This window comes from Antechinus flavipes, chromosome 4 (assembly GCF_016432865.1).
Source record: "Antechinus flavipes isolate AdamAnt ecotype Samford, QLD, Australia chromosome 4, AdamAnt_v2, whole genome shotgun sequence".
Taxonomy (NCBI): Eukaryota; Metazoa; Chordata; class Mammalia; order Dasyuromorphia; family Dasyuridae; genus Antechinus; species Antechinus flavipes.
The window spans coordinates 263757701-263829789 of record NC_067401.1 but is presented as its reverse complement, the minus strand read 5'-3'; positions in this window follow the sequence as shown (position 1 = coordinate 263829789).

The following is a 72089-nucleotide window of genomic DNA, read 5'->3' as shown; positions in this document are numbered from 1 at the left end:
CTTTTGATTTGTTTAAAATCCCATTGCCTTTTTTGTAAGGTGAAGCCTAATAGATTTCTTCCAGCCACTTATTTTAACTCTGTGTGATTTTGTTTTATATATTTATTGTTTTAAAAATTGTTGTATTTTGGTTCATAATCCATTTTGCAACCTGCTACTATTTTATGGGTGATTTCATTCTATTCACAGTTCTGATTATTAATTGCATATGTACTTCCATTCTATTTTCTTTCCTCTTTGTCTTTTTTTTCCTCTCTTCTTTAAACAATCCTTCCTCAAAAATTGTTTTTTCTTCTAAATACTCTAACCTTTTATCTCTTTTCCCTTTTACCAGCCCCACTTTTCTAATCTCCTTTGCCTTCAATTTTCTTATTAGGTAAAACAATCCCATACATCATTTCTTATAACACAATAGCATTCTATCACAATCATATACTATAACTTGTTCAATCACTCCTCAATTGATGGAAATTAACTCATTTTCTATGTCCAATTATATGTGTGTTTTTGTGTGTATATGTGTGTTCATTCTTCCCATTATGAATCAATTTGGATGAGAGTGATATTAAAATATTGCCCATAGCCACCTCATTCTCCCTCCATTATAAAAGATCCTTCTAGAACAACTTTTTTGGGTGAGGTAATTTTTTTCTAGTCTTGTTCTATCTTCCCTCTTTTATCAGTACGTACCTGTTTCTCACTAGTTCATTTTTTTTTTTTTGAGATTATCCCAACATTGACTCATGCCAAGTTTTCTGTGTATGTGTATTTATTTTACTGGAAATTATAAAGGAATAAAATTCCTATGAGGTACATGAATCCCATGTGAGAATGTGAGCAGTTCTTTATTGAGCCCATTATGATTTCCTTTTTCTTGTTTACCTTTTTTGAGTGAAATATCAAATTTTTATTCTGCTCTGCTTTTTTCATCATCATTTTTTCAATGTCCTTTATTTCATTAACCATCAATTTTTCCTTAAAGTATAGTGCTTAATAATGAGAGGTAGGTTATTCTTGCTTATAGTTTTACTTTTTTTTTTTTACTTTTACTTCTAAGATATTAGAATTTAAATCCTCTACTTTTTCCTTTAACATAGAAGCTATAAATCTTCTCTGTGGTTCCTTGATACTAGATATTATTTTTTATTTTCTTCTTGACCTGAAATGCTGAAATTTGTCAATAATTTTTCTGGGATTTGGGATTTCTTTCAAGAAATAATAAGTACATTGTTTCAATTTTATTCTACCTATTAGATTTATAGGATTAGAGCACTTTTCCTTCATAATTTCTTAGAATATTAATCATGAATTTCTGGTAGTCCAGTAATTTTAAAATTGTTTTTCCAGATCATTTGTTTTTATGATGAGATATTTCACATTAAGTTTTTTTTTTCATTCTTTTAATTGTGTCATTATGTCGTGATATCTTATTAAGTTATTAGGTTCTGCTTGCTTAGTTCTAATTTTTAAAATTGTTTTTTTTAAAAGAGCTTTTTTACCTTTCCCCCCCATTTTTCCAGTTTTGCTTTTTAAAGAGTTCATTTCTTTTATGACTTGTGTACTCCTTTAATCATTTGGACAACTGTGTTTTTTCAAGTGTTATTTTCTTGATTTTTTTTTTTTTTTGCTTCTTTTCCCAACTTAATAATATTTCACATAACTTTTTCCCCCTCACTAATTTTTTTTTTGCAAATTTTTTCTTTATCACTTATCTTTTTTTTTTAAGTTTTCCAGGAACTGATGTTGCGATTGTATACAATTTGCATTTTTGAGGCTTTGTTTAAAGTTTTCATGCTGTCTTCTTTTGAATTTATGTTGGCCTTCCACCAGAGTAGCTTTATAGGTCAAATTATTTGTTGTCATTCATTTTTTTTTCAAATCTAAATTTTTTTTTACTTTCCTTGTTTTGTTTAAGTAGGACTCTGCTCACCTTTCATTGAGAAAACATTGTTCTAATAAATATTTTAAAGATATAAAAATAACAGATTTATCTAGAAGAATGTAAAATCATGAATGTCAAAAAAATGTTGGGGGTAAATGTGAAAGAAGATGATGCAGCAATGTTAAATGTCAAACTGTACATTCTTGCCAATCTTGAAAGCAATCTGGTACTGACTCAGTCGAATAGATTAAGGTACACAATCCATAGAAAAAGGGAAATGACTTATTTTTTTTTTTGAAAATTTTTATGGCATCTCTTCTTTATGATGTCAAAAAAATTTGGAAATTGAATAGATGTACATTAATTGAGAAATGATTGAACAAAATGTGGTATGTGATTGTGATGGACCACTGGTGGGGCATAAGAAATGAACAGAATGTTTTCAGAAAAAAAATAAGAATACATATTCACTGATGCAAAGTGAAATGAGCAAAACCAGGCGAATATTGTTTACAGCAATAGCAGCATGATGAACTGTGAATGATTTAGCAAATAACCAGTTATTTCCTGATTGACTGCAACATGCTATCATTGCATTTGTTATTGCCAGTCACTCCTAATTCCCAGGTTGTCAGAGAAATCTCTGGTAAATATTTATATCAAAAAGAAAAAGAATAAAGTGATTTAAATAACCATAAGAAGTATATAGAATAATAATAATAATAATATATTTCTATGGAGCTAAAGGATTTGCATGTTACTTTTTATACATTAATTCATTTGAGCCTTTCAACACTATGAATTAGAAATTTTTACTGTCCTAATTTTAAAGTTGAGGAAAATAAGGCTCTGGGAATATGTGACATGTCTAGGATAGCCTAATTAGTATTTTTCCAAGGAAGATTTTTAATCCAGGTTTTGCTGACTACATTATACTATTTCTCAGCACATTCCCTGCAGTATACTAGTGCATAGGTGGGCCAGTTTAAAAAAGTGGAGAAAAAAAATAACATTGAATAAATAAAAGCAAGTTAATTAAAAAAGAGAAAGAACTTGGTGAGTGAAGGTATTTTCTAGATAGTTTTTGATGATTGGTAAAGTAATGTTAAATAAATTCTAGAGAGTTGTGGGGCAGCATGCGGAGTACAATCTAAGATAAGCTCAATAATATAACCTGAATAGAGAGAAGATTCAAAAATAGAACTATTTTTGCTTCCTCAGTACTCAAAGTTGATAAGAAAAACATGGCTTTAATTTGTACTGGTCATAGAAGCAAAGACAGATTTAGCTGATTTTGGAGATGACTGTAACTTACTGATAATTTTTTTAAGCTGAGTTAATCTGAATTGAATAATGAGACAGAGATAGTTCATTTGCAATTCAAATAGCAATATATATTGTGTGTGCTTACATTTTCACATGTAGCAGAAAAACAGATTGTGTGCCCTAACCAATTCAGTAGTTATTGTGTTGAAATGATGATATAGAAAAGTATCTCTTTGTTAAAGACTATAGATGCCATGTTGTGGCTTTCCTATGTGGGGAAATAACAAATAAAATTCACTCAAAAAGTCATTTTTAAATGTGTATTTTATTCTATACATACTTATATTTTAAAACATTTTGATGTCTTTATTTTAATGTTTACTTTTAGCACAGTTTAAATGTATACTCATTAACAAGGATATTAATAGATACCAAGAGAAAAATTAGGGAAGACAATTACTGCTCTCAAGAAAGTTTTAGTTGATTTGGGTGGAGTGTAAGGCACATATATGGCTAATTATAATATATTTTATGTACTTTATATAAATGATAGTGATGTAAAAATGTTAAATGAAATCTAAGAGAGGCAAGTTTTTTAGATAGAAAAATCAAGAAGTCTTCATGAAAATAATGGTAACAATTCGATAGGCAAATATAGAAAAACAAAAAATGAGGGAAAGCAAATATTAAACCAACAAGTGAACTGAAATCTAATGGTCTTATTTTATACATGTGAACTTGGAGGTTTCAATAATTATGAAAACTTTCTAAAGGTCACAGATGTGACCTTGCTAATGTTAATATAGGTTTTGAGCCCATGCATCCTGGATCTAGAGTTTTCAGCAACCACAAAGGTCAGTAAATCCAATAAATTTTAAAACAGAAAAATGAAGCAAAGAGAAATTTGATTACTTGTTCAAGATAAGCAAAAAGTATCAGAGGTAGGATTTTAGACCACTTCTTTTCAGTCAACAATTTTTCTACTGCATCCCAATTGACTCTACCAAAAAGAAATTGAGGGCACTCTTGAGAAACAAAAGGCAATCCTTTTTAAAGAGATGGATAGGATAGGTAGAGGCAAGTTATTGAAAATATGCCTAATTAAATATGATAGTGTTATATAGTGCCAGGTCCTTAATGTGTGGCAATGGAATTTGAATGGTATTAGGAGGCCATAAAGAATTATTGAAGAAATGTATGCAAAAATGTGCCATCATTAGGATTAAGAAGAGATGAATACTTTCTAAAATAGAATATTAATTTCAGAAGTAGATTCAATAAAACACCCTTAAGGAAACATCATAGTAAGTGATTTGAAAGAAGAGAAAGGGATAAAAAATATACTTAATAGGTTTATCTCTAAGTTATGAGAAGAACAGGAGTGGAGCAAGAATATTTGACTCTGGAGTTAAACATTAACATCAATCTGGGATATCAAATTAAATGTTCCAAGTCTTCTGATGCTGTGGACTTCAACTAATTATGATTATTATCCAATGGCATGATGTTATTTAAAATAAATTGATTAAAACTATCAAATTATGGGACAATATTGAGATTCATGTAAATTCAATAATTCATGACTAGGAATAGCCTTAAGACCAGACTTAATAATCTTGGACAATATGCCACCATTGTTGTAGATGTTACCCTCTCCTTTGAAAATAAATACTTAGACTTCTATACAGCAAGAACTAACGAGATTGAGAAATGCCAGATAATCTCTCAGCACCTGGCTTACGAAAACTATAGGGCATAATAAGGGATAATCCAGTTAATCATTTTGTAAATTAAAAATCAGCCCAAGGCATGCTAATCTGAGAGTAAGTTGATGACATAAGTCTTCATCATATGGAGTAGGAACATGTACACTGAACATGTAACAAGAAATCATACAGTATTCAATATGAATTCTATGAGAACATAATGAGAAAAAATTTATCATTTATATAAAATATATCATAGTATTCTTTCATGTTCATGTTTTATAATTAAATTTTAGTTATGTAATGGTTAGTTTCTTAGACTTTATTTTGCCTTTTTAACGTTATGAGATATGTGGTCATTTATCCCCAATAAAATATAGTGTATAATCAAAATTACTTGTTAGTCTGCTCACTTAAATATTAGTTGAATAAAACAAAAGTATCTCTAAAAACATATATGAGAAAAATGAAAAGTGAGTGACTGATCAACAGTCTCAAATTCATAAGAAGGATACACCATGATGAAGTGGGGGCCAGAAAAAGACCTTTGGATTTGTCACTTGTAAAAATAATCTTATGATATTATTTGATTGTGTAAATTTAGTAGTATGTTGATGAAGGAAGCCAAATGGTGATGGTATGAACAAAAAATGGATTATGAGCAAGTAGAATTATTAAATATAGTCATATCATTTGAATAAATTTAGATCTGGAAATAATTACATAGGGATTGGATTTCTTGAAAAAGTTGAGATAAAATTTGTTACCAGGGAAATACATGACCATTTGCAGTCAGTAAATGTGGAGAATGTGGAGGAGGAGATTTGAAAATTTACATTACAATGTCTAGAATAAATTCTTAAAACAGAAGGGAATTGAATCAAAGGTCTAGGTGATTACTAGGTGACAAATAGTGACATGTAATCCTTTGAGACCAAAGGGAAGAAATAAGATTGGGTAATAATGCTGTAGAGTGTTGAGTGGAAGAGAAAAATTAAGGGATTCCTCAGATGACCTTAGTATATTTCATGAAGAAGAAAACTATAAAATCTACTATTAATTTGTTTAAAGTGGGGAGATTATGCAAGGGGGGATATAATGTAGTATTTGAAAAGGGAAAAAAAGGTTTGGTATAATAACTGTGAAATGATATGAAAGAGTTAATTGGAAGGAATGTCAAACAGCAGTGAATATTTTGCAGAGGTTTTCTATAAGATATCTGAAGTATACAAAGCAAGCTTAATTTCATAACTTTTATACATGCATATATGTATGTCTATATTTCTAAATGAGATATAACATCTAAATATTTAAAATCAAATCTACTAAAAGAATAGTGAGAAATAGAAACATATGTAAATTGAGTATCTCAGATATCCCTATAAAAATTTTTAAAAATCTAACAAAAATAAATAAGAAAACCCAGGAGATAAAAATAATTTGAGAAAAGGTATATACGATTGGCTTCTAGTAATTATTCATCATGCTTCAAAAGAAGTTTTCATAAAAACAGAAATATTAAACATCTTTAAGGACAGCAAATTAAAGTTAAAATCTTCAAATGCATATGAATAAAACTTAATTGAAAAATAATTACTATAACTCCAAAATATGGGTTGAATAAAAAATATAAAACATAAAAAGCTTTAGTCAGTCATTAAAAATCTCTATGGATGCAAAGAAAGTGATATAGTAATCCTTTCATTATCAGCTTTGGTGACTAGGGAAGATATCAGGAAAAGGTATACTTTGAATAAAATCTTCTAAGAATTCAGAATAACAAAGAATCATATGTGAGGGGAAAGAAAGGTAGAATGTATAAATTACATTCAGTGCAAAGCATGGAAAAAAGGAGATATAATGTAAGGTTTGAGGAAATGTAAATAGGCCCATGTAGTTAGATCATAAGATACATTGTTGTGTCCGGACTAGCTCTCTGGAGGACCTTGGTACAAGCCTGAGTCCTTGGTCTTAGAAGAGGAGTGAAGAGGTGGGACACACATGGATGGTCAAACATGGAGTCTGTTTATTTTAAATTCTCTCAGCCTTCTATAGTCTAATATCCTTACATAACCATAGCACACTGCTGCGTGTGCTAACTATATACCATTCATGCAGGACCAGGTAAACAACTTGCTAATGTATGTAGATGACTCTTTGTCACTTGGTATCACTCTGCTTCAACTACAGCACAGGTTGTCACTGCCCCCTGACTTCTCAGAAAGGCAAAGAGCTCTTAGGGGAGATGAGGATCCGAACCAGACATTGTCAGCAGGTTCCCTCTTGGCTGAGGGATCTTATAACTTACCCAGAGTTCCCCCATTAGCTGTAGTCCTCTACAGTACATTAAGTTGTAAAAAGACTGAGAATTCAAGAAGAGGCCAGATAATGAAAGTTTTAAAATGTCAAACATTTGATTCTTTATTTTTATTTTTATTTTTTATTAAAGGTTTTTTTTTAATTTACAAAACATATGCATGGGTAATTTTTCCAACATTGACCCTTGGAAAACTTTTTGTTCCACATTTTGTCCTCCTTACCCCCATGACCTCCCCTAGCTGGCAGGTAGTCCAATACATGTTAAGTATATTGAAATACATGGTAAATCCAATAGATGTATACATATTTATACAGTTATCTTGCTATATAAGAAAGATAAAAAAGAAAAACTGAGAAAGAAAACAAAATGCAAGCAAATAACAACAGAGAGAGTGAGAATACTATATTGTGGTCCACCCTCTGTTTGCATGGTTCTCTCTGGGTGTAGACGGTTCTCTTCATTATTGAATAAGTAGAACTGGTTTGAATCATCTCATTGTTGAAGAGAGCCACATCCATCAGAATAGATCATAGTGTAGTCTTGTTGTTGCCATGTATAATGATCTGGTTCTGCTCATTTCACTTAGCATCAGATCATGTAAGTCTCTCCAGGCCTCTCTGAAATCATCCTGCAGCTCGTTTCTTACAGAAAAATAATATTCCATAACATTCATATACCACAATTTATTCAGCCATTCTCCAATTGATGGGCATCTACTCCCATTTCCAGTTTCTTGCCACTATACAAAGGGCTGCCACAAACATTTTTGCACCTGTGGTAGCCTTTTCCTCCTTTAAGATCTCTTTATAATCCCAATACAAACACTGCTGGATCAACAAGTATGCACAGTTTGATAACTTTTTGAGCATAGTTCCAAACTGCTCTCCAGAATGGCTGGATCCGTTCACAGGTCCACCAACAATCAGACATTTGATTCTTAAGGAAATATGAAGTTTCTGGGGCTGGCTAAGTAGGCCTGGTTAAGTGAGAAAAAATCAAATTGCTCTCCAGAATGGCTGGATGTCACACATTTATTTTAACATATTTAACACATATTGGATTATTTACAGTCTAGGGGAGGGGGTGGAGGAAAAGAGGGAAAAATTTGGAAAACAAGGTTTTGCAAGGATCAATTTTGAAAAATTATCTATTCATAAGTTTTGAAAGTGAAAAGCTGCAACAAAAATAAATGAATGAATGAAACTAGCTGTCCCAAAAGGTAGTGAGAGATTTGTGGTAGGTGTCAGTAGGCTGGACCATATTATCAACAATGGCTTGTGTACACAAAAAAATAAAATAAAATTAGAAACCACTAGATGGTTTGAAAAGATGGTCTCCTTTGCCCAGTTCTCCTCCTCTTTTCCCTAACCTTATGAGAACTTTTCTAGTAGCAGATGTCCTGAGGTCTAAGTCCATCATTGTTAGGATATATTATGTCCTTCCTTCTTCTGTCAACCACTGCCATGAGAGTTCATTCCTATTTAGGAATGTTCATGTTAGTTATCCTGACATAGGTATACAGTACATTACTCTTTTGGACATCTCTGTGAATTAGAACGTCTCCCTTTATTTTCAGTATAAATTATTGTCTTTTTGATTTCTACCTATTATGTTTACTTTCTTCTTCTATGGCTGATTGTGGGGTAAGGGGAATGGGATCCTATGGCCTCTTCAAATTTCTTGTTCTTGCTCCTAACATCTATGGCTAGAATAACTACATAAACAACCCTACCATGTTTATTGGAATCAAAAGATGGAGAAAAACTATATGATGAACACAGAGAAATAAGCAAGCATTGATCCATGTCAGTTTTTTGTATATCATGTCAATCTTTTAATCTGTTTCTACAAGTATACTTTCATGTAGCCCAATATGCATCAAGCAGGCCAGTTCACTGAACCTCAGAAATGAGAAATTCAGCCCTTGAACATGCTTTTCACACTAGAGCAGTTTGGAGTTCTTCAGTACAGGTGTTCCGATAATTGTGATACATTGAGAAAAAATAGCTTTCAATAGTCTTCAGTTTCATACTTCCAACTGTGCAGTACGCTGACTGGTGCAGTGCTCACATACTGAGCAATAATACAAAATGCGGGGATATTGGCTGACTCAGCTTCCCTTTGAGGCTTTTCTTCCCCCCAGCACCACCACCCAACTCCTGCTCAATCACATGGAAGAACTATCTTACATCAGCCTAACTAGGTAGGCGTAACCACATTGTCAGCTCTCATATTTGAAAAGTGGGTCAAGATATATTTTAATGATGCTGTCTGGCCTACAACCAGTGACAGAAAGAAGTGATGTACCTTTAAAGTTCATTTTCCAGAAAATAAATGGTTATTTTTGAAACCAGAGTATTCCATTTCTGTGCATCTATCATCTACAATTTATTGAATACAGGTATAGGTTAAGGCTTAGGAATGAATAGGGAGGTAGATTGAGGAAAGGTACCACTGTGATTTAAGAGACAACAAAAATAGACAACCTCCCCTATAAGAAAGCTCTCTGTTGTTTTATAAACATATCTAAAATTTCCATGTTTCCTATGCTATTGAAAACTTTTAAAAATACATTTCAGTGGTCAATCATTAGCAACTTTTATTATATTCATGATTAACTATCTAGTTATCTGAAAGATCTTAAGCAATAGGTTAGGAGTAGTAAACATTTATGGCTATTGGGTATTTTAGATTGATCTTTGAAGTTGGGGCACTGATCAGTTAAAGAATTATGTGAGGAGATTAAAGGAGGTGAAAATATTGAAGCAATAAAGACAAATTTGACTGAACTCAGTTTTTTTTTTTTTCCTCCAAAAAACCTAGGCTCTATTTTTTTAAGGTTAAGTTCTCCCTTGGCACTGTGGGGAGATAACAAAGGAATGCTGAGCTTTTCTAAGCACATATTTTTGGGAAATTTAAAAATCCACATTATCTCATAACAGGGATATTAGAAGTGAAAATTAAGGTCCATCCAATTGATTTGAAGATCCATTTCAATAAATTCATTCTGTTTTATTTATTTAAGTTTAAGCCCTAGTATTACATTGCTGAAAGTTCTCAAAATCCTTCCACTATTCCAAATGACCTACTGAATTAAAAATAATCATTTGTTTGGCATTCAAAGCTTTCTACAAACTACTACCACTCTATCAAGTCTTATATTATCTCCCTCCATGCTATTTGTCCTTCATGAAAACAAAACTATTTATCATTCCTTTCATATTACCCAGATTTTGTCAATATGTTTCTGAGTGACTGAGAGGATAGAGAACTAGATTTGGAGTGAGGAGATCTACACATGAATCCTACCTTATTCTGTCATCACAGAATTTTGCTCTCTTCTCAGTCTCTCTAATTTGACAGCTGTTCATTGAATATTCCAACTGCCAAAATTTACATTTTTAAAGGCACTGATTCCATTTTGCTTTATAATCAAGGTTTATAGAATTAAGTAGATATGATGCTTTTACTAGAGTCAGGAAGACATGTTTATATCAAGGGTTAGACACTTACTGAGTGACCTGGAGCAACTTACAATCATCACGTGCATCAGTTTAAGTATAACATGAAAAATAATTGCATCTACCTCCCAGAGTTATTATTGAAAATTTGAGATATTTGCAAAATGATTAAAAACCTTAAAGAACTATGTAATATTATTATTGTTATTATATAAAAGATAGCAATAAAATGTGGATTTAAAAGAGCTACACTGCTGGGAGGTAATAGAAAAGTGACATAATTATGAGCTGGAAAAGGAGGTGGAAAACTAGTATAGTATCTTTGCCAAGAAACTCAAATGTTGTCACAAAGAGTTGGATACAACTGAATAATGATTGAAGAACAGCAACAACTGTATGTGGCCTCAAATTAATTTCCAGCCTTAATTTTCCAAATAAAAATAAATGCCTTTATTAGAACACTTGAGTCTAAACCACTTTAGTTTACAAAGGATATAAATATTTTAGTACAACTTAAGGAGGAGAAATGAATAATGTATAAGTTGATATTGCTTTATTTCTTAACTTTTATCAATTTACCTTGACTCTTAGTTTGAAATATAAAATATTCTTGAGTTGTTGAATGGTTGTATTATTGAGGTTTTCTCAGTATTAAAATATAAATTTTCTTCTTATCTCTCCATTATTCTAGCTATAAAGTTTTTTTAGGTAGCAAATATGAATATACAACTTGATTAGATTATTGAATCTGATCTCAAGGAAAATCTTAGTTTATCATTTTGGAAATTCCTTTGGTCTTGCTTCTCTCTCTCTCTCTCTCTCTCTCTCTCTCTCTCTCTCTCTCTCCCCTGAGGCAATTGGAGTTAAGTGACTTGCCTAGGGTTACACAGCTAGGAAATATGAGAGTCTGATGTCAGATTTGAACTCAGGTCCTCCTGACTTCAGGGCTGGTAATCTATCCACTTCACCATCTAGCTGCTCCCCACCTTTTTTTATTTTCTTTAAATATAGCTGAAGAGAAAGAGACCACATTTTATGAGGCAGGAAGACATGTTTATATCAAGGGTTAGACCCTTACTGAGTGACCTGGAGCAACTTAGAATCATCATGTGCATCAGTTTAAGTATAACATAAAAAAAAATTGCATCTACCTCCCAGAGTTATTATTGAAAATTTGAGATATTTTCAAAATGATTAAAAACCTTAAAGAACTATATAATATTATTATTGTTCTTATATAAAAGATAGCAATAAAATGTGGATTTAAAAGAGCTACACTGCTGGGAGGTAATAGAAAAGTGACATAATTATGAGCTGGAAAAGGAATCAGAAGAAAATATATTTGTTTTGCCATAGATAGATAGATAGATAGACAGATACTGAGTACATGGGATGTTTTTATGTTCAATTGTTGCAACTAGCAGTAATTCGACCATTTGAACTATATAAAAATTCAAAAAACTTATTCCTTACATAGAACATTTTGATAGAAAATAAGGCTTAAAAGGACAATTATGCTAGTTTTAGGTTTCATACCAATAGCTTATTAAAGGACAGATGAACACAACAGTAAAGGATATTCAGTTCAATATTTTTGTTTTGTTTTTCTTTGTTTATTTGTTTTGTTTATTTTCCCCCATGGAGCATATGGATAACCTGACATACTAAGAGATGATTAGATCAAATTCATTCATAACATTCACTCTTTCTGAAAATGAGTGGCACATCACCTCCTTTCAACTCTCTAAAAAAAATCATTAACATTTGAAGATAAGCTCAATTGGACTGCTCCTATACTTCAAAAAGAAAGGAGGGGAAAAAAGATTCCTTTGAAGATCCGATGTGTCTATGTAGAATGAGTGAGTCATATTGTGAGGAAGAAGATCACTAAAATAGATTTTTTTCCTTCATCATTAAATCCATCAAATTCAAAAGCAGGAAGGGATATTAGAAATCATAACATTTACTTTTAATTTCACCAAACTGATGCCCACATCAATCAAATGACTAAATTTTTGTTGAAAAATTATCTAAGATTAAAATAGTATTAGAATACATATCTTTTAGCTAGTCACAAAAAGGATGAGACAAGGAAGAAAGGGTTATATTTCTATCCTTGCCACTTACTACCTTCATGACTATTGGCAGAGCATCATATATGCCTTAAGTGTATAAAGCTGAATGGAACAAAAGTTATTTATGCACATGCATACACATATATTATATATATGGGGGATATCTATGTATCTGTTCATGTCTCTATCTATAAATCTATCCATCTGCTCCAACCTATATATGACATAAATGTATATGCAGGAGAGTTGATTTAGCATTTTGTATTGAGTACAAAAAGATCTAAGTAAAATCTGCTGCTGCTAACTGGCTATTCAGATCTCCTTCCATTTTATGACATTCTTTTAAGTGTCTTCAGGAATCACCAGAAAGTGTACAAATTTCAATATATTTCAATGTCCTTCCATGATCTGATACATGTGAAAAATTTCTTTTTACCCCAGACTCAATATATGTATCCAAGTCCCTTATATGCATTTATATACCAATTTATTCCTGTCTACCTTTTTATTCTCCCTGTTGATCCATCTAATATTTTGAAGAATTTTTCTATGTCTCCTTACATTGTATTTTAATCTATAATTATTCTGAATACATGACAGAATATGGGTCAAATCATATTTCTGAAATTATGATCACGGTGATATTTCAGAAGATCAATTTTTATCTGCAAAATGGGAATAAAAATCTTCTTTTTTTTTTTTTTTTTTTTTTTTTTTTGCTGAGGCAATTGGGGTCAAGTGATTTGCCAAGAGTCACACAGTTAGGGAGTATTAAGTGTCCTAGGCTGGAATTAAACTTGATCCTTCTGACTTCAGGACTGGTGCTCTAACCACTGTGCCACATAGCTTCTACTGAATCTTCATATTTTTAAATTACAGAGTAGATATGAAGGTAGACCTTTGTAAATAATTTTACATAAATATAAGTTATAGCCATCACCCATTTTTTTTGAGTGCCAAATTGGAGCAAACGCCCTAGATCTGGTTAACTGTCTCTTAAAATAAGAAGCATTAACTATAACATTAACTACTCTTACCAATTAACTATCCATTTTATTATGTTCCATACTAATTCTTATGAACAATTTTCATACTATTCCTCTTATCATGTCTATAATACAGTAAGTAAATGGGAAAAAATCTTGTCCCCGTTGACTTTCTCTGGGTATTCTTCTTCTATATGTTATCATTTGCTTTTGGAGACATTCTTATTTCCAGTACTTGTCTCTTAATTTCCCTTTGTGAACTCAAATTACTTTCTTGAAATAGTTAAAGAGCATCCAGGTATTACTTTGTCTCCTTTCCTATAGTCCTTTTCAATCAGCTCAATGCCTACAATATTCTATCTCCATTAAAACAGGAAGAATTTAAGTGGGACATATAAGGGAATTTTAAAATTAAAACTGAAAATGATGAAAGAAAAACTTTACCTCTCTCTTGACATGGAAGCAATAGAGCTAAAAAAGCAGAATGAGGAATACATTTCTAGAAATGGTCAATGAGAGAATTTGCTTTACTTGACTATGTGCTTTTGCTATATAGGTTTTTCATACTTGTTCCTTTGATGTAAGAGAAATTAGATGATGTAACCTCCCACTCTGAGGCTACTGATTACCAGAGCCATACATACCAATCTTCCCCGAATAGACATGAAAACAAGACCAATGTTAAAGTGCCAAATAGTCTTTCTTTATTGGTATCTCATCAGGAGTTAGCAAGAAGCAAGAGCAAGTGTATTTATGTCTCTGCATCTCTCTGCTTCTCTGAATCTCTCTACATCTCTGCCTCGCTCTACTTCTCTCTGCATACTTCTCTGGCTATGGCAAAGCAGGCCATTTATATTTACTCTCCTCTGAAATTACCTTGTACCTAGCCCACTGAGTACTGTGTAGGTGGATCCGCAGAAGGGAGACACCTGGAGTTAGTGTTGTGTCCTAAGAAAAGATCTAATACCTATAAGACATAACCTCCTGCCTCAGAGGCCAAACCCCTTTTTACCTCTTGGGTCCATCCTACCAGCTGACATGGCATACATGGTAATTCTCAGAAGGAAAGTCTCTAACAAGATGAAAAGAAAATAAATATTTGCTCCCCAAAAGGAGGAAGATAAAGACCTGGGGAAAAAACTCTTAGAATCTTCTTGTACATAGGGGTGAAAAAAAAAGATTCTGTAAGAGATACTTAGAATAGTAGAGATGACAATATATCAAAAAAAAATATTAGGCTTCAGTGCCAGAAGATGGTTTATAAATTCTAAAGAGAAATGGCTACCAGTCCCTCATTTTGACTTTGGAAAGTAAAGTAAAGCCAAATTAATACGTTTTGATTTACCTACAAGCAAACAGTTAAGTCTTATGAAACAGACAATTACTAAATGAAATCGCTGGCTATTAATTATATGCCAAAAAGGACATCTATTTCCTGATTGATGACACTTCAGTGTAGAAACCACTGTAAGTTTTTTTTTCTTTTTGGGATTTGACCACTATGTTATCAGTGCTGCACCTGCATCTTTGTTATCCCTTACAGAAATATTCTGTGATACCATCATCATTTTTAATCATCCAGTGACTATGGGAACCTACTGGATTTCTTCCAAGACCAGAGAAGGACACATTATACTCATTAGCCTTTTTCTTGTTTAGATTTTAAAGGCAAGATAGTTAACATTGGACTATGTGACAGAATAACTCTCTAGTACTTCTTATAGTTACAGCAAAATGTACTCTGTACAGAGGATATTATTAACAAGCAGCTGGAATTCATCTTCAACAAGGGATTACTGAATGTACAAATTAAAACTCATCTAGTAATAAATCAAGATGTTGCATCAGTTTGTATTTATCAGCCAGAAATGGGAACTAGAAAGTTAAAAAATAGCAATGATAATGGCTATGCTTGTAACAAACTCTATGAAACTGACAGGTATACAGAGAATCAACCATAGCAGTGCATTTTTCATTAGGAGTCGATAGACTCTGCGAAGCTGTCAAATGTTAACTAGCTTACCTTCTGCTCTTTGCAAAAAGGTTAATGGATACAGCACATTTTCCACTGTGACTCTGAAAAACAAAGAATGACAAATGGTAGGTTGTGGTATTTGTTTTTCCCTCTTTTTTTTTTTTAAGAATTCTATGTAAAATCCAGAGAGGGAATGCCATATAAAAACTCTCAGTTATTAAAAAATGGCCATTCACCATCATCTCAAGTAGAGAATCATTTTACATAGAGTCTGTAAATAGCCAGGATTTTAGGCATGTAGGGTACATGGTTTGGACATATTGCTTTCATTGACAGTCATGGGGAGAGAGAGAAAGAAAGAGAGAGAGAGAGACAGAAACAGAGAGAGACAGAGAGAGTCAGAGAGACAGAGACAGAGAAAGTCAGAGAGACAGAGACAGACAGAAAGAAACAGAAAGAGAGATGGAGACAGTGACAGAGACAGACAGATTTAGAGACAGAGAAACAGACACAGATACACATGGAGAGAATTATTTATATATTAAGTATTACATTAAGCAAGATATTCTGAGTATTTGACAATTTTTGTATGAAGACAAATTAATTTCAGAGGTGTTTAATTTCTAATGTAATTACTTTTCCATTTCATCAACACAGACACAAAATCAGTCCTCATCCAGTCCTATGGAATGTTACCAATTATTTATAACTCTTTTATGATAGTGGTTGATTTCCATTAAAGGACTTGTGCCAGTCTCCATTGAGCATGTAAGAAACATATAAGAAATATGAATATAGATGCATTTCAATAATAAAAATTCCTTTCAAAGATAAATTTCCTAAACTTATATGGTTTTGCAACTTTTCCAATACCTATATTACCCACTTGATTTTCCACATTATTTGCTCTTTTGTCAATTTTTAACTCCTCACAAGGTTTGGTGGTACCTTTCTTTCTTTATTTGTTTTATCACCATTTGGTAAAAGTCCAATATTTTCCTTCATATTTATTTCAATCTTAATATATTAAAATAATAATTTCTTATGCTTATCTCTATTTCTTTTGGTCATAGACTGTCCTTCCTATAGTTCCTTTGCTAAATGATCAAAATTCTATTAACTTTTTGTATTTGAGCTCCATTGTTGAGCCATTTTTTTATATAATTGAAATGTTTCTTATGTTTGGAGGTGATAAAGTCTGCTAACATAACTTGGCCAAACATGATTTTACTACTAAAATCTTATGTGTCCTTGAGAAATATTTGAAAACCCCTACAGGTTACCAAATATATAGTCAACAACAAAAAATAAATATATAAAACCTTAGAAAAGTGGAGTAAGAATAAATATTCACATTTTCTAATCCCTTCCTCAATTAACTATTTTGAGTATGATTCGATTGCTGAGAAGAACCAAGCTTTAAAAGTTGATCACCACAATTCTTGCTATTTTTGTGTACAATGAATTCCAGGTTTTGTTAGTTTTGCTCAGGATTTGTTCCTGTAAATATTTCCAGGCCATTCTAAAATCAACTTGTTTATTATTTTTAATAGAACAATAATACTCCATTATCTTCATGCACACAGTTTGTTCAGCCAACTACACCCAGATAGAGTGGACTATGGGAACTGAATGTGGATCACAACATAACATTCTCTCTTTGTTGTTGTTCACTTGCATCTGTGTTCTTACTCATTTACTTTCTTTTTTTTTTTTATCTGATTTTTCTTGTGCAGCAAGAGAATTGTATAAATATGTTTACATATATTGGATTTAACATGTATTTTAACATATTCAACATATATTAGATTGCTTGTCATCTAGGGGAGGACATTCAGCCATTCTCTAACTGATGTGCAGCCATTCAATTTCCAATAACTTCTGAATTGTGTACGTATATGTACATATATATGTTTATATACACATACACACATATTGTAGATCATAAAGGAGAAGAAAGTCTGAAACATAAGGCTATGCAAGGGTCAGTGTTATCAAATTATCCAGGCACATGTTTTGAAAATAAAAAATTAAAAAAAAATCTTCAGACAATATTTTCCTTACCTTTTCCAAACTGTTGACTTTCTCATTCATATCTCTCATTTCTTTTCTCATTTTTTCTTCTATGTCTCTTATTTGCCTTTTGAAGTCTTTTATGAACATTTCCAAAAAGCTTCTTTGGACTTGAGACCAATTTAACTCATTCTTTGAGGTTTCTTCTGTGGACATTTCTGTCCTTGTCTGAGCTGGTATTTTGATATGCCCTGATACCATAGTAGCTTTTTATGGTCCATGTTCTTTTCTGTGTCTTGATCATTTTCTTTCTTTTCTTTTGGTATTTGCTTTTTTTTTTTTTTTTAATTTTTAAGGTCAAGCTGTCCTTCTGGGGTAAAAGTATGATGTCCTAAGCTTCCTGTGCAGCTCTGAGACTTAGCTTTGAGCACAGGTATCCTTGTTGTTTGAAGGGAGTAGTTTTGTCTGTTCTGTTAAGGAAACTGCCTGGTTTTCCATAGATTGCCTTCTGAGCTGGGATTGCCTCAATGATTTGCTCCTTTGCTGAGACAGTAATGAGGGTCTTAGTTGCTGATTTGTTGTGACTAAGACCCTCTCACTTTGTTTCCTAGAGTCTATTTGACCTGGGCTGAATACCCTTTTCATTCTAGTGAGACTGACCATTCCTGAAGTTTTTTTCAGTCTATCCTGAGCTGGAGAGTGGTTTCTTTCCATCAGACTCTGTTCAAAGCTTTGGTTTCATGTGGTTTTTAAGGGAAACCGGGAGAGCAACAGTAGCTTCCTTACTTTATTCTTCTAATTGGCTCCACCAATGGATTCTTCCATGTGCATAATTTTTAACACTCACCTTTGCAAAACCTTGTGATTTTTTCTCTTAAGAATTATAAAGTATATGCCTGAAAATGATGAAGAATCTTGCAAACATGCCTATTGAATTCTTATTGGAAAAATATATAGGTTTTATTTCATTTACTCTCACATGTTACAAATCACATTTGACAAAATGGTCAGATTTTGCCCTGAGATTTGCAAGTGTCATATGTGAATTCTAATCAAATAAAGAAGAAAATAAAATTTGATGTTAACATTTATACTGAACAAAGACTTCTATACAAAATTAGATCATCTAAACAATAATATGGAGGGAAAAAAGTAATTGAAATTTTCTTTCTTTACAAACAGCAAACTCATTAGAGTTGATAGATTATTGATCTGATCTTACAAGAAGATGTTTTGGGCCAGAACCTGAAACAAGGTATTAAATAGAATTCATTAATACAATGCTTGTGTTTACACCTTTACTCATTGGAATTTACAAGTATGGGAGATTCACAAAGTAAACTTTGTAACTTTGTGAATTCACACCTCTCTTGAAGCTCTTAGGGCCAGAGAGCATTATGGGAGAAACCCATAATCCCTCTCTCTTGCACCCCACAATTCCTCTCTCTCAAATAAATAGAGCTTCAAAGGAGACAAAAGAGTTTTCAGAGGAAGAAGCTACGAGCTGAGAGTTCAGCTGAAGACTGAGAAGGCTTTCTCAGAGGTAAGACAGATTCAACGTGGTGCTGGCTCTGGAGGCTGAAGAAAGGACAAAGCGGCAAGAGCTCTTGGAACCAAGCAGAGAGATAGGCCTCTCAACTAACCGGGCTATATTAGAGGCAATAAAAGATCTGAACTTTTATCACCTAGCTGCATTTTGGGTGATTATTTACTCTTAACTGAAACTAAGGCTGCCTCCAGAAAACCTCCCCGAGAAACCTGCTTTCTCCCAGAGAGAACCAACATCTTATATCATTTTAAAGAAGAAAAAGAACACCACATGTATTTCAATAGAGTAAAGCTAAATCTATTGAGTTTAAATTGACTGATGAATGTACCCTATTTTTCCTAACATTCATAGAAGTTGTAGGTAAAACTAATTGAAATTTAGTACCTACCAAAATGATTTGAGATGAAGAATTAGAAGTTGCATGAGCAATTCACACAATAACACATTAAGATAGCGACAATAAATTGTGAACTGTGGCCCATTACACACACAAAGTTCTTTACAAAGCCAACCATGGCCTAATACAATGCACAAGACCACAAAGAAATAAATCAAGAGGAAAAATGGCTACAATACACAACAGATCATTTTTTTAATTGAAAGTACATATTTCACATCCAAGTGACTGCTTCAATCTATTGCATCCTGATTTGAGGCTTGCTTTTCCAGATTGATGTGTAAAATCAGCCTGCAGAATAACAACTTGGATACTCTTACATCACAGTTAATGGACACATGCAATCACATCATCATATTAAGAATGGAAACAGAGTTTAGATGGTGCATAATAAAAATACAAGTGCCCATACATACATATATAGATACAAATGTGCACATGCATATAGATATATATGCATATGTGAATATATATGTATGTATATATATATATATATATATATATAAACATGTGTACATATAAATATTTGTACATATCTACTCTGCAAGATCAAGATTCTTAAATTTCATTGTAGTTATTACTCCATTCATTATGGTTTACTGTAGAAATTCATATTCTATGGCAGCAAAATTAATTCACTCAATTGCAAGTTACAAAAATCTATTATTAACATTTTTTAAAGAATAAGATGACCTGTGATTTTTTATATAGAATTTAACTTGATTTATTTAAGCAGATGTCAGCATGTTGATTGAGAAGAAAGAAAGAAAGAAAAGAAGAAAGGAAAGGAAGGAGGGAAGGAGGGAAGAAGGGAGGGAGGAAAGTTATTGTTTGTGTGTCGTACTTGAAGAGGATCATGACATCAATGAAGTGATGCCATGACATGCAATTTTAATTAGATTCATCTTCAATTAAAAGGCCATGGATATATTTGAAATATAGTGTAGAATATCATATAAGAATTTCCTTAATTTGTCAGACTACTTCCTATTTCTTTCATTAACTTTTTTTCAACAAGGATTTTTCCTAGTTAGAAATCTTCCTACTTAATCAAAAATCAGGGTATCATGTTCTTTTCTTTCTGATTCTTTGTTGAATAATCTGTTCCATTGATCTCTTTTTATTAAACAAATATCAAACTCTATTTATTATCTTTGCATATATACTATATCTATAATTAGATATAGTACACAGAAAGAATCAGTTTATGTGATAATCAAAGGTGAGGGAGTTGGTTCTTTTCAACGATGTGATGATTCAAGACAATTCCAATGGATTTTGCATGGAAAGTGCTATTCATCTCTAGGGAGATAACTATGAAGAATAAATGTGGATCATAATTTAGTATTTTCATCTTTTGTTGTTGTTTGTTTGCTTGCTTGCCTTTTTTTCCCCTTTTGATCTGATTTCTCTTGTGCAGCATGAAGAATATGGGAAAAAAACTTTCAAAGAAGGGCAAATGTTTAACCTCTATCTGATTGCTTGCTATCTTGGGGGGAGTAGAGGGAAGAAAGGAAAAATTTTGGAATACGAAATTTTGTAAAGATGAACATTGAAAATTATTTTTGCATGAATTTGGAAAAATACAATATTAATTTAAAATTTTTCTTAAATGAGTAGGCATCTTTCTTCATTCTCATATTCACTGGAAAAAGATACTCTGGCATCATCATTGAATATGGTTCCTTTGTTTGCAAATAGATCATTTTCATGATATTAAAAAATAATCCCTTAGGGACACAGAGCCAAGATGGCAGAGAATAGACAGGACTTTGAGTTCTTCCTGCCCTCCCTCAGAATCAACACCAGGTCAAGCCTAGTTTTGAACTGGTTTTGAAGTGACAGAACCTACAAATATTTAGAGTGTAACAAATTACCAGTAGAAGACATTTTGGAAGAACTTTGAAATGGTCTGTTTCAAGTGGGCATAGGGGAGGCAGTCCAGTGCAGGAGCAGTGCAGGAAAATTCAGGACAGCTCAGGGCAGAAAGGCATTCACATGCCAGAGGAATCTAAGATGAGTTTCTTAACTAAAATATAGGAGCATTATCTACTCTGTTCTGGGTCAGACCAGTGGATTAACAAACTAACTGTGAAACCTCCAATGCAACTATAGAAGGCAAATAATAAACTCCTGAATCCCAGCATAACAAACATAACTTGGCCAGGACCACCAGAAGGAGAAGGAATACCCCACAGCAATGTGAAGTCCCTATCACCTAGAGAGAAAGCTTGGAATAATCTCCCCTTTGCCCAAACAGCAGACCTCAACTTTTAAAAATGAGCAAAAAGACAAAAAGATTCTTGTTGGAATCCTTACTAACTGCTAACTAATTAGAGTTGATCTAATCTTACAAGAAGATGTTTTGGGCAGAACCTGAAACAAGGTACTAAGTAGAACTACCCATAATCCCTCTCTCTGGAAGGAGCATAAATAGGCCAACGGGCCAGTCGGAGAGTTCGAGAGAGGAAGACGCTACAAGTCGAGATTTCACCGGAATGACATGAAGACTGGAGCTGGCTGGAGGCTGAAGAAAGTAGAGGCAGAAGCTGAAGGACCAGACCTTTGGATTTGGTGACATTTGGAGAGAGCTCTTGGAACCAAGCAGAGAGATAGGCCTCTAAGCTAACCGGGCTATATTGGGATAATAAAAGATCTGAACTTTTATCACCTGGCTGCTTTTTGAGAAGAAAAAGCTCACCACATTTTGGCGCCCAACGTGGGGCAAACAGACCCCTCAGTGGATTTCAGTGGAAAAGCTCCGATCCTGATTCAAGTGGAAAAGCCTCTGATCCTGATCCAGTGGAAAAAACTTCAACCCAGAAATTAGGGTGAGTGCAACAAAGAAATTTTGTTAGAAGAGTTAAAGTAGAATTTCAGCTAAGATGGGACAGATATTTAGAAAACAGCCTGTTTCTGTTCAAGGAAAATGTTTAGAGAGCATTATTAATGTTATGGAAAGCCAAGGTTTAATTATAAGTTTACAGCAAATCACTGAATTTTTACAAACTGTAAAGGACATATGCCCTTGTTTCTCTCTTGATAAGGAATTAGATCTAAATGAATGGAAATTGGTTGGAGAGGATCTTTGTCAATTCTATGATAAAAATGGGCCTAACTCAATAATTAATACATATAATGTAATACAATTGGCTATAAGAAGTTATTTAAGTGATAGAATGATGAAAAGGAAAGTACAGGAGGAAAAAGTGCCAACTTTACTAGATGAAAAGGAGGACAAATCAGATGAGAATGGAGTTAATTACAATTCTGAGTATGATACTTCACAGCAGGAGGAATTAGGTGATTCCACATCTCATGACCCTCCCCCCGCAATTAACCCTTCATGGGTGGAACAAGGGGGAGGGAGAGAGACAGAAACACAGTCAGCTTCTCCTGTAAAGCAGAATTTGACAAGATTAGAAAAAGCATTAATTAAAGCAAAAAATGAAGGAGAAGATATATCTGATTTTATAAATGCATATCCTGTGATTGAAGAGCTCAACTCCTCAGGTCAAAAAGAGAGAAAACACACTCCTTTTAATTTGGGAAAAATTAAAGATTTGAAAAAGGGTTGCACTCTTTATGGGGCTACATCATCTTATGTGAAGATGTTACTGGATAATTTGTCTAATGAAATCCTAACCCCGAATGACTGGAAATCCATAACAAAAACTTGTCTAGAACCGGGACAAAATTTATTGTGGCTTTCGGAGTTTCATGAATTATGTAGGATTCAAGCCCAACGCAATAGGCAAACAGGAGCTATTGTACAAGTTGCTTTTGACCAACTAACTGGAGAAGGTCAGTATGCAGAGAGTTCAGAACAGATTTATTATCCCATAACAGTGTATGAGCAAATTTCTAAGGCTGCAATAAAAGCTTGGAATTCTCTCCCTGGACAGAAAGATGGAAATAATGCTTTCACAAAAATAGAGCAAGGTCCCAATGAACCTTTTGCAGATTTTGTGGGACGTTTACAAACAGCTGTAATAAGAACCATTGGAAATAATACAGCCACAGAAATAATGACTAGACATTTGGCTAAGGAAAATGCCAATGAGGTTTGCAAGAGAATTATATGGGGGCTAGACAAAAATGCTTCTTTAGAGGAGATCATTAGACGCTGTGCCACAGTGGGCACAAATGCTTATTATACCCAGACTATGATGAACATGGAAAGACAAGGTCCTTCTTGGCAAAGGAATTATAGAGAAACTCGTCGATGTTTCCAGTGCGGAAAAATTGGACATCTAAGAGCCCAATGTAGAAATGGAGATAAAGTGAGAAGACAGGGTGAGAGAAAACCCAAAACCCCATGTCCAAAATGTAACCAAGGCTTTCACTGGGCTTCTAAATGTATATTGACCCAGAAGAATGAGAGGCAAGGCCCAGCTCCAAAGTATCAATCAAAGGACAGGTGGGGCATGATAGCAGCTGAGGTTACACCCAGAGAGACTTTAGAAATTCAGAACTCTGATGTCATCAACCAACAGAAAAGCAATCAGGATTACAGTTGGGAAGAATACAGGCCTTTTAAGACAACAAGACAATATCCAATGCAAACAACTCCAATGTAATTACCAGATGATGAGGAGAAATCCCAAACTTGGTAAATAGAAGGGAATTAGATTAACTGCTTGGGGAAGAGGATCTGCTTATATTTCCACAGATGAAGAAAGAATCAGATAGCTGACAATGAGACTGTCAAAAGGATTCTTAAAATCTTCAGAAATCATTGGGTTCCCTGAGATTAGATTCCTGGCACATGAACTCATGGACAATGGATTGCTTATGGACTATTTCTAGGACTTATGGACATGTGTAAATTTTCAGGTTGATTCATGTTGTTACATTACTACTAACCTGTGTTATATTGCTATGTACTTATGTAAATTATGTATAATGCCTCCCATATTGATGGATTTATGTATACCATGTATATCTGTTACAAAGTTCTGGCCCATATTGATGGATTTATGTGTACCCCCTCAGAAACCCCCTATGTTTTAAAACAAAAGAAAGGGGGAGATGTTGGAATCCTTACTAACTGCTAACTAATTAGAGTTGATCTAATCTTACAAGAAGATGTTTTGGGCAGAACCTGAAACAAGGTACTAAGTAGAACTACCCATAATCCCTCTCTCTGGAAGGAGCATAAATAGGCCAACGGGCCAGTCGGAGAGTTCGAGAGAGGAAGACGCTACAAGTCGAGATTTCACCGGAATGACATGAAGACTGGAGCTGGCTGGAGGCTGAAGAAAGTAGAGGCAGAAGCTGAAGGACCAGACCTTTGGATTTGGTGACATTTGGAGAGAGCTCTTGGAACCAAGCAGAGAGATAGGCCTCTAAGCTAACCGGGCTATATTGGGATAATAAAAGATCTGAACTTTTATCACCTGGCTGCTTTTTGAGAAGAAAAAGCTCACCACAGATTCTGGTGATAAATAACGTTTATGGATACAGGAAAGAATAGACCTCAAACCTGAGCACCCTAAAGGCAAAATGTCTACAGATGAAGCCTCACAGTGTTATATTAGTTGACCTCCAACTCAAAGGAATCTCTTGGAAGAATTCAAAAAGGATCTTAAAAGAGAGTTAGAAAAAAAAATTAGCAAAATAATCGAGAGCTTTGGAAAAGGAAATACAAAGACTGAGTGAACAAAAGCACTTTTTAAATGAGTTTTAGCAAAACGAAAAAAATAAAACAACTCCTGAAAAACAGAACTGGTAAAATGGAAAAAAAAAATCAGTGAACAAAACTACTCATTTAAAAGATCAATTGGCCAAATACAAAAAGGGAAAAAAAAAGCTAATTAAGAAAATAATTGATTAAAATTATAATTGAACAAATTGAAGTGAATGACTCATTAGACATCAAGAATCTGTCAAATAAAATTTTTAAAAATCAATGAAAAAATCCAAGAAAATGCAAAATGTCACATTGGAAAAACAACTGATCTTAAAAATAGATGCAAGAAAGACAATCTAAGAATTTTTGAACTACCTGAAAACAACAATGCAAAAAAGAACCTAGACAGCACCATTAAAGAAACCACCAAAGAAAACTGCTTTGATGTCCCAGAACCAGAGAGTAAAATAGCAATTGAAACAATCCATTGATTACCTCCTAAAAGAAACCCCAAAATTAAAATGTCAAGGAATATTGTAGCTAACTTTCAAAACTATCCCATGAAGGAGGAAATACTACAAGCATCCAGAAAAAAAAAAAAAAAAAAACAATTAAAATATTGAGGAGCCACAATCAAGATTACCCAGGACCTAAAAGCTTTCACATTAAAGGATCAAAGGGCTAGAATATGATATTCCAGAGGGCAAAGAAGCTTGGACTGCTGTAAGAATCAACTACTCAAAAAACAAGCATCATCTTTCAGGGGAAAAGATGGAAATTCAATAAAATAGGGAAGTTTCATTTATTTTTTGATGAAAACACCAGAGATGAATAGAAAATTTGATCTTTAATACAGAACTCAAGAGAAGAATAAAAAGGTAAAAAGGGAAGAAAAAAATTAAATTATCTCTCCTGGGTCTATTTCCCAGGTCAGTTATTTTTTCAATGAGGTATTGCATATTGTGTTCTATATTTTCCCATTCATTTAATTTTGTTTTATTGTTTCTTGATATCTCATAATATCATTAGCTTTCATTTTCTCAAGTTTAATTTTTAAGGAATTATTTCCTTTAATGAGCTTTTATACATCCTCTTCCATTTGTCCAATTCTACTTTTTTAAAGATTTTTTCTTCAGTGATTTTCTGCATCCCTGTATCCATGCCTTTAAAAAAAGTATTCTTTTCTTGATGGCTTTTATTTTTATTTTTATCATTTGGCCTACTCTGTTTCTTAAGGGTTTGTTGTTGTTGTTGTTGTTGTTGTTGTTGTTGTTGTTTTGTTTGTTTATTTGTTTGTTTGTTTGTTTTAGCATTTTTGTGGCTGTCTTTTTCACTAAATTATTGACTCATATCACTGTCATTCCTTTCCCCAATTTTTCATCTACCACTTTTACTTGATTTTGAAAATCCTTTTTATCTCTTCCATGACCAATTCATATTTTTCTTGGAGGCTTTGAATGTATTTTTTTTCCCCTGAGGCAATTGGGGTTAGGTGACTTGTTCAGGGTCACATAGCTAGGAAGTATCAAGTGTCTTGAGATCAGATTTGAATTCAGGTCCTCCTAACTTCGGGTGCTCTATCCATTGAGCCAACTAGCTGTCCCTTGATGTATTTTTTCTATGGTCATTATTTTTTCTGTTGTTTCCTTTTCCCACGATTTTACTAAAATATTTTGAGTCTATGTCAATTAATTATACTGGTTTATAGTTTGGGCAATTTTCTGTTTTATTCTTCCTGATTGATATTAGGATTGCATTTGCCTCAAAAAAAGGATTCTGGTAAGGTAAAAACTCTTCTATAAACATTTGGCAAAATTCTCCTGTGAATCCATCAAAACTGGGCTTCATAACATTTAACATTGTGTTAAATTTATGTTTTACTCTATTTGTCACTATTGTTATTTGTATCTTGTATTTTTGCTTGTAATTTTTGCCTATATTGTTATAAAAACAGTTGTTTCAACATTATTTTTACCTTAATATTATTTTTATTTCTCATTTCTTATTTCTTTTATAATTTTTTTTTATTTTGAAAAAAAAATCTTGACAACATTATCCCTTGCACTTTTTCCATCCCTCTCTTCACCCCCTCCCTCAGATGGCAAGCAGTCCTATACATGTTAAATATGTCACAGTATATTCTAGATACAATATATGTGTGCAGAACTGAACAGTTCTCTTGTTGCACAGGAAGGATTGGATTCAGAAGGTAAAAATAACCTGGGAAGAATAAAGAAAAATGCAAACAGTTTACATTCATTTTCCAGTGTTCTTTCTTTGGGTGTAGCTTCTTCTGTTCATCATTGATCAACTGAAACTAAGTAGATCTTCTCTTTGTCAGAGGAATCCACTTCCTTCAGAATATATTCTCATACAGTATCATTGTTGATACTGTTGATCTCCTGGTTCTGCTCATTTCACTTAGCATCAGTTCATGTAAGTCTCTCCAAGCCTCTCTGTATTCATCTTGCTGGTCATTTCTTACAGAACAATAATATTCCATAACATTCATATACTACAATTTGCCCAACTATTCTCCAATTGATGGACATCCATTCAATTTCCAGTTTCTAGCCACTACAAACAGGGCTGCCACAAACATTTTGGCACATACAGGTCCCTTTCCTTTCTTTAGTATCTCTTTGGGGTATAAGCCCAGTAGTAGCATTGCTGGATCAAAGGATATGCACAGTTTGATAATTTTTGGGGGATAATTCCAGATTGCTCTCCAGAATGGTTGGATTCATTCACAACTCCATCAACAATGCATCAATGTTCCAGCTTTCCCGCATTCCCTCCAACATTCATCATTATTTTTTCCTGTCATCTTAGCCAATCTGACAGGTAAGTAGTGGTATCTCAGAGTTGCCTTAATTTGCATTTCTCTGATAAATAGTGATTTGGAACACTCTTTCATATGAATGGAAATAGTTTCAATTTCATCATCTGAAAATTGTCTATTCATATCCTTTGATCATTTATCAATTGGAGATCTCATTTCTTATTTCCACAGATTCTCTTTTCTTCCCCATTTACGATTTTGTCTTCTGGAGTTTTTTTTTTTCTTTTTTTAATGTCATAATTAAGCTCTCATTTTTCTTCTTTTTTTTTCTTTCTCACTTAGATAAGCAGATTTTTCTCTTTATTATACCCTTCTAATATTTCTGTTCATGGGAAAATTCTGGGAAAATAGTAATATAGATCAAATTTCAAGTTTTCCTGATTTCCCTCACAAACAAAAAAAAAAAATCTGCACCTCAGGGAACACATAGACTGTTGAAACATAAAGAAGACTTGTGGCTTAACAGGGGTCCTCCTGAAATAACCCAGGAAGACCACTCTAAGCTGAGGATTAACCAGTATGACGTTCAAACATCTCCAGATGAGCTCCACAGAACAGTCAATGGGGAACTCTGGGAATAGTTGAGTTTAGCTAAATCCTCAGCAGGAACCGAAGAAACTTTCACATCCCAGAAATCATGAGGACAATGGGGTCTAAGTTTAGGAAGAGTGAGGGAACCTCTGCTTATCAGGAACACCAGGCCCAACTATGCTGCTGAGTTGTAAATTGCAAGAAGGAACCAACATATCTGTTGGGTGCAGAAGCAGTGGTGCAGGGACACAGCTGGCTGTTGGCACTTGCAGGGTGGAGCTTTTAATTGGGGGTTCCAGGACAGAGGGGAAAACTGACATGAAGCTAGAGACATCATCCCCCACCCCATGATTAGAGATGATTGCAGTGATACTTTCCATTAAAAACAAATAAATAAATGAAGATAAACTGACAATGAAGAAAGACTCTAATCACAGAAATTTACTATGAGAAGACTGAAAGTTTCTTTCAGAGGAAGACGGTGAAGTTAGAAAAAAAAATAAGGATAAAGAGTAGAATTTGCTAGAAAAAAGAAATAAAGTTAGTAATCATTGATCCTAAACAAAACAAACATAAAGATTCAATGAAAAGAGAAATCTACATTGTATGTTAGCCATATTATTGTTTTAGAGGCAGGTTTACATATGGATAAATGCATATGCATATATATATATAGATAGATAGATAGATAGATGTGTGTGTTTGCATATATGTGGGAATGTACTTACACAGGTCTATGTATATGTGTATATAAATATATGTATATTTTGGGGAGTCTGTGGGTGGGTGTGAATGTATATGTGCATATGTGTGTGCATATGTGTGTGTGTGTGTGTGTGTGTGTGTGTGCATATATGTGTGTGTGTGTGTATCTGTAGCTTACTTGGGGGAATTTCAAGGAATGAGGATGAAAGAAGAGAAAAAAAATAAGTAAAAAGTACTCAGCAGAGAACAAAAGAATAACCTACAAGGAAGCAAAGAAAAGATGCATACTGTGAATATAATTTCTTTATTATATATGATTCTCAAAATGGAAATTTATTGTTACATATTTCAAATGCTCCATGATATTCTGCTGGGCACATGACAATGTTTTGTTTTGTTATTTTCTCTTTGTGTCTTTCTCTTTTTCTATTCTGTTTTTATTTTTATTATGTATTTAGTTCAATAAAGAAAAAAAGAAAGATTTGGAAGTAAAAAATATATTTCTGTTTATTAGGCTTTTATTTACATTTCTTATGTGTCACCCATTCTAAAAAAAAATATTTCTCACATTTTCTCAATTAGCAATCTTAGCTTTCTGCCTGTTCTGAGTTCTTAATCTTTAATTCATGGCATAAACTATCTGACATCTCCTTTTATGGTAGCCGTTCTACATTTTTTTCTTTAGACAGTTTCTATCACTGCCATTTAGATATAGCTCCATGTATTTTATCATTTTCTTTTCTGTTTCATTTCAATCCCCAAACATTAACAATTGTCCCAATATTAGGAATAATATTAAAAAGGACACAATTCTGGCTAGAACTCTTCTTATACAATGATTTCTTTCACCACTAAGCTATACTTTATACATTTTACATTTCTTTCCTCATTTGGCTCAAAACTGGATCTGTGTTTTTCTACTTGTCCAGTTATCACTTATCATCAGTATTTCCAATTTATCTTCACCATTGTTAAGATATCTAAAATTTGCAAGCCCCCTTACTTCTCAGGTCACAATCAGTACAAGACTTTCATCTCATTCTGTAAACTCTATCTCCTCAACAATAAGAGTATGCTTCTGTGGAATTTGCTGTCACAAATAAAGCAAGGCCTAATTCTTGCCCGCCATTTTCATTCCTTTTCGTCTCTTCCTCCTTACCTACTGCTCACTAAAAGAAAAGGAGTTATCTTCTTGATTGTTATCCATTTATTTGAACAGAAAACATCACATAATCCTCTCAATTTCCCTCATTCCCAAACTTTTTTTTTTCATTTATACATTGTATTGTAATGTAATTGCCCTAGGCATCCTCAAGAAATATAATAACACCCAATCCTCCCCAAAATCAAAAAACCCATGACTCACCTGTAGTCAGAATGTCAGTATGTTCTGTTTATGAAGTCCCCTGCCTATATCTTCAAGGCATTTCACTTTGTATACATTTAGAAAAAAGATTCACTGATCTTTCTACTCTCATTCTCTTGCTACTTTTGTCCTAATTCCTGCATTTATTCATTTCTCCGTATTTTCTTTGGGGTAATCAAAAAGCAAATAATTTAAGTCTTGATTTTCTATCTAAAATGTTTTTAATAATAATTATATATATATATGTATGTATGTATTTCTAATGTTCCAGCAGTTTTTGTCCATAGTGAATCCATATCCCAAAAGCTGGGGTCTTTGGGTTTGTAAAACACTAGATTATTATAGTTGTTGACTACTTTGTCCTGTGAACCTAACCTATTCCACTGATCAACTAGTTTATTTCTTTGCTAGTACCAATTGGTTTTGGTGATTGCTGCTTTATGTTATAGATAACATATATACATATATTATAACAATATAATATATAATGTAATACAACACTTATAATATAACATATATCTATAATATAATATAAACCTTCATTTGTTTTTGTTTTTGTTTTTTTCATTAGTTCCCTTAAAAATTTTGGTCTTTTGTTCTTCCAGATGAATTTTTTTGTCATTTTTTTCTAGGTCATTAAAACAGTTTTTTGGGAGCCTGATTGGTATAGCACTAAATAAATATATTAATTTAGGTAGTATTGTCATCTTTATTATATTTGCTTGACCTATCCAAGAGGACTTAATATTTTTCCATTTGGTTAAATCTGTCTTTATTTGTGGGGAAAGAGTTTTCTAGTTTTACTCATATAGTTCCTAACTTTCCCTTGGCAAATAGATTCCCAAATATTTTATGCTATCATCAGTTATTTTAAATGGAATTTCTTTTTGTATTTCTAGTTGCTGGATTTTTTTTAGTGATATGTAAGAATGCTGATAATTTATTTGGATTTATTTTATATCCTGCAACTTTGCTAAAGTTGTGCATTATTTCTAATAGCTTTTTAGTACAATATCTGGGGTTCTTTAAGTATATCATCATATCATCTGCAAAGATTGATAATTTGGTTTCCTCATTACCTACTCTGATTTCTGTAATCTCTTTTTCATCTCTTATTGCCAAAGCTAGCATTTCTAATACAATATTGAATAGTAATTGTAATAGTGGGAAACCTTGTATTACTCCTGATTTTATTGGGAGTGGTTCCAGTTTATCTGCCTTATATATGATTCTTACTGACAGTTTTAAACAGATGTTACTGACTATTTTAAGGAACAATCCATTTATTCCTATATTCTCTAGTGTTTTTTTTAAATAGGAATGGATGTTGGATTTTATCAAAATGCTTTTTTTTTATCTATTGAGATGATCATATGGTTTTTGTTAATTTGGTTATTGATATAGTCAATTATGCTAAAATAGTTTTCCTAATGTTGAACCAGCCTTGCTTTCCTGTTATAAATATCACTTGGTCATGGTGTTTTATCCTGGGGATGAGTTTTTGTAATCCTTTTGCTAATATTTTATTTAAGATTTTTGCATCAATATTCATTAGGGAGATTGGTCTATAATTTTCTTTCTTTGTTTTTATCCTATCTGGTTTAGATATCAGTATCATGTCTGTGACATAAAAGGAATTTGGTAACAGTACTTCATTCCCTATTTTTTTCAAATAATTTATATAACATTGGAGTTTATTGTTCTTTAAATGTTTGGTAGAATTCACATGTAAATCCACCTAGTCCTGGGGATTTTTTCTAAGGGAGTTGATTAATAGCCTGTTCTATTTCTTTTTTCTAAAAATGGAACTATTAAAGCAATTTACTTCCTCCTATGTTAATCTGGGCATTTTTTATTTATTTTTTAAACTTTTTTTTAACTATATTTTTTAACTTAGCCATTCATTTCACTTAGGTTATCAGATTTAATGGCATAAATTTAGGCAAAGTAACTACTAATTATTGCTCTAATTTCTTCTTCATTAGTGGAGAGTTCTCCCTTTTCACTTTTAAGACTCACAATTTGATTGTCCTCTTTCCTTTTTCTAATCAAATTTACCATAGCTTTATCTATTTTGTTGGGTTTTTTTAATTAAAAAACAAATCTTAGTTTTATTTATTAATTCAAAAGTTTTTTTTAACTTTCAATTTTATTAATTTCTCCTTTTATTTTTAGAATTTCAAGTTTAGTATTTGATTGGGGGGGGGGTTAATTTGGTCTTTTTGTAGCTTTTTAAGTTGCAAGCCCAGTTCCTTGATCTCTTTATTTTCTATTCTATAGCTATAACTATTTATCTATATCCCAATATCTATTCTATATCTCTATATCTATTTGTAACTCTCTTCTCTGGAATATTCTCTAGAGATATAAAATTTCCCCTTATAACTGCTTTGCCTGCATCCCACAAGTTTTGATATGTTGTCTCATTGCTGTCATTCTCTTGGGTGAAATTATTAATTGTGTCTATGATTTGCTGTTTCACTCATTCATTCTTTAGAATGAGATTATTTAGTTTCCAATTACTTTTTAGTCTATTTTCCCCTGGCTTTTTGTTGAATTTAGTTTTTATTGCATCATGATCTGAAAAGGATGTATTTACTATTTCTGCCTTTCTGCATTTAATTTTGAGGTCTTTATATCCTAATACATGGTCAATTTTTGTATAGGTTCCATGAACTGCTAAGAAGAAAGTGTAGTCCTTTCTGTCTCCATTCAGTTTCTCCTAAGATCTATCAAACCTACCTGTTCTAATATCTTATTTACCTCTTTAACTTATTTCTTATTTGTTTTGTGGTTTGATTTATTTAATTCTGAGAGTGCAAGGTTGAGCTCTCCCACTATTATATAGTTGGGCTGTATATGTCTTCTTGTGGCTCTCTTAATTTCTCCTTCAGGAATTTAGATACTATACTATTTGGTGCATATATTTTTATTATTGATATTGCTTCATTATCTATACTACACTTTAGCAAGATATGATTTCTTTCCTTATCTCTTTTAATTAGATCAATTTTTGTTTTTACTTGATCTGAGATAAGGATGGCTATTCCTATTTTTTTGACTTTGCCTGAAGCACAATAGATTCTGCTCCAGCCTTTTCCCTCTACTCTCTATGTATCACCCTGCTTTAAATGTGTTTCCTATAAACAAGATATTGTGGGGTTCTGGGTTTTAATCTTATCTACTATCCATCTCTGCTTTATGGGAGAGTTCATTTCATTCACATTTATGGTTAAAACTACTAACCATAGTACTACTACTAATTCTGTATTTTCTGCCTTCTTATTATCCCCAGATTATACTTTTCTTTTTCTTTTCCCCCTTATCTCTCTCCCCAGTATTAAACTTATGAGCACCACTTGCCTCAAGCAGCTTTCCCTCTTTAGAATCCCTCCTTAGAGTTCCGCACCCTTTCTTATATCTTTCCCTTACTATTTCTGTGTTCCTTTCTTTTCAGCCTACCCTTTTCCTTTTCTCTTTTACTCTCCCACTTTTCAATGAAGTGAGAGAAGTTTCTCTGTAAACCAAATATGCCTAATATTTTCTCTTTGAGCAAAATCTGATGAGAGTAAGATTCACACAATGTTCCTCCCCCTCCCTTAAGTCCTAAAATATGATATGAAACATATCATGTTTCCTTTGCCTCTTTGTGAGATGTAATTTTCCTCTTTAAACCTCCACTTTTCCCTTTTTCTGATATAATCCCCTTTCCACTTCTAATTCCTTTTTTATATTATAACAGTAAAATTAAATTATACATGTGCTTTTTATGTATGCCTGCAACAGAAATATAGTTCTCAAAAATTCTTTCTACCTTTTCATGCTTCTCTTGAGTCCTATATTTGGAGGTGAACTTTTTTGTTTAGCTCTGGTTTTTTTCATTAGAAATAAATGGAATCCACCTGTTTCATTGAATGTTCATCTCCTTTCCTGGAAGAAAATGCTCAGCTTATCTGGGTAGTTTATTCTTGGCTGCATTCCAAGTTCCTTTGCCTTTTGGAGTATCAGATTCCAGGTTTTTCAGTCCTTTAATGTGGATGCTGCTAGATCCTGAGTGATTCTTATTGTGGCTCCTCAGTATTTGAATTGTTTTTTGTTTGTTTGTTTGTTTGTTTGTTTTCTGGCTGCTTGTAATATTTTTTTTCCTTAGTCTCATAGTTCTGAAATTTAGCCACAATGTTACTTGGGACTATTAAAACAATTTACTTCCTCCTATGTTAATCTGGACAGTTTATATTTTTGAAATTAGCCATTCATTTCACTTAGGTTATCAAATTTAACAGCATAAATTTAGGCAAAGTAACTATTAATTATTGCTCTAATTTCTTCTTCATTAGTGGAGAGTTCTCCCTTTTCACTTTTAAGACTAACAATTTGATTGTCCTCTTTCCTTTTTCTAATCAAATTTACCATAGGTTTATCTATTTTGTTGGTTTTTTTAAATAAAAAAAAAACAACTCTTAGTTTTATTTATTAATTCAATAGTTTTTTTTTTTTTTTACTTTCAATTTTATTAATTTCTCCTTTTATTTTTAGAATTTCAAGTTTAGTATTTGATTGGGGGGTTTTAATTTGGTCTTTTTGTAGCTTTTTAAGTTGCAAGCCTAATTCCTTGATCTTTATTTTCTATTCTATATCTCTATATCTCTAACTATCTATTTATATCCCAATATCTATTCTATATCTCTATATCTATTTGTAACTCTATTCTCTGGAATATTCTCTAGAGATATAAAATTTCCTCTTATAACTGCTTTGCCTACATCCCACAAATTTTGATATGTTGTCTCATTGCTGTCATTCTCTTGGGTTCTTTACCTTTTCCATTTTACATTTCAGGGAGATTTTTATTTTTTCACATCTTTCTTTTAAGGAGTTATGTGCCTTTTCCATACTCTCTTGGAGATCTTCCCTTTCCTTCCCCATTTTTCTTCTAGTTCTCTTTTAAGATCTCTTAAAATTTCTTCTAGGGGAGCCTTGTGTGGTGGGGGTCAGGTTATATCCTCCTTTTGGGGCTTTTTCTGTATGCTATTAGTCTCCTTTGGTTTGGAAATCTGTTCTCTTTCAGTATAGAAGCTATCTATAGTTAAAGTTCGCTTTGCTTTTTGACTAATTTTTTAAAAAGAGCTTGTGGTCTGCCTTTAAGGCAAGAAGGTTACAAGCATCCTCTACAGAACAGCAGTGGCTGTCCTGCCAATGGGCTGTGAACAGGCTGAGAAGACCAACTGTGCTGAGGAAGAGCAGCTTCACTGCAGGAGAGCAGTTGCCCTGTGGAAAGCGGATGTCCTGAAGAGAGTGGCTGCGGTGTGATAGTGCTTAGTCACTCCTGGGGCTGAGTGGGTGTGGCCAGGTCCTGTGAAACTCTGGCCTTTTGGGGTACACTCTACCCTTTGTGTTTGAGTAACTTCTTTGCTAATCTACTGCTTTGCAACCAAAGCAGAGAAGCCAATTCTGGCAAAGTCCTCCTCACATTCTCCACTCACAGAGACTGCAGCTCACTCTGGTCTCCTCAGTGTGTGCTGGCCTCTGGTGTTCTGTTTCCCTACCTGTGTTGGCCTCCTCCCACCCTGATCAAGATAGACCTTTTCTGGTGATCTTCCAAATTATCTTTTGCTGGTAATTTGTTGTACTCTTTATATTTGTGGATTTTATATCAGTCAACTACTTTTTCAGATACTGAATTTTGTAATCAGTAGTGAGGGTAGAAGGGGAGCTCAGAATAAAGCATGTGTCCTCTCTGCCATCTTGGCTCTGCCCCCCCCCTACATTTTCTTTTGGATGCAGAATATTCCCCTGTTATTTAGATTCAGTTCCCTTTATATTTAAAGGTTTTTCTCTAAGTCAGTTACAAAACTTCTTGTTTCTGAATTGAAGTGCTAAATTTCATCACAATTTATTTTGCAATTATCACACACACATATTCTAGAGGTAATATGTGAATTCTTTCAAGATGTTTCTGTTGTATTATATTCTTCTGGATGAACTATGGTCCTTAAATCATCTCTCTGCAACTTTTCCTTCAGATGAGTTTGCATTCCTTGGGAAGTGTTATTATTTCATTGTTGTTATTTTCTTCTAGATTAGTCTTCACTTCCTTAAATCCACATTGCCAATCTATTATTATTATTATTGTTTTGGTAAGGCTTGTATTCAAAACATTCTTTTTTTTTTTTGCCCATTATTTCTACTACACAATTCATACATTCTGCTCTCATAATTCTCATTTCTGTTTTGAACCATTTAAAGTAGTATGTTGTGCTTCATGTTTTTTTCACTTTCCATAGTCTTCTATCTCATAAAATATTAGGTCATTTTTCTTTTAAATTAAGTAATTATTCATATAATGTTGATATATTCACATAACTTGCAATTAGCCAGGAGAAAAGAAACATCCCATGAGGTTGGCGTGTCCTCTTACCTGGCAGTCTAAATCCTAAAAGGGATTTAGCACCCTAAAAGAGTAGCTAGCTATATGGAAGAGAAGGGGGATCTGAAAGGAGAGATACTTTATAGCACAGTAGGTTAAGAAAGAAATCACTTGGCATATCACCTAGGCACATTTCACAGAAGTGTGAAGAAAGACACCATGAGAAAGAGTGTCAAAGTGGCCTAACTCAAAGCAGAGCAGTAAAAATGGCATGTGCCATAAGGAGATGGATTGGAAAAATGTCAGCTTAGGGACATGACTGATTTCTCATATGATATAGCAAGATGTAGTTGGCCAGCAACCCCACAGAGAGTAGGACCACAAAGTTAAATTGATCCGAAAACTCCTCCCTGTCTGTCCCAGGGAACAATTCCATCAGTGCTCCAATTTCTCCCTGCCAACCACACCTACTATTCAGGATATCATCACCATTAGAGTTTTGTGAGATTATAGGGTCAAGGTCATATCCCCATTATCTGACTATTTTTTTGTTTGTTTGTTTCTGAAATGCTACAGCTTCATTGGCTGTCTATGGATACACAAAATTCCATAGGCTGAAGGTAGGGAGGTCAAGGAAAATTGGAGATTTTATTTTAAGCTGTTTGGAGTGATTGAAGGTGAAGGGACAATTAGTAAGCCAGTCAGAGGGCATCAATTTATTTTGTTGTTTTTTGTTTCTTTTGTTTTTAACTTTCTTTTGAACCCTAGGAGTCTAAGCCTTGGAGACATATGACATATGCAGTTGCTTTATCTTTGATCCATAATTTCTCTTTTGTAGAGGTCTGGAATATCATAGAGATTAGAGAAAATGTCTAGAACTCCATCTTATTATTCTTGTGACCCCCACAAAAACTTGTTTCAAAGGTCTCCATGAAGTTTTAAGATATTAAACCTTATAAACAGCACTAAAACTTTTGGAACACCTTCCATATTATTTTTGTTGTTGTGCAAGACACTACATGATTCATGGAATATTCAGTTCAAGACAAATTTTTCTTTTTGGGTTATTAATGCTTAGATTCCCTTTCCTTTATATTTGAAGGTTTTCTACAGGTCACTTACAATACTTCTTGTTTCTGAATTGAATTGCTAAATTTAATCATAATTTATTTTTCAGTTAGCAGACACACACTTCCACATTCTGGAGGTAATGTGTGAGTTCTTTCAACTGGTTCCCTTCTTTTATTTTCTACAGTGTCATTTCAAGGTGTTTCATTTGCATCATATTCTTCTGGACAAAGTGTGGTTCTTAAATTATCTCTCTGCAACTTTTTAAGATGTTGAATAAAAATAAATTCTCCAATGTAAAAATCCCCTTTGATACAAAGACAAGCCCCTTAGCTCTCTTCAGTCATTTGTGCATCTATTGAACACTCCTTTTCCTTCTGTTCTATTTTAGAAATCATTTAAATTGAAACATTATCCCTCAGATTATAAGATGAAGTTTAATGAGCATTATATAGCAGTTCCTTACTAGTTCTTAATTTAAGAAACAGGTTAATCTAATCATCTATTATGGTGCCAAATCTATTACCACCAATGTTCCATTGACTGTAATCACAGAATAGAGAAATAGTCAGATTATTCAAGAGATTGATGAGGGAAGCCTGAAACTGACAGGGAACCCCAAAATTCTCTCTCTAAAATTCCTTCAAGGAGAAAGTCTCCTTGAATCCTTGCATCTGTAAAAGACCCTGCTGGAGGGAAACAGAATAAATGGCTCCATTCTGTTATCTTGAGAGACAGCACCCCTCCCCCCCCCCCCCCGCCCCGGCACTGATAACACTCACTACTGATTAAGCTCCCCATTGAGATGAAGATTATTCCAGAGACATTCATTCAATTCTAAGATTCCCTATTCTGATTCCAGCTCAAACTCCACCCAGCCCCCATCAAGAGCAACCCCCAGCTTGTAGCCAAGACTTCAATTATAAAATGAGTCAACTTGTGGCTCAGTCCTTGCAGAGGACCTAACATGCCATGCCATGCTATGCCAAGGAACCTCTCTCCCCTTTGCATAATAGCAACCCTCTGCCCAGTGAAATGATATTCTATTTTACTGTTACCTCCTCTTTATCTCTTTCTCACCTATTTCCCTAATGAGACTTTATACCTCTCTGTTGAGATTTCTCTGCTAGAAACTTTACTTCTCTGTCAGAACCTTGCCACCAAGGAATTCAGTCTTTCTATTCATTCTTAGAAAAGGCTGACTTCCCAATGTAAATAATAAACTTCTTATGCCAGTCTAGCTTTTCAAGTTCTTAAATCCCTTTATGAAGGGCCTTTGCATTGCCAAAATGAGTTCCTATAACTCCCTAACCTGCACCAAATTCTAGGGGAATCTAGGGGAGCCAAATTTCTGCATTTGGTTCTCTGAACCCCAAATCTGCCATTAACCTCATCAAAATTACACCTAGAAAAAAATGACCCTCTTGGAGCTTCAAGTTGCTACTGTGAATTTTTGATTTAAGCTCTGGTAGATAAAACATAGGTCTTTAACACATTTATAAATGTAACATATTTACAATCTTTTGGACAAGAAAATAGAATCACAGAGGATATTGGATGTTTGGAACAAATTTTATTTTCAATGATTTACTCTAAAGTCTTCTGCCTCAATTCACATTTTAGTTTATCACTTGATTCAAAACGTAATAAAACTCAAAGGGAATGTGTATTAAAAGGTAGATTTTAAAAGTGTATTAATTATTCATGTTTTTTTTTTCCTATGGGGTACTTTAAGCTTGGTATCAAATAAATTTCTGGGATAAACAAAACCAAACTAAAGGAGCAGTCAGACACCACAAAATGCAAAAGTATGTTCAAATAAATGGCTTAAGTGACATATTAGTAATATTTAAATTTTTTATTTTTATTTTTTCTGGTTATTCATATACATTCATTTATTTTAAAACACATTTCCTTATAAATCACATCAGGAGACAAAAATCAGAACAAAAGGGAAAAATCATGAGAGGAAAAGAATTAAGAAAAAAGAAAACCAAGTGAGCATAGCAAGCTTTGTTTACATTCAGTTTCTATATTTCTCTTTGGATTAAGATGACATTTTCCATCCAAAGCTTATTAGGTTTGCCTTGGCTTACTCACCCACTGAGAAGAACCAAGTTTTTCATAGTTGATCAAGCATAATCTTGCTGTTCCTATGTACAACGTATTCCTGATACTGATTGTTTTACTTAGCATCAGTTTGTGTAAATCCTTCCAGGGATTTCTAAAAATCAGCTTTTTCATTATTTTTTATGAAACAATAGTATTTAATTATTAGTAACATTTTAAATGATGTATTTCCACTTGACCATTTGGATCTAGCCCATTTGCAATTTTAACATTCAATTTTCACTTTATCTTTTTTTTTTTTCAGTTTGGCTATTTTACCTTATACATTAGCCATAGTAATTTGTTAATATAATTGTGATTCATCTGTTCTTTAAATTGTATTTCTCTCCATAATCCCATTTCATTTATTAACGCAAAAAGTATCTCCTTTCTTTAATAACAGACTTGTTAACTTTTAGTACATTAACATTTAGTACATTCTTTTAAATGCAATTTTTTTTTCATTTCACACATTTAGAAGTCAACATTTGATATGTCTACTTCTTCATTACTCATTCATTCTTTCCTCTGTTCCAATTTGCTGCCTACACTTCTCCCTCTATTAGAATTGAGCTATTAGATTACTCAAAGGTCTTCCTGTGATCAAATATATAGCCATTTCCAGTCATCAAAATTGTTTGGTCTTGGTTTAGAAACAGAGCAGTAGATCAGTGGAATAGGTTAGGTTCATAATGCACAGTAGTCAATAACTGTAGAAATCTAGGATTTGATAAATCCTCAAACTCCAGCTTCTGTGGTATATGAATGTTATGGAATATTATTGTTCTGTAAGAAATGACCAGCAGGATGAATAGAGACTTAGAGAGACTTATATGAACTGATGCTAAGTGAAATGAGCAGAACCAAGAGATCATTATATATTTCAACAACGATACTGTATGAGGATGTATTCTGATGGAAGTGAATTTCTTTGACAAAGAAAAGATCTTACTCAGTTTCAATTGATCAATGATGGACAGAAGCAGCTATCCCCAAAGAAAGAACACTGGGAAATGAATGTAAACTGTTTGCATTTTTTTCCTGGGTTATTTCTACCTTCTGAATCCAATCCTCCCTGTACAACAAGAGAACTTTTGGTTCTGCACACATATATTGTATCTAGGATATACCATGACATATTTAACATGTATAAGACTGCTTGTCATCTGGGAAAGGGGAAGGAGGGAGGGAGGGGAAAATTCGGAACAGAAGTGAGCGCAAAGGATAATGTTGTAAAAAATTACACTGTCATGGGTTCTGTCAATAAAAACTTATTTTAAAAAAACCCTCCAATTTCTGGGATAAGAACTCAGTATTTGACAATTTTTTGGGGGAAAATCGGCAAAAATTAGGCATTGATCAACATGTAAAACCTTATATAAATATCAGGCCAAAATGGATTTATGATTTTCACATAAAGGGTGATACTATAATTAAATTAGGAGAATAAGGAAAAGTCTACCTTTCAGATTTGTGGAGAAAGAAAGAATTTTTGGTCAAAGAGAACATTATGAAATGCAAAATGGATGATTTTAATTACATTAAATTAAATAGATTTTACACAAACAAAACCAATACAACCCAAATTTAAAAAGAATTAGAAAACAAGGGGAAAATTTCTGTATCCAAGGGTTCTGATAAAGGCTTGATTTTTAAAATATATAGAGGACTGACTCAAATTTATAATAATACAAGCCATTCTGAAAATGATAAAGGGTCAAAAAATATACAGACAATTCTCATATGACAAAATTAAAATCATTTCTAGTCATATGAAAAAATACTTTAAATCACTATTGATTAGGGTAATGCAAATTAAGATAACTCTGAGGTAACAATCTGCACAACTTTCAGATTGGCCAAGATGACAGGAAAAGATAATGATAAATATTGGAGGGGATGTGGGAAATCTCCTAGGATTTCTAATATTAGGATACTAATACAAAGTCATGAGCTCATCCAAGCATTCTGGAGAGCAATTCGGAACTATGCCCACAAAATCTTCAAATTATTTATACTCTTTGATACAGCAGTGTTTTTATTGTGCACAAAGAAATCATAAAAAAGAGAAAAGGAACCACATGTGCAAAAATCTTTGTAGGAGCCCTTTTTGTAATGGCAAGGAACTGGAAACTGAATGGATGCCTGTCAGCTGGGGAATGACTAAAGATATTATATTTGACTATAATAGAATATTATTGTTATATAAGAAAAGATCATCAAGATAATTTCAGAAAGGCCTAGAGAGACTACCAAGAGAGCAATAATAACATTTTGTGATGACCAACTATGGTAGACTAGTCTCTTTCCAACAATGAAGTGATTCAAGGCAATCCCAATAGACCTGTAATAAAAAAAGCCATTTACATTGAGAGAGAGAACTATGGAGACTGAATTTTCTTCAAAGTATAGTATTTGTACTTTGTTGTTGTTGTTTTTTTTTTTTTGTTTGTTTGTTTGTTTGTTTGCTTGTTTTTTTTTCTTTCATCTTTTGATCTAATTTTTCTTGTATAGTATAATGAATATAGAAATATGTTTAAAAGAATTGCACATTTAACCTATATTGGATTGTTTGTTATCTATGAAAGACCAAAAATTAATTGAAAACTAAATAATCTAATCCTAAAGAATGAATTGATGAAACAGCAAATCACAGACATGTTCAATAACTTCATCTAGGAGAATAACAATAATGAGACAGCATACCAAAATTTGTGGGATGCAGCCAAATCAGTTATTAGGGGAAATTTTATGTCTCTAGATGCTTACTTGTATAAAATATAGAAAGAGAAGATCAGTGAATTGGGCTTACAACTAAAAATGCTGTAAAAAGAACAAATTAAAAACCCTCCATCAAATACCAAACTTGAAATTATGAAAATAAAGGGGGAGATCAATAAAATTGAAAATAAGAAAACTATTTAATTAATAAATAAAATTAAGAGGTGGTTTAATGAAAAAAATAACAAAAATGAAACTTTAGTTAATTTGATTAGAAAAAGGAAAGAAGAAAATCAAACTGTTAGTTTCAAAAATGAAAAGAGAAAACTTTCCACTAATGAAGAGAAAATAAGAGCAATAATTAGGAATTATTTTGCCCAACTATATGTCAATAAATTTGGTAAACTAAGTGCAATGGAGGAATATCTAAAAAAAATATAGATTTCCCAGGTTAACTGAAGAGGAAATAAATTATTTAAATAGTCCCATTTTAGAAAAAGAAATAGAACAAGCTATCAATCAACTGCCAAAAAAAATCTCCAGGGCCAGATGGATTTACATGAAAATTCTACCAAACATTTAGAGAATAATTAATTTCATTACTATATAAACCATTTGAAAAAACAGGGAAAGAAGGACTCATTCCAAATTTCTTTTATGACACAGATATGGTGCTGATACCTAAATAAGGTAGAGTGAAAACAGAAAGAAAATTATAGACCAATTTCTCTAATGAATATTGATGCAAAAATCTTAAATAAAATATTAGCAAAAAGATTACAGCAACTTATAATCAGGATAAAACACTATGACCAAGTAGGATTTCTACCAGGAATGCAGGGCTGATGCAATATTAGGAAAACAATTACCATAAATGACTATATCAATAATCAAACTAGCAAAAATCATATGATTATTTCATTAGGAATGGATGTTGGATTTTATCAAATGCTTTTTCTGCATCTATTGAGAAGATCATATGGTTTTTGTTTGTTTGGTTATTGATATAGTCAATTATGCTAATAGTTTTCCTAATATTGAACCAGCCCTGCATTCCTGGTATAAATCTTACTTGGTCATAGTGTATTATCCTGGTGATGATTTTCTGTAATCTTTTTGCTAATATTTTATTTAAGATTTTAGCATCAATATTCATTAGGGAGTTTGGTCTATAATTTTCTTTCTCTGTTTTCAGCCTATCTGGTTTAGGTATCAGTACCATGTCTGTGTCATAAAAGGAGTTTGGTAGGACTCCTTCAATCCCTATTTTTTCAAATAGTTTATTTAGCATTGGAGTTAATTGTTCTTTAAATGTTTGGTAGAATTTACATGTAAATCCATCTGGTCCTGGGGATTTTTTCTTAGGGAGTTGATTGATAGTTTGTTCTATTTCTTTTTCTGAGATGGGACTGTTTAGGATATTTACTTCTTCCTCTGTTAGTTTGGGCAAGCTATATTTTTGGAGGTATTTTTCTATTTCATTTAAGTTGTCGAATTTATTGGCATAAAGTTGGGCAAAGTAACTCCTAATTATTGCTCTAATTTCCTCTTCATTAGTGGTGAGTTCTCCCTTTTCATTTTTAAGACTAACAATTTGATTTTCCTCTTTCCTTCTTTTAATCAGATTTACTAAGGGTTTGTCTATTTTGTTGGTTTTTTCATAGAACCAACTCTTAGTTTTATTAATTAATTTAATAGTTTTTTTTACTTTCAATTTTATTGATCTCTCCTTTTATTTTTAGAATTTCAAGTTTAGTGTTTGACTGGGGGTTTTTAATTTGTTCCTTTTCTAGCATTTTTAGTTGCAAGCCCAATTCATTGACCTCCTCTTTCTCTATTTTATACAAATAGGCCTCTAGAGATATGAAATTTCCCCTTATTACTACTTTGGCTGCATCCCATACATTTTGGTATGATGTCTCATTATTATCGTTTTCTTGGGTGAAGTTATTAATTATGTCTATGATTTGCTGTTTCACCCAATCATTCTTTAGTATGAGATTATTTACTTTCCAATTATTTTTTGGTCTACTTTCCCCTGGCTTTTTGTTGAATGTAATTTTCATTGCATCATGGTCTGAAAAGGATGCATTTACTATTTCTGTCTTACTGCATTTGAGTTTGAGGTTTTTATGTCCTAATATATGTGGAGTCTTTCTTTGGGAGAGGTGCTGGGTGGTGTTACCGAGCTTCCTCTACAGACTGTGGGGGGGCAGCAGTGAGGCACTAGCCCTACTGTGCTGCGCCTGTGCTCTGAGATCCCAGAGCATGCTGAGTCACTGTGGGGGGGAAAGAGGAGGGCAGCCAGGTCCAGAGAGACTCCAGCTGTTTGGGGTTGTATTCTTCACCCCCGGTGTTTTTAGCTTCTCTGCTGGGTTGCTGATTTGCTGCCAGGGCAAAGTATCCAGTCCTGTAGCGAAGCTCTCCCCACAGAGACGGCTGCGATCACTCCCCACCCCCTCTCCAGTCTGCTCCTGTGCTCTCACTGCCACTGCCTGCCACCTGCGCCCGATCTAAAACCATCCCAGCCCTCCAGTAAAAACAGACCTTTCTTGGTGAATCTCAAGGATGGCTTCTCTTGGTAACTATTGGCGGGTTTTTTTTTTTTTTCAGTGAAGCATTAATTCAGAGGCTTATAATGAAATGGATAGTGAGAGAAAGTGTGGAGCTACACAGCTGTGTTTCTCCTCTCCGCCATCTTCAATCATATGATTATTTCAATAGATGCAGAAAACACTTGTGATAAAATCCAACATCCATTCCTATTAAAAAACTCTACAGAGTATAGGAATAAATAGATTTTCCTTACAATGATCTATTTAAAACACTTAGCAAGTATCATGTGTAATGGGGACAAACTAGAAGTATTCCCAATAAGATCAGGAGTGAAACAAGATTGCCCACTTATCACCACTACTATTCAATATTGTATTAGAAATGTTAGCTTTGGCAATAAGAGAAGAAAAAGAGATTAAAGGAATTAGAGGAGGTAAGCAGGAAACCAAAGTATCACTCTTTGCAAATGATATGATGGTATTCTTAGAGAACCCTAGAGAATCCAAACTAAAAATCTATTAGAAACAATTTACAACTTTAGCAAAGTTGCAAGACAACATAAACAATATAATTCACATAAACATTAGCATTTTTATATATTAGCAACAAAGTCCAGCAGCAATAGGTACAAAGAGAAATTCCATTCAAAATAACTGTCAATAGTATGAAATATTTAGAAATCTATCTGGCAAGGGAAAGTCAGGAACCACAAAACACTTTCCACACAAATAAAGTCAGATCTAATCAGTTGGAAAAGTATCAAGTGTTCATAGTTAGGCTAAGCAAATATAATGAAAATGACAATACTACATAAATTATTCTGCTTATTTAATGTCATACCAATCAAACTTTGAAGAATGATTTTAAAGATCTAGAAAAAGTAATACCAAAGTTCATCTGGAAGAACAAAAGGTCTAGAATTTCAAGGGAATTAATGAAAAAAAGGCAAGTGAAGGTCGCTTAGCTTTGCCAAATCTAAAATTATATTATAAAGCAGTGCTCATCAAAACCAGTTGGTACTAAGAAATAGAGTAGTCAATATGTGGAATAGGTTAGGTTCCTATGGAATAGGACAAAACGATCAATAATGATAGCAGACTAGTGTTTGATAAACCCAAAGACTCCAGCTTTTGGGATAAGAACTCACTATTTAATAAAAAAACTGATGGGGAAAATTGAAAATTGGTATGGTAGAAACTAGACATTGACCTAACACCATACACCAAGATAAGGTCAAAATGGGTTCACTATGTAGACATAAAGAGTAATATTATAATAAATTAGAAGAACATAGGCTAATTTATCTCTCAGATCTGTGGAGAAGGAAGGAATTTGTGACCAAAGAAAAAACTGGAACTCATAATTGAGAACCAAATAGATAATTTTGATTATATTAAGTTCAGAAATTTTCATACAAACAAAACTAATGCAGACAAGATCAGAAGGAAAGCAATAAACTGGAAAACATTTTTACATTTAAAGGTTATAAAAAAGTCCTCATTTGAAAAATATAGAGAGAGCTGAATTAAATTTATAGAAATTCAAGCCATTCTCCAAATTATATATTGTCAAAACAGACAATTTTCAGATGAAGAAATTAAAACCATTTCTAGTCATATGAAAAGGTGTTCTAAATCACTATAGATCAGATAAATGAAAATTAAGACAACTCTGAGATATCACTACACACCTCTTAGATTGGCTAAGATGACAGGAAAAGATAATGATGAATGTTGGAGGGAATGTGGGAAAACTGGGACACTAATATATTGTTAGTGAAATTGTGAACAAATCCATCTATTCTGGAGAGCAATTTGGAACTATGCTAAAAAAATTATCAAATTGTAATATCCTTTGATCTAGCAGTGTTTCTACAGGGCCTATATCCTAAAGAGATTTTAAAGGAGGGAAAAAGACCCATATGTACAAAAATTTCTGTTGCAGTTCTTTTTGTAGAGACAAGAAACTGGAAAATGAGTGGATGCCTATCAGTTGAAGAAGGGCTGAATAAGTTATGGTATATGAATTTTATAGAATATTATTGTTATATAAGAAATAATCAGCAGGATGATTTTAGAGAGGCCTGGAGAGATTTACATAAATTGATGCTAACTGAAATGAGCAGAACCAGGAGATCATTATATTCTGCAACAACAAGATTATATGATGATCAATTCTGATGGACGTGACTCTTTCCAACAATGAGATGATTCAGTCCAGTTTCAATGATCTGCGGATGAAGAGAGCCATCTACACCCAGAGAGAGGACTGTGGGAACTAAGTTTGGATTACAACATTCTCACTTTTTGTTGTTGTTGTTGTTCTCTTGCCTTTTTTTTTCTTAATTTTTTTTTCCTTTTTGATCTGATTTTTCTTGTGCAGCAAGATAATTGTACAAATATGTATACATATATTGAATTTAACCTATATTTTAACATGTATAACAGATATTGGATTGCTTGCCATATAGAGGAAGGGGTGGGGGGAAGGAGGGGAAAATTTGGAATACAAGGTTATGCAAGAGTCAATGTTGAAAAATTATCCATGCATATGTATTGGAAATAAAAAAAAAACTTTAATAAATAATCAAATTAAATTAAATAAACATATATTGAGTTGTTTAGGCCAGTTGCAATTTTGGTTATCATCTTAAACAAATTTTTACTGTTCTTATTTTTTTCCTAATTCTAGTTGGCTTTTTCTCCTTACCCTTTATATTAACAAAAGTTGTTACTCTATTGAGCACTCTAAAGGTTGCTAAAGATAATTCAGTGCACTAATATGCCTAGGTGCATCTCATTATGAGTCAGCCTAAGAATTTCATCTGGAAATCTCCCATTACATTGATTGGAAGATTATTTTCAGCACAGATTTTTTTGTCAGTCTTCATATATATATATTTAATGTTTTGTTCACAGATTATTAATTTCTTATGCAGAATATGTGGGGACAATATATAGGAGCTGCAGAGGATGCTTCTGTGTTCCTGGAAAAGAAAGATAGTATGACATAGTACTATTGTGCTAGACTTATTCTCTTCTTCAAGTCCCATGCATTCTCTACTTGTTTGCATTATTGATTTCTATAGGAACCCTCAGGATTTTACAAATGTGGACAATAATATGATAAAGTCAGCAAGAAGACACAAGTTTAAATAACATCTTTGAAGCATAGTATTTGAATGAGCTTGTGCACTTCACTTGACTTCCCCAAAACTTAGTTTTTATATTTGAAAAATGAGAGGATTGGAGACAGATTAACTGTGATGTCTAGAAATCATTACCTAATGATCAACCAACTAACTTAAATTTCTAAAATCCTTCACTCCCTCAAAGAAATATACAATCCAATGAAAATCTATAAAGAGAATTAGCTCTCCTAAGTATGTGTGTGTGTGTGTGTGTGTGTGTGTGTGTGTGTGTGTGTATATACTTTCTCTGGAATAGTATCAGCCTGATTCAGTAAGAGTATTCACATAGTTGGATAATTTAGGGAAGTTATTAATCCACGTGTTCAGCTTGGCTCAATCTAGCACCCAAACAAAAGCATCCATCCTCTTATGGTATCCAAGAGTCTTTTGCATTCTAAAGTATGCATTGCATCCACTCCTTACTGTCCTCTCAAGGTAAAAATAATTTTAAGAATCTCATAATTTTATCTTATATGTGAGAAAGTAGAGGGGAAGGTTGCTTAGTAGTAGCTGTGGCTTCTCAATTCAATGCTATGTTCAGATATCTGGATGTGATCAGTGATACATAAAGTATAAAGTAATTCCAACTGTCTATCTATCTATTTATTAGAACCTGAGAATTGAAAGGAGCTCTGAAATAATCCTCACTAAAACCCTTATCTTTTAGGAATTCACTGCATAATTGTTCTTCCAGTCAAGTATCTAATTCCTTTCCAAAGAATCCCCCGTACTAAAACTACTCCATTTCACCCTTGGACAGCTTTAATTGTTTCAAAATCACTCCTTCCATGAAAAAGGTATGCTAACACCATGGCTTCCTTCTCTTGGCATTTCCACATTGTATCATATATTAATATATTATATATATATATGTATACATATATATATATATATATAATATTTTGAATGTGTATATTATATATATATACATATGTATGTATATACACATACACACATATGTATACACTTATATGTATGTGTATATATGTACACACATATGTCTATGTTTGAGATCATGAATGTGTATATATCTATGAACACATAAGTATATATACTGTGACAAAGCTAATATTGATCCTTAATATGTGCTATAATTTTGCCTGATATTGAATCTAAGTTTAATGCCTTTTCATTTAAAAGCTGTTTTATTAAGACTCTTACTTCAGGTGTCTTATTACTAACTTTGGTGTCTTCTCTATATGCATATTAATATGAATAAGGTTGAAGGAAAAAACTACATGAGAAAAGTCATGAATTTCAAAAGTTACATGAGAGAATATGTAGGTGGGAATAATAATACTAACATTAACAATGACAATAATACACAACCCATACAGTGGAAGACTATCCAGGAGACATTTGTTTGACTGCTATGTTGGGCCAAGATGAACAGATGGACAAATAACTTCCCTAAATTTCAATAGCCTTATATTGAGGTGGTTTAGTGAATTGGAAAGTCTTTTTTTTTTTAGTAAAGCTTTTTGTTTTCAAAACATATACATAGATAATTTCCAACATTCACTATTTTTAATATTTTTTTATTAAAGCTTTTTTTTATTTTTCAAAAACATGTGTGGACAATTCTTCAATATGAGCCCTTGCAAAAATCTTATGTTCCAATTTCCCCCCCTTCCTCCATGCCCTCCCTTAGATGGCAAGTAGTCCAATACATGTTAAACATGGTTGAAATGTATATTAAATCTAATATATGCATACATAATTATACAATTATTGTGCTGCATGAGAAAAATCATATCAAACCAGGAGAGAGACAGAGACAGACAGACACACACACATACACACAGAGAGAGAGAGAGAGAGAGAGAGAGAGAGAGAGAGAGAGAGAGAAGCGAAATAAAATGCAAGGAAACAACAATAAGAGTGAAAATGCTATGTTATGAACTACATAATATCCACAGTCCTCTCTCTGGATGCAGATGGCTCTCTTCATGACTGAACAATTAGAACTGGTTTGAATCATCTCATTGTTGAAGAGAGCCACATCTATCAGAACTGATCATCATATAATCTTGTTGCCATGTATATTGATCTCCTGGTTCTGCCCATTTCACTTAGCATCAGTTCATGTAAGTCTCTCCTGGCCTTTCTGAATTCAACCTTCTTATCATTTCTTATAGAAAAATAACATTCCATAACATTCATATACCATAATTTATTTTAATAGCTTTTTATTTACAAGATATATGCATAAGTAATTTTTCAGCATTGAGAGTTGCAAATCCTTTTGTTCCAACTTTTTCCTCCTTCCCCCCACCCCTTCCCCCACATGGCAGGAACCAATACATGTTAAATATGTCAAACTATAAGTTAAATACAATATATGTATTCATGTCCACACAGTTAATTTGCTGTAAAAAGAGTCAGACTTTGAAATAGTGTACAATTAACTTGTAAAGGAAATCAAAAATGCAGACAGACAAAAATAGAGGGATTGGGAATTCTATGTAATGGTTCTAGAGTCCCAGAGTACTTTCCCTGGGTGTAGTTGGTTCAGTTCATTACTGCTCTATTGGAACTGATTTGCTTCATCTTCATTGTTGAAGAGGGCCATGTCCACCAGAATTGATCATCATATAGTATTGTTGTTGAAGTATATAATGATCTTCTGGTCCTGCTCATTTCACTTAGCATCAGTTCATGTAAGTCTCTCTAGGCCTTTCTGAAATCATCCTGCTGGTCATTTCTTACCAAACAATAATATTCCATAATGTTCATATACGCAATTCATTCAGCCATTCTCCAATTGATGGGCATCCACTCAGTTTCCAGTTTCTAGCCACTACAAAGAGGGCTGCCACAAACATTCTTGCACATACAGGCCCTTTTTCCTTCTTTAAAATCTCTCTGGGATATAAGCCCTGTAGTAATACTGCTGGGTCAAAGGGTATGAACATTTTGATAGCTTTTTGAACATAGTTCCAAATTGCTCTCCAATGGCTGGATGTATTCACAACAATGTATCAGTGTCCCAGTTTTCCCACATCCCCTCCAGCATTCCGCATTATCTTTCCCTGTCATTCTAGCCAATCTGACAGGTGTGTAGTGTATCTCAGTGTTGTCTTAATTTTCATTTCTCTGATTAATAAAGACTTGGAGCATCTTTTCATATGTCTAGAAATATTTTCAATTTCTTGTCTGTTCATATCCTTTGACCATTTATCAATTGGAGAATGGCTTGGTTTCTTATAAATTAGAGTCAATTCTCTTTATATTTTGGAGATGAGGACTTTATCAGAACCTTTGACTATAAAAATGTTTTCCCAGTTTATTGCTTCTCTTCTAATCTTGTCTGCATTATTTTGTTTGTACAAAAACTTTTCAATTTGATATAATCAAATTCTTCTATTTTGTGATCAGTAATGATCTCTAGTTCTTCTTTGGTCATAAATTCCTTCCTCTTCCACAGGTCTGAGAGATCCTATGTTCCTCTAATTTATTTATAATCTCATTCTTTATGTTTAGGTAATGAACTCATTTTGACCTTATCCTGGTGTACAGTGTTATGCGTGGGTCAATGCCTAGTTTCTGCCATACTAGTTTCCAATTTTCCCAGCAATTTTTGTCAAACAGTGATTTCTTATCCCAAAAGCTGGGGTCTTTGGATTTGTCAAACACTAGATTATTAAAGTTACTGGCTGTTTTGTCCTTTGAACCTAACATATTCCACTGATCAACTAGTCTATTTCTTAGGTAATACCAAATGGTTTTGGTAACTGCTGCTTTATAATATAATTTTAGATCTGGTAAAGCTACACCACCTTCATTTGATTTTTTTTTCATTAATTCCCTTGAAATTCTTGACATTTTATTTTTCCATATGAATTTTGTTATTATTTTTTCTAGGTCATCAAAATAGGTTTTGGGGAATCTGATTGTTATAGTGCTAAATAAATAGATTAGTTTAGGTAATATTGTCATCTTTATTATATTTACTCGCCCTATTCAAGAGCATTTAATATTTTTCCAATTGGTTAGACCTGACTTTATTTGTGTGGAAAAAGTAATGTCCTTTTGCTCATGTAATTTCTGATTTTCCCTTGGCAGATAGATTCCTAAATATTTTATACTGTCACTAGTTACTTTAAATGGAATTTCTCTGTGTAACTGTAACTGTTGGATTTTGTTAGTGATATATAAGAATGCTGATGACTTATGTGGGTTTATTTTATATCCTGCAACTTTTGGATTATTTCTAATAGTTTTTTAGTAGAATCTTTGGGTTTCTCTAAGTATATCATCATATCATCAGCAACGAGTGATACTTTGGTTTCCTCATTACCTACTCCTTAAAATTCCTTTAATTTCTTTCTCAACTCTTATTGCCAAAGCTAGCATTTCTAATACAACATTGAATAGTAATGGTGATAGAGGGCAACCTTGTTTCACTCCTGATCTTATTAGGAATGGTTCCAATTTAATTCCTATTATATATGATGCTTACTAATGGTTTTAAGTAGATACTCCTGGTTATTTTAAGGAAAAGACCATTTATTCCCATACTCTCAAGTGTTTTTAATAGGAATGGATGTTGGATTTTATCAAATGCTTTTTCTGCATCTATTGAGATGATCATATGGTTTTTGTTAATTCAGTTATTAATATGGTCAATTATACTAATAGATTCCCTAATATTGAACCAGTCCTGTATACCTGGTATAAATCCTACTTGATCATGATGTATTATCCTGGGGATGATTTTCTGTAGTCTTTTTGCTAATATCTTGTTTAATATTTTAGCATCAATATTCATTAGGGAGATTGGTCTATAATTTTCTTTCTCTGTTTTCAACCTACCTGGTTTAGGTATCAGTACCATGTCTGTGTCATAAAAGAAATTGTATGCCCTAACTTATTCAGCCATTCTCCAACTGATGGGCATCCATTCAATTTCCAATTTCTTGTGAATACAAAAAGAGCTGCCACAAACTTATTTGCACATGTGGGTCCCTTTCCCTCCTTTAAGATCCCTTTGGGATATAACCCCAGTAGTAGTGCTGCTGGATCAAAGGCTATGCACAGTTTGATAACTTTTTGAGCATAGTTCAAAATTGCTCTCCAGAATGGTTGGATCCATTGACAGTTCCACCAATAATGTATTAGTGTACCAGTCTTTTCACATCCCCTCCAACATTCGTCATTATCTTTTTCTGTCCTTTTAGCCAATCTGAGAGTGTGTAGTGGTATCTCAGAGTTGTCTTAATTTGTATTTCTCTGCTCAATAGTGATTTAGAGTACCTTTTCATATGACTAGAAATGGTTTCAATTTCATCTAAAAATTGTTTGTTCATAGCCTTTGACTATGTATCAATTGAAGAGTGGCTTGGATTCTTATAAGTTTGAGTCCATTCTCTATATATTTTAGAAATGAGGCATTTGTCAGAATCTTTAAATGCAAAAATGTTTTCCCAATGTATTGTTTCCCTTCTAATGTTGTCTGCATTAGTTTTTCAATATTCACTCTTGCAAAACTTTGTGTCCAAATTTTTTCCCTCTCTTCATCCTACCCTCTCCCCTAGATGTCAAGAAATCTAATATATGTTAATGAACATGTGCATGAATTGGAAATTCTTATATCTTGATTTCTTTGGAAGTGGTGTGAGGTGTAGAGTTGGTTTGAGATCTGTATGTTTTGATCATATAAATTTGTCATATATAGCTTTCCATCAATGATTAGGGGTCATAATCTCTACTCTAACCTACTGAAAGGGATTTTTTTCCCCTTTAGACAGTTACATGTATGTGTGTGTGTGTCTGTGTGTGTGTAAACATATATGTATATGTGTATATATATATATATATATAATATGTAAATATATATTTCTTATTTGATTATTAAAAGCTCTGTTCAGAATACTCCCTACTTAACTCCTCTTCTTGTATATACATTTATGAGAAAGAAACTGAGAGAAATAGAACAAAGAAAACAAATGTGTAATCTCCAGCACCATTATATTTCCCTTTTGAATATCTATAAATACTTATTCCTAATGATACCCTTGTAATTTCAGTAATTAGTATAAATGATTTAAATTAAAGCATTTTTGTTGGCTCAATGACAATTGCCAGAACTGCATCCAACAGTCTAGTTTTTAGGCTATAATTTGCTGCAAATCACTTTTCTGTTTCCCCCACAGTAACATTAATTCTGTTCAGATAACAGCCAACTAAAGTATTTGTCTCATCATATTAAATCCTCTTTTAGAAATATGATCACTGGAATTCATACTTAAAATTATATGAACTCCATTACATATCAATTTTGTATCTGTTTAATTTAAATATTTTTGACCATTACTATTTATTGATTGATTTGATTTTTGATTTTGCAAGGTGATAAAATTTCTTATACTGGAGCATTCTTCCACTCAAATGAAATCATAGATCATTTGTATATTCAGACAAATGTAATGATGTATTTCCACTGCAGTATGATTTATGGTCTAGAGATGGCCAGGCATTTGTGAAGTATTTGCTAAAAGATTATAGTAATGGTAGTTGCTTCTAACCTGAAAAAACTTTTAATATGGGCTTGATCATAAACTCTCTCTGTCTCTCTGTCTCTGTCTCTGTCTCTGTCTCTCTCTCTCTCTCTCTCTCTCTCTCTATATATATATATATATATATGTTGAACTAACTATGCTGTGGCACATTAAGGTTGGATAATAAGATGATTTTGTCTTCTTTGTTTTGTTTGTTTTGATAAATACATTTATGAAACTGCCAGGTAACAAATGAAAGGATAAATATCAATCGATATAAATGGAGGAGCCTTTTCTCTTACAACTTTAGGGAGAGTTACAGTGAAAAAGTCTCTGAATTTATAATGACAAAGGTTCCCATTTTCCCTCTGTCATGAATTGTGTAACTTAGGACAGCTTATTTACTTACTTTCTGGATCTTGATTTTGTCATCCATGAAATATGGGGTGTGGAATGAAAGAATTGCGTTCTAAGATCTCAGCTCCAAAGCTTTTTCTGTCATCCATTCACAAGTGGCAAAGTAAGATGAAAATCATGATTGTGTTTGGAGGATGATTCCATTCCAAATATATAGAAATTATTAATGTAGTAATCCTCACTTGAGAAATTTTATTCAAAAAAATCTGTCCGTGACTCAATTTGAAACACTAAATTCAATGCATGGGTTTCCATTTTCAACATAGGCAGAGCTATAACCCCTCACTTTAAGGCTGGACTGCTAAAATGTTAAAGTAACTCTTGTGTAATGAATATTTATGAAGCCAAACAGTCTTTGTTTCCCTGGTATGATGATGGTGTGGCAGGGTGTACTCATTAAAAAAAGAAACTTGTGAGTGAAATCTGTTGCTTAGCTTATCAAAACACCTGTCGGTTTTTTACAACACATATGGCATTGTACCCAGAGTGCCACATGGGTGTCACTTCCTGGATATGATTTGGCTCTCAAAAACACATCCTGAGGACCCATCCTTTCTAAATTGAGATTGATATCCAACAATTCATATATGTGGGTCAGGAAAGTCTTCAAAGACTTTTGAACATCTGGACCCTGGGAAAGAACAATAATTCTATTACACAGGATGAAATTCTAATCATTGAAATAAACTAAAACTATTTCAAAAAAGAGATTGTATTTATTAAATTTAGCATCTTACTGAAATGAGTGCAAAATAGGAAATGCACTATTTTAAAAATCTGCAATGGAAAATGCATAAGTTTCTATAAAGTACTATATAAAAAGCCCCATGAGCTCTCATTAAAAAAGTTCTTTTTAAGTCATTTTCATTTGAAGGAATGTCATGGGTTAAGACAGTATACAGTTGCCCTGGTAACTAAGTTCCACCAAAAGAAAAAATATCTAAGTAAAGAAGAATCTAAAATTCACATTTCCACTTTTTCCTCTGAAACCAAATTATTTAAAAGCAATTAGGCTCAAACAGCATATATTTTCATATATTTATTGTTTTATCTACTTTTTATCAAATACATCTAGCAACTGGGTTTAATAACAACTATTCTATTAACTAACCATGTGGCTTTGAGTAAGGCACTAAATAGTTATGGATCTCAATTTCTTCACTGGTACAATAATAGTCTTGTTTTTCTTACCTGGTGGTGATTCAGTGCAATAATTATCTTGAGTAGGAAAAGTGATAAAACCAAGGACATATTCTTTTCCTTTATAGCTGCATGTAGACTTGAATGTTTAGTGATATGGTTTCTTCAGTTCTTATTATATTTCTTTTTTCCTGATACTTGGGATTATAAATTGGAAATGCAGTAAATCAGGCCTTGGACTTGTGAATATACACAACATGCAAACACATACACATGCACACACACACACCTTGTATAAGGGTATGTGTAATGTATCCCTAATGTAGATCAATACAATATCCAAGACACCATATCCTATCTGTTATGAAAATAGTAGTCCATTGAATCTACTACATAAGGAAGCCTATTTGGTGGGAAGAATGTTCTGTAACAAATGCCCTTAAACTAAATTCACTGTTGCCTGAGAATGAAAACATACTGTGTCCAGTTAAAGATTTCACGTTATATTTCTCTTTATACACTTACTTGGTGTATGTTTTTTATAATACAATAAACATATGTGTATATACACATATGTGTGGATATATATATGTATATACATACATATATATACACATACATGCACACTTGTAACATGCATACATTAATATACATGCATAAGTATATATCTCAGTAAGAGATAAGAAAGACATAATCATAATTATGATAATAACAGTAACTAACACCAAGGTCGGTCTAAAAGGCTCTCTAGAAAGCTGCCTAGCCCCATGAAGGAGGTAATGAAGGATTTGGACTTTTACACCTGATTGTTCTTGTGGTGATAATTGAACTGAAATGAAGGCTGCTTCCAGAGATATTCAAGAAAACCAAACAAAGAATTTTGGCGCCCAACATGGGACTGACATGATCCTGAGTTCAGTGGAAAAAGTCTCCAATCCTGATTTCTGTGAAAAAGTCTCTGTGACCCAGAAATTAGGATGAGTACAAGAAGGAATCTTTGTTAAGGGCTAAATTAGTGCTTCATCTAAAATGGGACGGATGTTTAGAAAGGACCCTTCTTTTCCAATTGAAGGAAAATGTGTAGAGAACATTGATAGACTTATGAAAAACCAAGGTTTGATTGTAAATTGGAAGCAGAAGAAGAGTTTAGGGAGGAAGAAGCTACGAGTGGAGAGTTGAGTGGGAGATTGAGAAGGCTCTTTGTGGTGGCTGGGCTCCTGCACTTCCTCCACTGAGACCAAGCTGGTCTGAAAGACTGGCCGGAAAACTAGCTAAGGCCCAAGTGAAGGAGACAAGAGATTCATTCCATCTTTGTGCTGGCTGGAGGCTGAAGAAAGCAGAGGCAGAGGCTGAAGGATAAACCTTTGGATTTGGAGACATTCGGAGGGAACTCTTGGAACCAAGCAGAGAGATAGGCCTCTAAGGGTCTAGCTATCCGGGCCCAAGGAAAGAGACAAGACTTGGAAGGAGAAATAAACGTTTGTATTTTTACCATCTGGCTACATTTGGGGTAATTATTGATCTGAACTGATACTAAGGCTGACTCCAAGAAAATCTCCTCAAGAAACCTGCACCTCTCCCAGAGAGAACTCACATATATATTTTAAAGAAGAAAAAGAACTCAACAGTTAACTGCTTGGGAGAAAGGGTTTTCTTGTATTTCTACAGATGGAGAAGTAATCAGATGGGTGCCAATGAGCACCTGGAGATAGAAAATAAGAAAAATCTCAAAACAAAGGAGAATACCTAAAAACATCTGACACTGAAAGAGCATGACTGATAATAAGACTATTGTAGAACTTCAAAACCAGCAGGAATCATCGGATTCACGGAGATGAAAAATTGTTGATAATACTGTTGCAGAACTTCAGAACCAGCTTACATCATTGGATTCTCTGAGACATGATAAGAGTGATACAAGACTTCAAAATCTGCAGGAATCATTGAATTCCTTAACAGATGGTGAGACTATTGCAGGACTTCAAAACTTGCAGGAATCATTGGATTCCCTACACACATAAAGTAAGGGACAATAAATTCCTTTTGGACTATTTCTAGGACTTATGGACATGTATAATTCCTAATGTTTTTTCATGCTGTTTGTTACATCACATACATTTGTTACAACACTAGCCTGTGTTATGTTACCATGTCCTTATGTAATTTATGTAATTATGTGTAATACTTCCCATATTGATGGATTTATGGATACCTGTTTCAAGTGAGACCCTTCAGAAACCCTCTAATCTGCTTTGATTCCCCATTTTCCTTTGGTTTTCATCTCCCTTCCTGAGACATCAGGGAAGGCATGATCACCTCCTTTTTGAGGGTTCTCACCTCCTTGAGAAGTTAGGGAGAGTGACCACCTTATGTTCTAAAGCAAAAGAAAGTGAATTTACTAAGAGTAGTAAGAAATTTTGAGGAGAAAGCAAAAACCTGGAATCAATTCTAACACAATATATTGAAAAGGTGAATATTCAGCTTTTAAATGAAGATGTCCAGTGAGGGCAAACCCTCTACCAAGTGATATAGTTGAAGTATAATATAGAGAAATCTCATCTTTATGCAATATAGATGATCTTTTCAAAAATCATGTATATGCAGGCATATAGTACATATATATATATATATATATATATATATATATATATATATATATATATATATATATATATATATGTGTGTGTGTGTGTGTGTGTGTGTGTGTGTGTGTGTGTGTTTGTGTGTATACATATATACACACATATACATTATAGATTAAATATATTGTTTCAACAATACATTGAAAATATAATCAATATATTATATTGTCAAATGCTATAAAACGTACTTGTGATACTATGTATGCATGCTCTGTATATGAAATTTATACTATACATAGATAATACATTCATAAATTGTACATGATCTCATAATTATATAAATTATCATAACCATATGAGCATAGATGTGTGTGTGGGCATTCACATACACATGTGTATGTGTGTGTGTGTGTGTGTGTGTAGAAGGTGGAGTGTGTGTATATATATGTACCCTTAAGAATCCCTAACTGATACTGCTTCATACTTCTCACATTGTCTAAGATGGCAGGAAAAAAGAATGATAAATGTTGGAGTGATATGGAGAATACTGGGACATTAATGCATTATTGGTGGAGTTCTGAAATTATCCAGCCATTCTAGAGAGCAATTTGGAACCACACCCAGAGGGTTATTAAACTGTGCATACCCTTGTATGACCCAGTGTCTCTTTTGAGTCTGCCCCAAAGAGATCAAAAAAGAGAGAAAAGAACCTACATGCATAAAATGTTAGAACCAAGACTTTTTGTAGTGGCAAGGAACTGAAAATTGAGTGTATGCTCATTATTTGCAGAATTGCTCAATAAATTATGGTATATGAATGTAATGAAATACTGTTCTATAAAAAAATGACAAGCATACCCATTTCAGAAAAGCCTGGAAAGACTTTTATGAACTGATGCTGAGTGAAGTGAGCAAAACCAAGAGAAAATAATCTTATTATTATATGGTGATTAACTGTAATAGGCTTAGCTCTTTTCAACAACGTAGTAATTCAAGGCAATTCAAATAGCTTTTGAGATGGAAAATGTCATCTGCATCTAGAAACTACAGAGATTAAATGTAGGTCAAAGCATAGAATTTTCATCTTGTTTATATTGTTTTTGTTTGCTCGTATTTTTTTTTCTTTATCATTTTTTTCCCTTTTGATTTGATTTTTCTTCAACATGACAAACATTAACATGCTTAAAAGAATTATATATCAGATTTCTTGCTGTCTTGGTGAGAGGGGAGTGAGTAGGGAGGGTGAAAATTTTGGAACTCAATGTTTTACACAGATGAATGTTGAAACCTATATTTACATGTATTTGGAAAAATAGGTTCATGTGAGTAGATAGATAGATATAAAAGATAGACATACAGATATAGACATATGAAAATTTTCACCAGAAATTTTGAAGATAGAATGATTTTTAAATTGTCTTATTTACAGACCATTTATTAATTTTTGTGGAATATTTTTCTAGAAACATGTTATTAATCATACATCATTATATTTCTTTAAAATTAGCTAGTCTTTTATCTTTTAAAATTAATTTCCAGACTTCACAAGAAATAACATATCTGTTATTTATTGTGTATTTGTTTTTAACATTGTTATATTTGACTATATGTAGTTAATAATAATATGAACACTGATATTAGTCAGTGATTTGAGTCTGTGTCTTTGTATGTGTCAAATTTTAGTTGCTTCCTGCTGAAGAGAGCAAGTTTCTTTCTTAATTTGTTTCACACATTTGTTGTCCAAAGAGGGATCAGTGTGTGTTTGTCCTTAATTTCACTAAAGAAATATGTTTTCTATGTATAGTTTAAAAGAAAAAGCAGCAGGAAAGTAGGCTGTACTTAATGAAAATATAACCTCCTGCTTGAAGTTTCACACATACATTGAACTCCTGTTGTTTTGTCACTCCTGCTATTCAGGGTATTAAACTTTAACACAAATACTGTGTGCTTGGATCAATAATATACTTTAAACAAGCAAACAGAAATGCTCATTTCACTGAATTTTTCTTTTACTAAGTTCAGGATATATGAAGAACCATTTTGTTTGGTTATAGCAAGTGCTATCATTAAAGAGCACAGAAAATTAACTGAATGTGTCTTCAGAGTATCAGTAAATAAATAAACATTATTTTTTAAGTGTCTACTATGTGCCAGACATTGTGCTGGGAAAACAAAAAAAAAATGAGAAAAAAAGTAAATCCCTGCCCTCAAAGAGCTAACAATGTAATAGGTGACAAGCAAATAAATTTGTTACCAGTCAGTTATACATGGAAATAATATGAAATAATTAAAAAGACGTAAAGCACTAAAATGATAAATCATTAGGAAATGTTTTCTGTAGAAAACAGGATTTTAATTGAGATTTGAAGGAAGCCAGCAATGCAAATTGAAGGAGATGAGAAGGGATAGTTTTCCAGGCATAGAATACAGCCAGAGAAGATGCTAGTCTGATATGAATGGTTCTACAATTTAGGAAAAATACTTTGGTGTTTTAAGGGAGTATGTATTGGAATTAGGAGAAAGGGGAAGCAGGCAGACCCACTAGCAGGCCATTGCAGTAGTCCAAATCTGAGTTTATAATGGCATGGATAAGAGTTGTGGCAATATCTGGGGAGATAGGAGACATAGTAGAGAGTTTCAAAACTGAAATCAAAGGGGATTAACAAAAAAGGATTGGATATAGGAACTGAGTAATAAAGAGAAGTTGAGGATGACACCTAGTCTTTGAACCTGAAGGAATAGAATTACAATGGTTCCTTGACAATAGTAGGAAAGTTAGAAGGATGAAATTATTTAGCAAGAAAGATATTAACCAGTTGTGAACAGACTTAATTTACTATGCCCATTGGAAATTCATTTCAAGATCTTTAAAAGGAAGCTTGAGTTGTGAGATTGGAGATTAATAGAGATGTTAGAGGATGAAAGGTAGATGTAATAAATATAAACCCAGATCTCCCAAATCTACAGGAACTGATGAGATCATCAAATAAATAGTACAGAGGAAAAAGAAAGGTGGTACTATGGAAGAACTCTATAGGATTTTGGTTAGAGAGTATAAGCTGAATGAAGATCCAAGAAAAGAGATTGACAAGGAGTGGCTTGATAAATAGAAGGGTACTAAGGATAAAATAATGTTTTCAAAAGAACAAAGTGAAGGCAATATTAAGAGGAAGAGAATGGTCAACAAAGCCTGCTGAGAGTTCAAGAAGGAAGAGGATTGATAAAAGATCATTGGATTTGATAATTAAGATATCATTAGTTACTTTAGAAAAAGCTGTTTCAATGGAATGGTGAAGTTGAAAGCTGTATTGTTGGGAGTTAAAAAGTGAATGAAAGGAGAGAAAGAATAGGCATCTATCGTGGTTGATCTTGTTCAAGAAGTTTGGTCACAAAACACAAATAAAATTGCTATCTATTTTATCTATATCTATATCTATACTAGGAATGGAAAGTATAAATAAGGTTTTTGTTATTTTTTTTGGAAGGTTGAGGAAATGTATACATGTTTGTATGCAGTGCATTGAGAAATTGATTGGAAAAGATCAAAGAGAAGCGATGGAGTGATGAGGATTGAGCACACAATTTGGTGGCAGACATGGGATAGAAAGAGATCACGTATGCTGGTGAAGGAAAGTGTTGTGAGCTTTTTCTTCTCAAAACACAGCCAGGTGATAAAAGTTCAGATCTTTTATTATTTCCAATATAGCCCGGTTAGCTTAGAGGCCTATCTCTCTGCTTGGTTCCAAGAGCTCTCTCCAAATGTCACCAAATCCAAAGGTCTGGTCCTTCAGCCTCTGCCTCTGCTTTCTTCAGCCTCCAGCCAGCTCCAGTCTTCATGTCATTCCGGTGAAATCTCGACTTGTAGCGTCTTCCTCTCCAGAACTCTCCGACTGGCCCATTGGCCTATTTATGCTCCTTCCAGAGAGAGGGATTATGGGTAGTTCTACTTAGTACCTTGTTTCAGGTTCTGCCCAAAACATCTTTTTGTAAGATTAGATCAACTCTAATTACTTAGCAGTTAGTAAGGATTCCAACAGGAAAGTATTTTGGTGAAGAATAAGGTGGATTTTAAAATTGTATTTTATTTCATTAGTATTGGTCAATTATGTTTTTAAAAATCAAAATTCATCTTTTAAAATATTGAATTTCAATTTTTCTTCCATCATTCTGCCTCTTTTGTCCCTTCCTATTCATTAAGAAAGCAAGCAATATATCAATCATGCATGTGAAGTCATGCACATCATATTTCTATATTTGCCTTATTGCAAATTACACAAATGCAAGAAAAAATTTAAAAAGAAAAAGAGTATGTTTGAGTTTTCACTTAGATTTCAATAGTTCTTTCTCTGGAGCTGGATAGCATTTTTTTTCCATAAGTACTTTGGGATGGTCTTAGATTATTGAATCTTGTCTTGACCTTTGTAGTCTTGAACTTAGTGGTTGATCAACCTTACAATAATATGGCTGTTATCATGTGAAATGTTGTTCTGGTTCTCTTCACTTCACTTTGTACCAATTCATATAAGTCCTCCCAGACATTTCTATGATGATTTCCCCCATTTCTTAGAAAACATTAGTATCCCATTACAATCATATACCACAACCGTTTAGCCATTCTCCAATTGACGTGAATCCCCTTTATGTACAATTATTTGCCACCACAGAGAGTTCCTACTAATTGATTTTTGTCCTTCATTCTTGAAAAGAGTCAAAATTAATATCACTATGTTAGAGTGGTGTAACAGTATGTCTAACTTTTGCTTATCAGACCAATATAAGTTCAGAATGCTCTACCCTAGATTGGACACAAATAGCTTCCTATTAACATTTGGGTGGATGCTCTCATTTTATAAATCTCATATTTCTTCTGACCTAATTCAGGATCTTCTCTATAAGGGTATCCCATGCTGGATGGTCCTGTGCCAGTGTCTCCCTTGTCAGTGCTACTGCTGGATTTAAAGGTATAAATAGCTTATATCGATTTGGACGAAATTTCAAATTATTCACAGAGTGGCTGGACTCATTTGCAACTTGCCAACATTGTATCAGTATACCTATTTTTTTTTTTTCCCATGTCCCTTGTAGCATTTATCATTTTCTTTTTTTCTACCAACTTAGACATTTGGGTAGTTGTGAAGTAGTACTACAGAGTTTTTTAATTTACATTTCTCTAATCAATAGTGATTTAGACTGCTTTTTTTTCACTTGACTATTAATAGATTTGCTTTTGTCTTTTGAAACTTCCTGTTCATATTCATTAACCATTTATCATTTGGGGAATTAATCTATTTTTTTTTACAAATTTGACTCAGTTTCTTATTTATTTCAGAAATGAGGCATTTATAAAAAAGAAGGAGCTAATTATAAAAATATTTTGAATTCATTTTAATTTTAGCTGTATTGGTTTTGTTTGTTCAAAATCTATAATACTAATTTTTCATATGGGAAAGGGATGAAAAAGGAGATAGAGGCAGAAGGCACATTAGTAATCTGAAATGAGGAAATGATAAAAAAAATGAACCTCATGGTAAATGCTTTCAGTAGTTTCTGTAAAATACAAGAAGTATCAATCAAGCATATGGAAAAGGGAGAGCCATGAGTGATTCTTTTTTTTTTTTAAATATATATATATATATATTTTTTTTAAATTTTATTTTATTTAATAATAACTTTGTATTGACAGAATCCATGCCAGGATAATTTTTACACGACATTATCCCTTGCAATCACTTATGTTTCGTTTTTTCCCCTCCCTCCCTCCTCCCCCCCCCCAGGATGGCAAGCAGTCCTATATATGTTAAATATGTTGCAGTATATCCTAGATACAATACATATTTGCAGAACTGAACAGTTCTCTTGTTGCACAGGGAGAATTAGATTCAGAAGGTAAAAATAACTCGGGAAGAAAATCAAAAATGCAAATAGTTCACATTCATTTCCCAGTATTCCTTCTTTGGGTGTAGCTGTTTCTGTCCATCATTTCTCCAATGAAACTCAGTTAAGTCTCTTTGTCAGAGAAATCCACTTCCATCAGAATACATCCTCATACAATATCGTTGTCGAAGTGTATAATGATCTCCTGGTTCTGCTCATCTCACTTAGCATCAGTCCATGTAGGTCTCTCCAAGCCTCTCTGTATTCATCCTGCTGGTCATTCCTTACAGAGCAATAATATTCCATAACATTCATATACCACAATTTACCCAGCCATTCTCCAATTGATGGGCATCCATTCATTTTCCAGTTTCTAGCCACTACAAACAGGGCTGCTACAAACATTTTGGCACATACAGGTCCCCTTCCCTTTTTAGTATCTCTTTGGGGTATAAGCCCAATAGAAACACTGCTGGATCAAAGGGTATGCACAGTTTGATAACTTTTTGGGCATAATTCCAGATCGCTCTCCAGAATGGCTGGATTCGTTCACAACTCCACCAACAATGCATCAGTGTCCCCGTTTTCCCGCATCCCCTCCAACATTCATCATTATTTTTTCCTGTCATCTTAGCCAATCTGACAGGTGTGTAGTGATATCTCAGAGTTGTCTTAATTTGCATTTCTCTGATCAATAGTGATTTGGAACACTCTTTCATGTGAGTGGTAATAGTTTCAATTTCTTCATCTGAAAATTGTCTGTTCATATCCTTTGACCATTTATCAATTGGAGAATGGCTTGATTTTTTATAAATTTGAGTCAGTTCTCTATATATTTTGGAAATGAGGCCTTTATCAGAATCTTTAATTGTAAAGATGTTTTCCCAGTTTGTTACTTCCCTACTAATCTTGTTTGCATTCGTTCTGTTTGTACAAAGGCTTTTTAATTTGATATAATCAAAATTTTCTATTTTGTGATTGGTAATGGTCTCTAGTTCATCTTTGGTCACAAATTTCTTTCTCCTCCACAAGTCTGAGAGATAAACTATCCTATGTTCCTCTAATTTATTTATAATCTCGTTCTTTATGCCTAGGTCATGGACCCATTTTGATCTTATCTTGGTATGTGGTGTTAAGTGTGGGTCCTTGCCTAATTTCTGCCATACTAATTTCCAGTTATCCCAGCAGTTTTTATCAAATAATGAAATTTTATCCCAAAATTTAGAATCTTTGGGTTTGTCAAACACTAGATTGCTATAGTTGACTATTCTGTCTTGTGAACCTAACCTTTTCCACTGATCAACTAATCTATTTCTAAGCCAGAGCCATGAGTGATTCGAGAAAGACTGATATGAATTAAAAGATGCACTTTGAAGACTGAAATAGTGAGTTCATAATGAAGGCGTAGCAGAATTGCTAGGCATTAGTGAGGATTCAGTTTGGGTTATGCAATATGAATTTATATTGAACCCATTCATATCAATGGCATGAATTTATCAATTTTCATTTAGCACAATGTGTAGGAAAATGGTAGCAAATAATAGGAGTCATTCAAGACTAAGAACAGAGCATAAACAGCAATATGATATTGCAGCCAGAGATTCAAAATAGAAGAAATTATAGAGCTGAACTAGTTTAAAAAGGTTAAGAGGAAGGAAAAAAATGACTATTCCAAGGAAGATGTCCTGGGAACAATAAGAGGCACCAAAATATTGGAGTATATGATGTGGAACAAATATGGGATTTGATTAAAAAAAGGAGAGTGAGAAAAGTGGAAATTCATGAACTAAAAGATGAAAATTTTAGAATTCTTGTAAATGGAGGCACTACATTTGTAAGTAATGGCAAGCCAAGGTATGCCTAATTTTTTTTATTAAAGCTTTTTATTTTTCAAAATCTATATGCATGGATAATTCTTTGACACTAACTCTTGCAAAACCTTATGTTCTAATTTTCCCTCTTTCCCACACACCCTCCTCTAGATGGCAAGTAGTCCAATATATGTTAAATATGGAGAAATATATGTTTAATCCAATGCATACATGTTTATACAATTATCTTGCTACAAAAGAAAAAAATAAAATAAAACTGGAACAAAAAGGAAAAAGAAAATAAAATGCAAGCAAAAAAGCAATAAAAAGAGTGAAAATGCTATGTTGTGAACCACACTCAGTTCCTACAATCCTCTTTCTGGATGTAAATGGCTTTCTTTAAGCCATTAGATCATTGGAAATGGTATAAATCATCTCATTGTTGAACAGAGCCATGTCCATCAGAATTGATCATCATGGCATCTTTTTTTCTTTTCATGTACAATGATCTGCTGGTTCTGCTCATTTCACTTAGCATCAGTTCATGCAAGTCTCTCCAGGCCTCTCTGAAATCATCCTGCTGATCGTGTCTCATAGAACAATAATATCTCATCACATTCATATACCATAACTTATTCAGCCATTCTCCAAGTGATAGGCATCCACTCAGTTTCCAGTTTCTTGCCACTACAGAAAGGTCTGCCAAAAACATTTTTGTACACATGTGTCCTTTCCTTCCTTCAAGATCTCTTTGGAATATAAGCCCAATAGAAACATTGCAGGATCAAAGGGTATGAACAAATTGATAACTCTTTGGGCATAGTTTCAAATTACTCTCCATAATGGTTGACTCTTTTCACAATTCCATCAACAATGTATTAATGCCCCACTCAGTCTAAAGCTAATAGGATTTAATTGGGTAATAAATGTAAATTATATAAATCACAAATGAAGAGAGGTTACAGAGAGATGGAAGTAAGAGGAGAACTTGAAAGTGGCAATGTCAAGCAAAAGAATATTATAATTCCTCCAATTCAGCATGTGAGCCAGAGGAAATGAGTAAAGTTATTCAGTACCATAAATGGTGGCCATACATACTGTGCCATCAGTGTATAAGTGGGTTTCAGTGATTTATAAATCATAGAAGGTGTAGAAAAAGGAAAATTTTGCAAAAATGGGAAACTTATTGTCTATGAAACAAGTATTACAGAGCCCACAGTGGAAGGGGTTGATAGTGTTTGGTTGGAATTTTGGGATAGGAGGGTTGAGGTGGATAGAAATAAGGAATCAGAAGAGTGAGAATGAGAAATGGGGATCAGATGATAATCAAAATGGCCTTCAGAAATCACTGTGATGAGTAAATAAGTATGAGAATGATTTTTCTTTAAGTGTAATATACCACCCATCTTTCAAGAAGAGGTTTGAAATTAGGTAGGAGACAAATACAGTATAAGAAGAAAGCAATCAGTCAGGTAGATACATCAAGGGGGTGTCCATTTCTCTATTTTGCTTTTCTCCAGAGACTGGTGATTAGGCAGGAGACAGTGCAGCAGGGATAGCATTCAAACATGCATAGAAGATAGAAGTCTCCCTTTCCACTGACAAACTTATTTCTCTTTCAAAAAAAAAAAAAAAAAAACAGGTCAAGCAGGAGATGGAAGGCCTGAGGTCAAAAGGAAATTTTCACCTTTTTACACAAGAGACTCTACATTAGGCAGGAGATCAGGCTGGCAGCAGAAAGTGGAAATTGCCTTTTTATATCACAGATAGCTACTGGACCCTACAAGACTTTCCTAAGGGAACACAAGCAGCAAAACATGGAAAGAATGTTGGGCAGAGAAAGATCTTGATTTCTCGTCTTTCCTGTGGTGGGACATGAGAAGAGCACAATAGAAGGTAAAATTCTCCTGCTTAGAAGGTAGTCTACTGAGGCATATAAAATCTTGTAGTCTTCTCTTAGAGGTTAGCATTGTATTGGGGTAGAGTGGAGGAAGAAAACTAAAGTAGCATGCATAATATAATAAAGAATAATTACATAGTCCTTAAAATACCACCTGTTTTAGCTAAGTTGTAGCATTCTTTTCCCTCCCCTCTAAAACAAAGACAATCTAACTTGACAATATTTATGAAATTCCATATCAATTTATGGATCTGTTAATAAATTTCAGGATAGTATTTTGAGACATAAATTTACCTTTGATCACATTACATACAGCGAACATCTTGGTGATGCACTTCAAATTTCTGAATTAGATGAATTAATCTATTGGAAAAAATGAGACTATATTATTATGAGTTAAATGTAGTTCTGTTAAAAAATATTGGTATCAACTTTTAAAACCATCTACTATGTCATTCTGATTCCTGAGAGTGAGGAGGTGGCCTGACCTCAGAATTTCACTTCCAGCATATTTTCTTTTGTAGTCACAGTTCTATTTAATACAATCTTTGAAGCATTTCCATTTCACTATATGTAAAAATAACTTCAGAACTGATTCTTTTCCCCAGAAAATTCTACTTTTTAAAATGTTCTAGTTCCTAAACTTCATTTTAACAGTTTTTATCCCCTTTAAAGATGCCCTGATGATAATAGAAAGCTACTTGGCATAGTGTTATATAGCAGAGAAAATACAGAAATTCATCTTGGAAGTATACCCATTTGTAAAACTGAAAAAATTCTGTTAACATCAAGAGTGCAATATAATATTGAGAATCAGTCATATTTTGAGAGTCTTTGTGACCAAAACCCTTGGACTCTAGAATATTTAACAATATTTATTCTAGGATTACACTTTGTATCAATTCCAGAGCCATTATCTGCATGACATGCTTGGGATTTCATTGCTATACTAGTATATAAGGATTAGTTTATTAACCCATCCACCCTCACTCCAGTCTGCAAAATTCTTAGAGGATAAATCAAATACTTTCTCAGTTCCAGGCTCCTGGAGCAGACTGGAGATTTTTTCTGAGGAGAAAAGACTATCTTGCCATTTTTCTTAAGTTTCTGTAGCAAGTGGATAGTCTGAAAAATCATGAGGACCATCAGTAGGAATTCTTTATTAAAATACAGAACAATTATTAGGGCATCCAATGTATCTGTCACCCTTATGTTGTTCTCCATAGCACCATGCATGAAGGACTTAATAAATTAGAGTTTTGTGATAATATTTTATGTATTTATTGTCAAATATGTGATCTGTCACACTATTCCCTTGCATCAAGATCTGAAGGGACATGAATATGGTCCCTATATACTGTCCCCAAAAAGATACCTGTTTTGCCTATCTCCTATTCTCTAACGTGCAATAGAGTGATTGTACAATAGTAGATGTTAAAAATGCTTGTTGAAGGGTTATCTTAACATATGATGTAACAATAAACTTTATTTTTCTATAATGAAATCATGAGCTTAGCAATTTGATAAACTCAAGATGCTCCCACATAAATAAAGCTTTATTTCACTATATTGTCTCTCATGAAACATAATTTGACAATTTGAATAAATTCCTATTAATCTTCAGACTTCCTATGATTGTATAATATGAAGTGTAGAACACTTTTTTTTCACCTCTGAAAGTTCTGAAGAAACAGAAACTTTCAAAATGGACATCATGCATATAACTAATGAAAAAGCTTTGAAGATGGTTAGTCACAATGCATGCTATCTTCAAAACAACTGTACGGTATTGAGGCATGACTAAAGTATTTAAAACTTACCTAAGATTGTTGGATTTATGTAGTTTGGCTATAGTATTATATTTTAATTAGTGCCCATTTTATCAGTGCAAAAGTGGGCATAATCCATGAATGAAATCTTAGAATGGTTGGGTCCTCTAAAATTTCTTTTCAAGGCTATTGCGCCATGATAGTCTCTTCCTATAATTATCACTAAAATCATTTTTTTTTTATTTTTCAAAACATATGCATGGATAATTTTTCAATATTGACCCTTACATAGCCTTGTAGTTCAGATTTTCCCCTCCTTCCCCACATCCCTTCTCCTAAATGGCAAGCAATCCAATATATGTCATAGAGGTTAAGATATATGTTAAATCTAAAATGTGTAAAGATATTTATGCAATTCTCTTGCTGAACAAGAAAAATCAGATCAAAAAGGAAAGAAAATGAGTAAGAAAACAAAATACAAGAGAACAACAGCAAAAAGAGAGAGAATGTTATGTTATGATCCACATTAAGTTTCCACAGTCCTCTCTATGAGTAGATGGCTCTCTTCTTCACAAGATCTTTGGAACTGACATCAATTGTCTCATTGTTAGAAAGAGTTACATTCATTAGAATATTGAATCCTATAATATTTATGTTGCTGTGTACAATGCTTTGACAATAAGAGAAGAAAAAGAGATTAAAGGAATTCTTTGCAGATGACATGATGGTATTCTTAGAGAATCCTAGAGAATCCAAACTAAAGAGACAATTCACAACTTTAGCAAAGTTGCAGAACATCAAATAAATCCACATAAACATTAGCATTTTTATATGTTAGCAAAAAAGTCCAGCAGCAAGAGATACAAAGAGAAAGTCTATTCAAAATAACTGTCAATAGTATAAAATATTTAGGAATCTATCTGGCAAGGGAAAGTCAGAAACTAAACACCACTACAAAACACTTTCCACACAAATAAAGTCAGATCTAATCAATTGAAAAAGTATCAAGTACTCATGGTTAGGCTGAGCAAATATAATGAAAATGACAATACTACATAAATTAATCTGCTTATTTAATGTCATACCAATCAAACTCTGAAGAATTTATTTTAAAGATCTAGAAAAACATAATACCAAAGTTCATCTTGAAGAACAAAAGGTCTAGAATTTCAAGGGAATTAGTGGGAAAAAATGCAAATGAAGGTGGCGTAGCTTTGCCAAGCCTAAAATTATATCATTCTCCTCCAACTTTCCTATAAAGTGAGATAAATTTCTCTGTGAAACCAAATATGTCTAATATGCTCTCTTTGAGCCAGATCTGATGAGAGTAAGATTCACACAATGCTCATCCCCTTCCCTTTCTTCCCTCAATTAGAATA